Source organism: Mus caroli, unplaced genomic scaffold (genome assembly GCF_978045245.1).
Source record: "Mus caroli unplaced genomic scaffold, Mus_caroli_1 scaffold_2, whole genome shotgun sequence".
NCBI lineage: Eukaryota > Metazoa > Chordata > Mammalia > Rodentia > Muridae > Mus > Mus caroli.
Window position 1 is genome coordinate 9,362,491 of NW_028227257.1, and position 70,726 is coordinate 9,433,216.

The 70,726-nt window shown below is 47.2% G+C and overlaps 2 protein-coding genes across 9 annotated transcripts in view; one reads left to right on the forward strand and one right to left on the reverse strand.

Moving 5' to 3' along the window:
* The first annotated feature begins 9,078 nt into the window (after positions 1-9,078).
* Znf217 (zinc finger protein 217) lies at positions 9,079-33,234 on the forward strand. Of its 7 annotated transcripts, none has more exons than XM_029474087.2 (7): positions 9,079-9,363; positions 12,080-12,175; positions 23,039-24,772; positions 27,569-27,685; positions 28,224-29,732; positions 31,188-31,319; positions 32,919-33,234. In XM_029474087.2, exons 3-6 carry the CDS (start codon positions 23,386-23,388, stop codon positions 31,295-31,297), a joined length of 3,123 nt encoding a protein of 1,040 aa, XP_029329947.1. In that variant the 5' UTR covers positions 9,079-9,363; positions 12,080-12,175; positions 23,039-23,385; the 3' UTR covers positions 31,298-31,319; positions 32,919-33,234. The 7 variants fall into 7 exon arrangements, with proteins under 7 accessions (XP_029329947.1, XP_021010333.1, XP_021010327.1 ...); XM_021154674.3 differs by lacking the exon at positions 9,079-9,363 and adding an exon at positions 10,214-10,419; XM_021154668.3 differs by lacking the exons at positions 9,079-9,363; positions 12,080-12,175 and adding an exon at positions 12,620-12,793.
* Positions 33,235-69,733: 36,499 nt separating this feature from the next.
* Tshz2 (teashirt zinc finger homeobox 2) overlaps positions 69,734-70,726 on the reverse strand; it is a 449,321-nt gene continuing 448,328 nt past the window's right edge. The window contains exon 3 of one of the 2 annotated variants that reach the window (XM_085832118.1): positions 69,734-70,726. This exon is cut by the window's right edge and continues 2,573 nt beyond it. The gene's annotated coding sequence lies outside the window, so the exon portion shown is untranslated. The other variant, XM_085832108.1, reaches the window with a different exon arrangement.

Sequence of the window (70,726 nt, forward strand, 5' to 3'; positions counted from 1 at the left end):
GGTTTCTGGTGTAGCCCTGACTGGCCTGGCACTCACTCTGTAGACCAGGCTGACCTCGAACTCAGAAATCCACCAGCCTCTGCCTCCCAAGTGCTGAGATTAAAGGTAAGCGCCACCACTGCCGGGCCAGAACCTGAATTTTATTGCCCTTTCTTAGGCACGCAGTAGGGGTGCACATCTTTAACCCCAGGAGAGGCAGAAGCAGGTGAGTCTGAGTTTGAGGCCTGCCTGGTCTAATAGTTCAGGAAAGTTGGTCCCGGTATCAGGTGTTGTGACCCTTTCACGATGGCAAAGAAACTCCTTCCAGGAAGTACAGCCAAACCCAGTCTTTTAAAATGTTTCTCAAGAGGACGCTCTGGCTTAGTCTTTGTAAAAGTGTGTCAACAATTTTTTTCTTTTTAAAGTTATCAGAGGGGCAGAGGGATTAAACCAGGAGATTCTTTGCGTACTGGGAAAGAGGGAGAGATTCTTGGCAGCTATTATTTTGCTGGTCGCCATTGCAGGCCTTAAATCCAGCCGGGAGTGTGGCTCAGTGGTAAGAGCACTTTCCTAGTATTCTTAAAGTCCTGGATTCAACCCCTGACTCCCTCCCGCCCAGTATTAGAGAAGCTGAGGTATTGGCACAAGTCTGCCACCTTGGCACCTCAAGAAATGTGCCAGGATGCCGGGCATGGTGGCGCACACCTTTAATCCCAGCACTCGGGAGGCAGAGGCAGGTGGATTTCTGAGTTCTAGGCCAGCCTGCTCTACAGAGTGAGTTCTAGGACAGCCAGGGCTACACAGAGAAACCCTGTCTCGAAAAACCAAAAAAAAAAAAAAAAAAAAAAAAAAAGAAGAAGTGAGCCAGGACTATCAGGAGTTCAAAGTCTCTGTTGTACAGTGCCTTGGAGGCCAGTTTGGGCTACGCAAGATGCTGTCTCAACCAACCAACGACCTAGGTGTTCAGTGACAGGTTCTTCTCATGCTCAGGTCGTCACCTTCACTCTATTCCTCTAACTAGATCAAATGCCAAGGCTGTGCAGCAAAGGCAAGATTGAGTTCCGGAAGCCCACAGAACTGTTCTGTCCATTTCCGGTTGCCTGGCCCTAGCAGGTGCGTGAGTGTGTGTGGGCCCCGCCCTAAACTCTCTTCCTTGCAAGCCCATTGGTAGGATCTCTGCTGGCCCGCCCACCTGTTGATATTTAAGGCTGGGCTGGCTTCATTCTGAACCAGTATCCCTAGGAGGTGTTTCGCTGAAGAGAGCCTTCTTTCCTGAGGATTACCCACGTTAAGGTACAGATTTCGGATAATTCCACCTGCGTTGTTCATACCAGGATGGCTAGCTGGGGGTTCAATGTCTAGATTAGGCAAATCAAGACTTAAATTTGACACCGAGTTGTAGTCTGCACCACCACCACCCCCACACCCCCGCCCGTAACCCAACGCGTCTATGGGATTTTTCTAGATTTGATGACATGGTGGGAGTCTGTGACTGTGGTCACTGATATTTTGTGTCTTTTTGAGTACTGGGGCATTGCACCCAAGGCCTACCCATCCCTGTGTTCTTTTTTCTATTTTAAGACAGGCTTGAACTCGTTCTATAGTTCAGGTAGATTGAATTTGTAATCCCCCTATCTCTGTTCCCTGCGTGAGTAGGAATCCATTATCTATACCATCAGGCTAGAACCAGTGGTCTTAATGGTGATGCCTTGTTGTGTGCCAAACCCCCCAATATTGTGTTTTGAGTGTTTCCAAGTGCCCTTTCGTCTGTGAAATGGGAGAAAACAGGAAGGGAGACTTATATCTAATGGTGTAGGTTGGCAGGTAGGCAGTGAGACCTTGGTTTAGAACCCAGAAATTTAAGTCAGTGCCAAGGGCAAACAGAGGTGTTCTAATAGGGGGTGACCCTATACTTAGTTTGCTTCAAAGAGTATTTGATTTGACCTGGAAGACCTATTTGGGAAGTGATTGCTGATTGTTGTTCTCTATGGTCTTGAGGCCCAAACCCTTTGTAATAAATGCTATTGGTGAAGTGAAATGGGACATGGCTTTATTCCTGCCAGAGAGGCCCAAACAAGAGAAGTCCGTCATCCAGAAAATGGTGGTTTTTATCGCCTACTTTAGTTTTCTGCACAAGGTTATTTATTTATTTATTTATATTTGAGACCAGGTCTCATCTTGCTCAGATTTGCATTGAACTATTTATCCTCCTGGCTCAGCATTCCTAGTCCTGTTAGAACTATAGGCATTAATGGGATACTTGGCTTACCTTTTTTTTTTAAAGCAGAGGGAACATAGACTTTATTAAGGAAATCAGAGAAAGGACTCCCAGTGTGGTAGAGGTTCCAAGGTGAATACTTATTTTATTTAAGACAAACTTTAATGACATTCACTTGCTATGTAGCCGAGGGTGGCCATGAACTCCTAAACTTCCTGCCTCTACTTCCCAAGTGCTGGAATTACAGGTGTGTGCCGCCTTCCTTGGCTGTAAGAGGATTTACATACATGAGTTAATCCGAGAACTAATTGTGTAGCCCAGGCAAGCGAGAAACTGTCTATCCCCCAGTCACAGTCTCTTGGCCATCTGGGATTTCAAGTGTCCCCAAGTCACCATGTGGAGTTCACACTGGCATAGACCATGGCCCCAGTTCATGTTTTCTTGTTTTTTTCCTTTTTAGTTTTTCCTTTTTGGCCTGGGACTCAGAGAGATGCCCGCCTCTGCTGCTGGGATTAAAGGTGTGAACCAGTTATCCTTGTAGATGTTGTAAATGGGACCTGAAAATTGGACATACTTCCATATCTGAGTATCTGCAGCAGAGAGAGATGGTCTATGTTACTGTCTGAGGAAATGGTTCACTTAATAACTGAGCCAGTTGTTATTCTACTGTAACCATGGGCCAGAAGGTTACAGAAGGCTCCAGGCAGATGATACACATTGCCTTAGGCCAATTTTCAACTGGTTTCCATGTCAGGCTGGTCTTCTTGTTCCTTGATTATTTGGTCCCTCAGTCTGGAATGGCATCTTGTCCCTGAATAGGAGGTCCTTGAAGGGGGCATCTGTTTTCTTCATATTGTGGGTGGAAGGATCTCAATATTTAGATCTTTGATTTAATTATGTAAGTTTATCCCTGGATTTTCCTCCACGTATGCAGGCTCTCTTTACTTAATATAAATATTTAAGGACAGGTGTGGTGGTACACTTCTTTATTCCTAGCACTAGAGAGGCAGAGGCAGGTGGATCTCTTTTGAGTTTCAAGCTAGTCATGACTGCATAAGGAGAGCCTTTCTATAGCCTAGGATGACCTTGGATTTCTGATCCTCTGGCCTCCGCCTCAAATTCAGGCATGATGGGTGTGCCCCAGCTCACGTGATTTTTATTTGTATTCTGTTCTGAGTTTAATTTTTCAGATACTACATTTCCAGGAAAGAGTATTGGCTTTTTTTGTGTGTGTTTTGCTTAATTATATATTTACAGGCTACTAATTTTTAATTACACAGAGAAATCTATTTTACTTATCTAAATTATATAAGAGAGTTGAAAACTTTTACCACTAAAAATGTTCTGATTTTTTTTTTTTCTCTCTTTCTTGTTCAAGACTTAGTAACTTTTGTTGTGGGGGTGGTCTTTCCTGATTTTCAGCATTCTTAAGGGTACGTCTGTGGTCTTGTGTGGTTTTTCTTTTATTTTAGAAGGGGGTTACCTGTTTTACATCTTTACGTACGTAAGCTTTCTGTAAGCGAACTTGGCAGACTTAGATTATTGTGTTAATAATCTCCGTGATCCAACTGCATGGGATCGCTAGACTCTTATGTTGTTAATGTAAACCGCTATTTATATTCTGCAATTTGGCTGTTCAAAGTTTTAAGATTTCCCCTGTTTCAGTGAAGCTTTGGACAGACCTTGTGTTTGCCTCTCTTACACATCTGCATGCAGCTGTGCTTCCTTGTGTTTAAATGTGACGAACATCTGCTTCTGTTAAAATGGAAGCTTCGGGAGGGCAGCGTTCTCGGCCGGTCTCAGGTCTCAGCCTCGCTCTGTAATTACTACCCGGCTTAGTTGCTTCAGAGTTAGAAATGGACTGTAAATATTTACAGTGAATCAGGCTGCAGGGTTGGCTGAGGCCACAGTATAGCTTTGCATCCTGGTGTCCAGAGAATGAACTGAGTCATGTTCTGGTGAAAAGGGGGCTTTTCATATAGGACAGAAGCCCTATGGTTATTGTGTGGCTGGAAGGAGGAAGGGGTCTGGAGGTGACACAGATGGAGGAATCAAGAATGATGGGATAAGGGGAGGGGCTTGGGTAGAGGTGTGGCCTGGGAGGACAGGAGGTTACTCAGCACCTTTGAGGGGAAGCTGAAGGAAGTATAGAGGGAAGTTGGTACTTGGCTTGGGATTTTTATGTTTTCTTTGAGACAGGATTGAATATAGCTCAGGTTGCTCTTGAAGTTCCTGTGTAGCCGAGGCTAGACTTAAACACTAGACTCCTGCTTCCAGCTCACTCTCTGCGCTGGCATTATAGGATTGGGTTACCAGCTTTTGTTGTTTCTGTCTTTCTGTGTAGCCAGGGCTGGCCTTCAACCCCACCCCTCATCCCCCCCCCCCCCCCCCCCCCCCCCGGGTAGCTCAGCTAAGGCAGGTTTCAAATTTGCAATCCTGTCTCAGGCGCCTGGGCTCCCGCTGCAATTACAGTCCTGCTTGCAACACAGGCTCTGGGAGACTGATTTATTTATTGAGGTAGGGTATCAGGGAGTCGGGGCTGTTTTGAACTCTTGATCTTTCTCCCTCTATCCTCCAAGTGCTGGGATAGCAGACGAGCGACAACATGCCAGTCAGGGGTACCTATTTATTGTTTTTTTTAAAAAAACAAAAACATTTCTTGAGAGAGAGAGAGAGAGTACTAGCCCACATTTGTGCCATGGCGTGCACATGGAGGTCTCAGTACAACCTTTCCGAGTCCTGGGGATTTAACTCCGTCTGTCCAGTCTAGTTTGGCAGCCAGCGCTTTTCTCTGCTGTTGTGCTTGTTTTGTTTTGTGTTGTGTTTTTGAGAACACCCTCTGTAGACCAGGACGGTCTTCACCTTGTGCTGTTCCTCCTGGCTCCGCCTCCCCACATCGACAGGCCCAATGACTGGCACGGGCCTCCTCCTTGGCTGAGTTATGTACATGTTAGAAACATTTATTGCCTTCTGCTCTGTGGAGAGAGTCCTGGTCAGGACCCTGATTTTTATGATCTTTCCTGCCACTTTTATACCTTTTATACGTTGTTCTCTCTCTTGGAACAGAGGCATCAGCAGCTGCACTCAAGGGCATGGTGGGAGTCATGACTTCTTGGTGACCAAGTGTAGTATTGATGAGACAGAGTGGAAGGAGGGAAGGTGGTGTTCCAGAGCTCTTGGCGGCCGGACATCCAGGAAATAGGGTGTCAAATGTGTTTTCGACAGGACATGGTACATGCCTTTAATCCAGCACATGGGAGGCAGTCAGGAGGACCTGAGCAGAGTCCAGCCCTAGGAGAAGTGATAGGCCAGCCTCGTCTGTCTAACTAAGCAAAGATTCTTTTACTACAAGAAAATTACATTATTACCCTAATAAATAAATTCCACAGCTGAGAAAAGATTAATAAATAATAAATCCATATTAAAGCATTAAAGCTTTTTTTTTTTTTTTTGGTCTAGTTCTATTAGGTCTTTCTCTTTCTCTTGGGGACTCACCATGGATTACATGCTGCGACTTGATGTGGGTGCTTGGAACCTGACCTGGATCCTGTTGATTAGCAGCAGGTTTTTGTTTGTTTGTTTGTTTTTGTTTTTTTGAGGCAGGGTTTCTCTCTGTAGCCCTGGCTGGCCTCCCAACTCAAAGATCTGCCTGGCTCACTGGCTCAGCAGGGTTTGAACTGCTACCACTAGAGCCATCTCTGTGGTCTTCTGAGGATCCAGGTGGTCCACCTGACCCTGCCAGTGTCTGTTGTAGGTTTTTATTCTAAGAGACACTGGGAACATGAGGCAGGACTGTGGTAGTAACAGGCTTGAATATTGATCCAGTTGGTGCTGGTGGGTGCAGTCAGCGGGTGTGTGTGTGTGTGTGTGGGGTGCAGGAAACTTGGGGACCTTGGACTGAAGTCCCCAGCTGATTAGCATTCACCAATCTTTTCCCGGTGATGTTTTTATGAGCTGCTGGGATGAGGGAGATGGCCTGACAGGAAAGGCTTACCAGAGGCCATGTGAACACTGGTATGGAAGGTTGAGGGAATCAGAAGGGTGTGGGGACGGAACCACAGATGAAGAGGGTTTCAGCTCTACTGAATGCTCTGGGTGCGATGAATGAGAAAAGAGATTGACCTTTGATAGTCTAGATAGTCTACTGCAACCAGGCCCAACCCTTTCCCCCCAGGCCTCACCATGGTCTCCTTAAGTCATTATTATATTATTTATATTTTGGTCCTTTGTTGCCTCCCCCCCACCTCCCCAGTTATTTGGGGGTAGTAGAGCTTGCCTTTAAGTCCCTGGTCTCTCTGATCCCACCTCTCAAGAGCTAGGATTGTAGGCATGAGCCACCACACATGTACATTCCAGACCAGACCTTGGGCCTGTGCATGCTAGGCAGACACCTTCCCAAATAGTAACAGCCTCAGGAGCTGTTTTTATTTTTAATTTTTACTTACTGTTTTTTTTTTTAATGTCTATATCTTGCTGGGTAGCATAAGCTGGTGGGGAATTCCATATTCTGGCTTAGGGAACTGTTCCGTGATTACAGAGGTATTCTACCACACCTGCCTGTAATACCTAAGGCCTGATTTCCCGGAAGGGAATCTCTACTGCTCTCCAGCTCCCTTCTGTCTGTCTCTGAGAGATAAGCCCAGGAGGGACAGGGACTCATTGTTCTGCCTCCTGTGCTTACAGCCACTGGCTCAGGGTGCCTGGGCCAGGAGGTGGGGTTAGCTCAGACCTGAAGCCTAGCTATAGTTATGGAAATATGTATCATTTCTGCAGATAATCTGTATAATTAATTGCATTACCATTATTTCTTATGCCCATGTCTCTTAACATCTTAATTTGTCTTTTGGCAATATTGGGGATGGAAACTCGAGCCCCTTGCATGCTAGGAAGTGCTGTACCACTGAGCTATACCCCCAGGCTTGTTTTGCTTTGAAACAGCAAACTGCTTCGGCCTCCTAAGTGTTGAGGATTTTGCACATCCAGCATCATAATTGGTTCATTTTTGTCACTATTTTTCAGACAGCATCTCATGGAGTACAGGCTAGCTTAGAACTTGGTATGTAACCCAGGTTATCCTCGAACTCCTGATCTCCCTGCTTCTGCCTCCTCAATGCACTGTCACACTTTTAATTATTGATTTATAGAATTATTTTAATTATTAATTAACTGATTGATTGAGACAGAGTCTCTCTAAAGACCAGAGTGGCCTCACACTTAACAGAGATTCACCTTCCTCTGCCTCTTAAAGGCTTGTTCCTTCACAGCCTTTATTATTTGGAGACAGTGTCTCAGGTTGGTCAGTCTGGTCTTGAGCTTGTCCTCCTGCCTCAGCCTTCTGAGCAGCTGGGGTTACTGCCCTGAGCCGCCAGGTGAGGTTTAACCTTTCCTTTTCTAGGGAGGGAAGTTGAGGCTGAACAGAGATGAAATAATAGTTCAGGATTATTTAGGATGATAATTAGGATTAGCTCTTAGTGGTGGAGCCTGAGGATTCAGGCCACCATGTCACATGCCCTGGGAGAGAAGGGAAGGCGGGCAGGGTTTTTGTGTGAGTGTGAGAAGCAATGGAGGCAGAGAGGCAGGACTGGGGGAAGCCTTAGTCTGAGAACACGGTCGGCTGATATGTGCAGGATTTCAAGTGAGGATTCTGCCAAGACAGGAGATGACAAGAGCTAGGTGGTGGCCAGACCCAGAGGGTAGCCAGGCCAGCTCTGGAAGCTGCTCCCTCTTGCTCAAGGCAGTGGGAAGCCACTGAGCAGGGTGGCAGGCTCTGCTTCTCTCCACTGGGAAGCAAGCATGAAGGCCAAGCTACACAGAAGCCGAGAAACATGGACAGGGTCCCAGTGTGTGACGGGAGCAGGGGCCAGGACACAGGTCCCCGGCTGGGTTTAGAGACACAGAAGTAGAGTTGAGGTTTGGGATCTTTTTGAGGTGCCTGGGATGCATTCTGGGGTCCTAGCTCCGTCCCCAGCTCCAAAGTGGAAAATACAGAATTTGCTGATAAATACATTGTATATATAATTTAATAGAGCTATTTGTGGGGAAGAAAAGTTTATTGGTTATAATACAAGGTGGCACCATACATACTTGGCAGTACCAGAGTATTCCTGTAGCTTTAAATAATAATAATAACAATAATAAAAAATAATAAATGTATTATATTAATAACATAATTGTTTATATAATAAATAAAGTAAATACTCATCATTATTAGTTGGTTCTTTGAGACAGGGTCTCTATAGTTTTGGAAGTCTTAGAACTCACTATGCAGACTAGCCTGGCCTCAAAGTCACACAGATCTGCTTGCTTCTGTGTCTGCCTTCAGAGTGCTGGGAACAAAGATATGCATGGCCTGCTGCTGTTGTTGTTGATGTTATTATTATTATTATTATTATTCTGAGACTGGATTTTGAATTAGCCCAGGCTGGGCTCAGATTCGATGTTTGGCTAAGAATATCTTTGAACTTTGACCTTTCTGCCTCCACTTCCCCAGTTCTGGCACTCCAGCCAAGGCTACCATGCCTAGCTGGAGATGGAACCCAGGGCTCCTGCAATACAGGCAAGCAGCACCTGAACTGTGTTCCCTCTTGTTCCTGTCTCTTCTGAGGCAGGATCTCAAGCAGTCAGGCCAGCCTTGGATGCCTTCCTGCCTCCAAAGTGTTTTGGCTTGAGAGTGTGAAGAGAAAATGGATCTCTTCATTGAGATGGTGGCCGGGATTGAATTCAGTGCCTTGTGTCTTTTCTCTGTCCTCCCTTGTCCCGTTGGGAAAACCTATTGAGCCGAGGAGGTTTTGAGAGGGGCTTCCCTGGGAATGTTGTATGTATAAATATTTAAGGCAGTTCCCATGAACATTCAGAGAGAGGGCAACCTTGTGAGCCAGCAGTAATAGAGAAAGGGGCAGTTGTGTCTGTGAGGGGCAAACAAACTTGTGCAAGGGGCAGATGTGCTTAGAATCAACTGGTGTTCTCAGCCCAATCAAGGTTGATTTAGTCAATCAAGTCGGATTATATCTCAACCTCTATTTAAATTGAGCTTTGCGCTTAGCCCCTCCCTTCTTGGTTTGCTTGTAAAAACCAGCAATCACATCTCCTCCTGTATTGTTCCGGGCCAGGTGGACTGGCTGGCTCCTAGGATTTCCAGGTCCCAGCACCGCCTTCCCTCCTGAAAGGTAATTTCTGCCATCTACTTTTCTCTTCACATTACTGGGTATTTTCAAAACGGATGACTTCCATGGGGTTGAAATTTAGGAAGGGAAAGTGGAGTGCCCTCCCTCGGCTTTGTTATCTCTTCTTAACTTAGTGTTTTCAGTCTAAGGGAGAGTGCTGCTACTGCCTCCCTCTCAGATGTCCTTTGTAGTTTGTAAATGCAGGTTCGGACTAACTTTTTCTGTTTCCTGCTGCCTGCAGTTTTTCTGGTTTTCCTGTCCTTACACTGAGTTCTTTTGAGCGTCTGCGCCGTTTCTGCTGCAGCTCCGGGGATTTCGTTTCCAAGCTGTTTCTCTATATCTGTTCCACAGTGAAATAAATACTTGGGAAAGACTGTATATTTCATCTGCACTTCCAATTAGGACTTAGTCTCCAGAAAGATAATTTCTGTAGATGTATATACAGAAAACCAGGCTTGCTCTTGTTTTTGTTAGATTTTCGGATACAGGAAAGGATCTGGATAGAAAATCAGATGTTAGTTTAAGGAAGCGGCCTGCTAGCACTAAGATGAAATCAGAGATAATGGCGAGTGAGTTTATAAGCGCACTTTGGGAAATGGGTCTTGTGTGTGTGTGTGTAGGGGGGTGGTGGTGGTGTTTTGGAACTGTGAAAAAGACGAGAGGTGGCTGAGGTTTGTCGGGTACAGGATGTGGATTGGGACTTGAGTTTGGCTACACGTGCAGATCCCAGCAGCAGGGACGGAAAAACCGGGTCCCACTCTGCGTGGCTGCGTCCTCCGGCACCTGATTCCTTTAGAGGTAGCGCAGCCTGGGAAGTGAGTGATGGCGAAGCTGGGCTCCGCGTGGGCGGGGCCAAGGCCGTGGAGACCAACGTTCGATTTTTCAGTTTCCACTTCGCCCAGGAGTGGGGAGTTCTTAGCTGCTTATTACGAAACCAAACGTCCCTCGGGTTCTCCTATGACTTTCCGACTTTTAATTGTGTCCCAAATCAACGCGAGGCACGAGCCTCCGCATTCTAAGGCAGGAATTCCGATCTCTCCATGTCCCTTGGAAAACACGGTATGTGTTTGCAAGCTCAGCCGTCACTGGCAGAATTTTGCAACGATTTCCCAGTTCTGTTGGCACGTCTCCAGGAGGGAAGGTTCTTTGTAATTCTTTGCTCAGACATCAGGATCTCATACAAACCTCTTAGCAGATAGATCAGGGAAGGCAAATCCCTTTCAATTTTAAACGCTACAACATAGTAAGTCCCCCTCCCCCTTATTTGTGGTGGTGGAGGGAGAGGGATGAGAAACAGTAACAGACCATCCGATGCCAAAATGGCTTAACAGAGTATGGCTTTGTGAGGGCATGGAGAACCGCCCCCCCCCCCCCTTTCTTCCTTTACTCTGAAAATAACTCAGTAGCTACAAGGTCTGAGAGCCCGAGTCTCATTGTTCTTAGCCAAATGATTGTTTGTCAAAATATTTGATTGTTTCCCTATTGCTGCGGAGAAGTTTGGACTTTCCTTTCTGTTCCATCTCCACACTAGGGTTTTAACTATCAGCTATTGTGTTTACAGTATTCAAGGCTTCAGAGTGCAAAGGTTACCCATTAACATGGAGACTGAAGCTCAACCTCTATCCACTTTACTTGGTCATAGTTTTCTTTGTTTTATAGCAAAGCTCCCCTCCCTCGTTTTTTTTTTTTTTTTAATTTGGGGGGGTCAAAGTTAAATGAAGTCTTCTGCTTATGAATGTTTGCTGAGCTGTTGCGTTTTGATCGTGAATATTTATAAGGCTTTAACCTTATAAATATTATAGTTTATCATATTTATAGTGTAAATATAATACTTTAGAGAAAGATATTAATCTGTGGTGAGAAAAGGAACCCTAGTACTAAAAATGATCAATATCTTCTGAGCTTGGATGAGAATCAGGGCTGGCTTAAGGATCTACTTCCAGCGATGCTAATTAATTGTGAGTAAGTAATTGATTCACTTCCTTTGAAAAAAAAAAAGACTAACGAGACCATATGTGGGTTGGTAGTTCTATGTAAAATGACAGCAAAAACATTCTACAAGGCAGATTCTTGCCCCTTGCTAAGCTGTCTTCTTGAATTCTTCTTCCTATTTATTAAGGACTGCGTTGCTTACCAGTTCCGGTCGGTTCTTTTTTGTCCCGTTCCCCCCAACCCCCACGCTTCTTTTGATTTAGGAAATGGGTATGAATGCTTTTCTTGATGTTTTCCCACTTTTTGATACACCGAGGGCCAGCTTGAAAAAGAAACAAACAAGTTGACTCTTAGGTGTTAAGCAATAAATCTATTTTACATTTGAGTTCATTTGCATTTTGGAGCAGAAAAAATTATTGGATGTGATTGTGGCCGCCATAGTTCCTCCCTGGGGCTTGCTTAAAACGGGACATCAGTCCCAGGCCTTTGGAGTCAAACCTTTTCCTGTCTTGTCTTCTTTCATCTTTAATACGAGTCAGGAACAAAACAGAAGGGAAACGCTTTAAGTGAGTTGGGCATAAAGAAGTGTGTGGTTTTTGTTTTTGTTTTTGACCACACTTTTAAGCCTAGTTTCACTCAAGTGAATTTCTGGGCAAACTAAGATTTATTAGGTACCAAGTCCAAATTCAGATATGAAACTATAATAGAAACACAAGCCTAGGGTTTTAAGGAAGAAATAAAAAAAGCTTTTTGAAGATAATAATTTAGAGAAATTTATTCTTTTTAGGTCTCGGACCTTCCTCACATTGACTCTCTGAAAGTGCTAACCTTCAGAACACCTCAGAACACCGCTATCCTGTGAGCTCCCGAAGCCAGTGGCAAGGTTGGTTTATTTTTAAATTTTTATTATTATTATTTTTGTTGTTGTTGTTCGTGATTCTGGGCGACCCGGGAGTTGGGCAACCGGCCCCTCCCCTCCCCTCCCCTCCCCTCCCCGGGCGCACCTTGCAAGGGAGGGGGAGGCGGCGAGGGAGGACTGGCTGTGCGCCTGCGTGCTGCGTTTGCAGCCCCCCCACCCCCAGAATACCTGTCACTGGAACCGCCCGGGCGCGAGCGCGCCACGTTAGGCCGGATGGCGGGACACGGCGCGGGGCGCGCGTGCGCGGGAGCCCACGGGGTGGGAGTGGGGTGCGCGCGCCGCTCCGCGGGGCTCGCGCCTCGGGGGTCCGTGGGGGCGTGGCCGGCAGCGGTGGGCGGGTCAGGGACGCGCTTGCGCACACGCGCGGTCACCGAGGGGGCGTGGCCGGCGCGGCCGGGGGCGGGGCGTCAGGCGGCGCGGCCGGGGGGGAGGGCGCAACAGCTGCTGCGAGCACTTTCTGCCCCAACAGTCCCCCCGCCGGACGCCGGCCGCCCGCCCGCCCGCGCAGGGACCCCGCGCCTGCACTGTCCCCGCGCGGACGAGTAGGGGGCGCCCGCGCCGCTCCCTCGCCCCGCGCCGGAGGTGAGCCCGGCCCCCCGGAGCCTCTGTGGGGGTGGGGGTCCCGGCGCCCGCGGCCGTGGGAGGCGGGCATGGCGCGGCCCCGTCCCGGTCCCCGCGCCGTCGGGGCTAGCGGCAGACGCACAAAGGCCGCGCCGCCTCTGCCGCTCCTTCAGCCCCGCGGCTGGGCGGTGCAGCCGGACGGCCGCAGGTAAAGGGGCGCCGGGGCCGCGTCCCCACGGCTGCGGCCGCGCGTGGGGCTGGGAGGGACGGCCGAGACAATGGCCTGCCCGGCGCGGCGTGGCCGTCGGGGGTCCGGGCCCCTGCGTCCTGCCAACCGAGGAAGGTGTTCGGTTTCACTCCCAAACTTAGAACGTCCCGCAAACTCCCGTGGGAAGTTGGTGCGGGGTGGCGGGACGCGGCACCGCACGTCCGAGGGCGCCGCCCCGTGCGCCTCAGTTTAGCCTGGACGCGAGCGGGCGCGCAGTGAAGGGCGCCCCCGCCTCAGACCCTCGGCGCACGGGAAGCGCATTCTTGGGCGGGGAGGGTGGGGGTGGGGACAGCGGGCGGGGATTTTTCCCGAAAGGTTTGCTTCCTGAAGTGATTCGAAGCCCCGGGGGGGGGGCACTTCTGGGACCCCCAGTGGGGGCCGGTCCGCACTCACACAGTAGTAGAAAGTTTTAAACTTTTTATTGTTTGGGTCGGGGGCTCGGGGTGGTCGTTCCCAACCTTAAGGGCTGTGTCCTGTGAGCCTTAGTGTCTCTCTCTGAGAAACAGGCATTCCTGAGCATGCGTTGATTAAGGGGCGCCAGCCTGGGGTCCAGGGCTGTAGGGCACCATGAGTACCTCAGGATCCCGTGGCCAGCTTCCTGGTTTGGGATGGGTTGGAGCCATTAAGTTGTATGTTTTAAGAGGCCTAGGTCTGATTTAGTTCAGGTTGATTCAATTATGTCTTCATCCCTTTTGAGGTGGTTGAATAACTTGACATGAGATTAAGGCCAACAAAAGAAGAGGCAGGGTAGCCACAGCTGCTGGCCATGCCTGGCAACTAGGTAGGGGCCTCAGGGGGCCTTTCACCTCTCTTTGTAAGAGAACAACGTCCACAGCCTTCTTGACTACTTTTCCCAGAGTAAATCGACCACCTTGGTACCAAATCAGATATCAGATGTTAAGTTTTTGTTTCGAGAAGGATTAGTAGTAACAGGTCTAGTTTCAAAAAAAAAAATTTTTTTTTTTTTTTTTTGTAGTGACAAGTGCAGAGAAGTAACCTTACTGCTTTCTGTCTGGGGAGTTTATCTATCAGACCACTAGTTGTGCTTAGTTACTGTGCTGAGAACTTTTAAGGTGTGTCCTTACTGGTTGATGACTTTTCCTCCTCCGCTGGAGAAGTCGTATTTATTTTAGATACTGTTTTTTCAAACCTGTGGAGCCTGGTGGTATATTTAGGCTATTTGGTTATTTTGGTTTTAATTTTGAATCCTGATTTGATTGAGTCCCTCCACCATGCTGCCAGCTTTCCAGTTATGTAAGTATAAAATCCAAGAGGCAGTGACCTCTGAAGACTGAGTTGTGGATAGTTAGCATTAGTCATCCCTGGGAACTTCCATATTTTGGCTCTTTAGACTCCACCTTGGTCTGTGTGCAGGAGGAGGAAGCAGGGGGAAGACCTGACTGGAGGAAGGCCACGTTTCTTTAGTCTCCGACTCCTTTCATCCTCACTCCATCTCCACACTTTGCAGTCTGATCTCCTGTTAGTGGGATAACTGGCGAGATTGAGGAGATTGACACTCCCTGATTGTCTGGCTTCCTATTATCCCCTTTCACTTCTTACTTTAAAAAAGGAACTAAGATACCGCTTAGAAAAATTTTCCCCTTTATGCTGAAGAATCTATTTTAATAATTGCTCTCTCTGTTTTTCTCCCCTCCCAGGTGGTAGGGGGGGAGAGGGGGAGAGAGAGTTCTGAGTCTGGCTTCTTCACGGGGGAGGGATTTGCATTTTCTTTGTTAGCCTCCATTTTTGGCCGAGAAACTTGGGGTGGATAGGAGCCCCTAATCCTTTCCAGTGGGCTTGTTTTGGAGGAAATCTGAAAATAAGACATAATCATCAAGTCTCTTATAAACTGATGAAATAATTGAGGCCTACAGTGGCCCTCGTGACTCAGGCTCTGTCTCCTGGCAGATAAGTGCTAATCACTTTTCTCCCTCAACATCACTTGAGTACGAAATGCTGTTTTGCCACAGCAGGGCTGCCATCCCCAGCCCAGGAGCCCTCTTCATTCTGAGCTGCCTGATTAGAGCCTGGGGTTCCAGAAGATGAGCTCCTTTTTCACTTTATCAAATAACAGGCTTTCTCTCACTAGTTCCAAACATGATATTGGTTGACAAGAACTTTGGAGTAGTTTTAATGACCCTTGACTGCCTAAAACACAGGACGTCATAAAATATCTGCTGTCTGACTGCTGTGAACACAGATGACTAGGGCCTTCAGGTACTGCATAGGAAGCTGGGTTTCCAGGCGGCTAGAAAAGCATTATTCTTCGATTATTCAGTCTCATGTATGCTGTGTGGCCTGCATTTTGGAATTTTGAGGTCACTAGCTATAATTTGTTTTAAATGGCTGGTTCCTGATTCCTCATTGCAGTTTTAATTCCATGGCCATGTGTGTAATTGATAATCTGGGAAGTGGAAGCTGAGACATCAAAAGTGGCTTTTCCATCTTTGGAATCAGAAGGAAACAACTTCAGGCAGTTTGGATAAACTGTTGACTATTAGTATCAAAATGTAGTTAGGTGATCACAGCTGAGCTTATGGAATAATTTTTAATTTAGGGTTATCAAAAAATAAAAACCTGGAAGACCTGTGTAGAACAGCTACTAAAATTGAATTAAAGGATTTCTATCCTAATAAATATTGTGAACCAGGATAGGTTTAGCTACAGGCAGGAAAGCAAGCTGTGAATGTGGAGGAGCCTCAGCTCACACACTTCACCTCCTGATTTTTCAGGGGGATGGCTGTTAACTAGTTTAAATGCTCATGGAGGAAGGTGTATTATTACACCAGGGAAATGTCTTTGGCCTTACTGTGTAGGGCAAGTCTGGTGGAATATCACTTAATGGCCTCCTTGTGGGGGCACTGTAGAAGGAGCTGAAAAGCTGGCCTTTCAGTTAGGTGATCTGGATTAAGGTTCTTGGCCCGCCAGTAATATAGCCAGGCAAATTTGCAATGGTATGTGGGCCAAAGGGTTTTGAATTCAGACCACGAGGGCAGATAGAAATCTTGCCTTGAAGGAAGTTAGTGGGGGATGGGAGGGGGGTACACTACCATTTTCTCCTAAAACCTCCTTCTGATGAGCAAGCTCAGCTCTTGGATATGTCTAGCTTCCACAGAAATGGGGGGCTGTGGGGGGGGGGGTGGGGAGAAGTCCCTGTTAGCCAGCTGCTACCACAAATTACCCCTTCATGCTGCGCTGCCTGAAGAGCTTCCATTTGAAGGCTTGTTGACTGCAGCTTTCTAAACAGGCTGCTGCTTCCTGAACAGGCTAGCAACATTAGGAGCTACTAGAAATTTGGGGCCAGTGTGGTAATTTTATGATAAAGGTGAGAAATAAATTCAGTGAACCTGGCGAGGCAGCTGAGCGAAGGTGTATGTGCAGGGGTGGGTCCTCTTCCTGGCTTTGTTCCTTAGCGTTTCCAGTTGACTTTGGCCTGCCCACCCCCGGGCCAGGCTGGTTTTCTCATAGGTGACTGTGGTGATGGTTCAGATCTAGGAGTGCTGAATGGCCAGGTGGCTGTAAAACAGTTACCATGTGAAGAAGTGATTTGTTTGACACTGGATGGTCCAGTACTCAACAGGACACAAAGCAGTTTTGGTGGCAGTTTTTATTTCCTAGTAGCAGATGATTTAACTCTTAACATGTAATGAGCAATGAGAGGTCTTATTTATTGAAAAGAGGTTTTATTTTTATTTAATTTGAGATGCAAACAGGTAACTAGCATTTATTTAACTTTATTGTAAATGGAGGAAGGGGCAGTCTGAGGTTGAGGACAGTGCCTGGGCGTGAGGGTATTCCTGAGCTCGCCTTTTACTTGAAGTTAGTTAAATTGGCTCTGATTTAGACTTGCCTATTTAACCTTCGGCAGAAACTTGGGAAAAAGTGGCATAGTGTGTAGTTCTTGGTGCCACATAATGGGCTTACAGTTTGATGATGGTGTGCCTGTGTGTGTGTGCATGTGTATGTGTGTATTTATGTGTACAGATGTGCCAGGAACATGGACACTGAGTCACTGTTGTCTCTAGCGTTGATAGCCTAGGTAAGTGTGGGGTTTGCTCCTTTAGGCTCCTGAAACCCTTTCCCTCTGTGCAGTTGGTCCTGGCCAATCTCAAGGCACATGACATGTAAGGTTGCCCTGAACAAGCAGAAGTTAACTGTGAGAAACTTAGGACACTAATGCTCCATCTTGTCTACTTGAAAATTATCAAGAATGTCATTTATCCCATAAGATGTTTTAAAGCAGATCAACATGGAGCATTTGAAAGCTAGTTTACAGATATAAGTATCTTTAGGTTGATAATATTGAAAGTAAAACTGGATACTTGAGCACACCTGAACTGATTCGTGGTGAGTCAGGCAGTTTCCAGTTTATTAAGAAAGGGTTGGAGTTTGTGTCTGGCCGTCCTCTGAGCTCATTCTGTTGGAGTTGGGTGTTTCTGTAGGACTTGGAAGAAACTGGGCTGCTTTGCCCAGGATCTTCTCACCTTGCCTTCAAGTAGTGTTTGGCCTGTGATTGGTGGCGTTATGGTGCTGAATTTAAACTGAGAATTGTAACTTACCCCCCCCTCCCCCCACCTGCTAGGAAAGTTGGCCTGGCCATTTTTCCCTTGGAATATTGTGGAAAGATAAAAAAGTTCAAGGTTTAGGGGCCATGGAGATGGCCCAAAAGGTCAGGGCACTTGCCACCACACCAAGCCTGATGGATCTGCATTTTGGTTCTTGGGACATACATGTTGAAGGAGAGAACTGACTTCCTCAAATTGTCTGCCCTTTGATCTCCACATGCATTCTTCCCCCCCCCCCCACACAATATATATAGGTTTTTTAAAAATGGCAGGCTTGATTGTTCCTGTAGAGCTGTGTAGAAGTAAGTTAGTCCTTTTACAGGGTCAGAAAAGAAGAGTACGTTAACATCCTTTGCTGCTTTGCAGAGGACTTGAATTTGGTTCCTAGCACCCACATTTGTGGCTCACAACCATTCATAACTCCCAAGTTGTGGGGAATCCTGCACTGCATACAGGTGGTGCAAACACACGTACACTCAGAGCACTCAAGTAGATGAATCTTGTATTTTTGGTTGTGAGTCCAGCCTTTAACAGCTGAGCCAAATCTCCAGCCCAAGTAGATAAATCTTAAGTCCCCCTCCCATCACAGCATTCTTTATGTAGGTGTTTGGTCTGTGTGCACTTCTGAGCACTCTGTGTGTGCCTTTAGAGGCTAGAAGAGGGTGGCCTGTCCCCTGTGTCTGGAGTTACAGATGGCTGTGAGCTGCTGTGTGAATGCTGGAAACTGAACCTAGGTTCAGGAATCAGTGCCTTTAACTATCAAGCCATTCTCTCCAGCCCTAATTTTGTACTTCAACTGGGAATTGGGGGTGGTTGTGGCACATGCTTTTAATCTCTAATGGGCGGGGGAGGGGTTGTAGCGGAGTGGGTGGCAGAGGTGGAGCTCCATGATTTTCAGGCCACCCTGGTCTACAGAGCGTGTTCCAGGACAGCCCAGGCTACCCGGAGAAACCCTGTGTGAAGAACCAAAACAACAACAACAGGAAGAAAGAAGGAAGGAAATTAATTGTCCAGAGCCTAGTTGTGTGATTTGAGTGCCTCAAGGCGTTTATTAGAGCATCTCTTACCTGAGTGAAGGGTTGGAGCCCATGGTGGATCTCTGCTTGTGAGAGCCCTAAATGCTGTGTCAGCAGACAGTTACTGCTCCCTCCTGACTTGGATAACCTTTAGTAAGCGTGAGCCAGCATAGTCATGGGAGGAAGAGCACAGATGTGTTGTCTGAAGGCTGCGGGCATATTTATGTACTCCCAGTCCAAGTACAGGAGTGGTCACAACACAAGTGGCAGTTCCCTCGATTAACTCTTTTGAGCAGTTTATCGGCCTTTGCAGTATCTTGTATAATTGATAACTTTTCAGTCAGGTACTGGTAGAATTCAATGTCACTTTAGTCACACATCAGTGTCTAGTTAGTGATTTTAAGAATATCAGACATACTTGAGCAGTGAAAGCCATATGCTTCTTACTGAGCTTCAAAGATTGTTGTATATAAAAGAGTGACTGAGTAATTTTCATGGGCGTTAAGCCTCAGCATGCTCTCAGAATGTAAGGCATTCTGAGTGAGGCCCATGCCTGCTCCAGAGCTGTGGGACTGGAGGCTGGATCAGTGCATCCTTTACAGGAATGGAAGATTGAAAAATGTTTTAAAAACATTTTTTTCAAAGTACTTTTTTAAAAAAAGATTTATGTATTTATTTATTTATATGAGTACACTGTCAGAAGAGGGCATAAGACCCCATTTAGATGGTTGTGAGTCATATGGTTGCTGGGAATTCAACTCAGGACCTCTGGAAGAGCAGTCAGTGTTCTTAACCCCTGAGCCACCTCTCCAGCCCTGTAAAGTACTTTTTAACAAGGTTTTGTGGTGAGAGTCCCTTGCCTTCCTGGCATTCAAAGTTGGATTGTAGTGATGTTCTTCAATCCTGTCAAAAAGCAGTCCTTGAAGCACCCCCCGGAGAGTCCTGGTGCCTCTTGCACTTCAGGAGAAGGTTAGAACATTTTGGGAAAGCTACATGTGCTTGCACACTTGAGGAAGAGGGACGCTTGTTAGGTAGTAACTACCGTAGCACAGCTGTGGGTAGGTTTGGAAACTCCATCGTGCAATTCCTTCAGAGCTTAGCAAGTTGGTTTGAATTGGTGCACACCGAACTTTTAGTTATTTTGTTGCCTTACGGTTGAGCAGGCGTTTAGCAACTTCTCACTGAGGAGGGTGAGGGTGAGTACCTGCTACCAGATTTTGGTGGCCCTCAAGAGGGGACAAGCTCAGGGGGTCAGGGCCACAGTGCAACCTCAGACCTACACATGGTATGGTGGTGTAGCCCGGTGCTCTGCAGCTGACCGCACTCTGGCCTCAACTCAGCTCAGGGATAACTTTCACCTTTATATTATGGGGAAGAAATCTGGGAGAAGCCAGGTTTGATGGCGCACTCTTTTAATTCCAGTGCTAGGGAGGCAGAGGCAGTCTCTTGAGTTCAAGCAAGGCCAAGCATGGTCTACCATGGAACTGAGAGTTCTAGGACAGGCAGACTGTGAAGAGAAACCCTGTCTCAAAAACAAAAACTAAACAAAAAACTTGGAGGGCTGGTAAGATGATGGATTAGTTCACAGCACTGTCTGTTCTTCAGAGGACCTGTGTTCCATTCCTAGCATCCATGTCAGCTGGTTTACAACTACCTGAAACTCCTAAGGGATCTGACATCCCTCTCCTACCCCACCCTCAGTGCATGTGCACACCACACACACACACACACACATAAACAAAAATGTATTTTAAATACTGTTACAGCTTGGTTGCAGAGAGTGGTCAGTCATGGGGTGTAACCTCTGACTTATGGTTCATTTTAGCGTCAGAACAGAGGTGGCAGGGACTATAACCTGAGAGATGTGTCCTGCTTCAGTCCTGATTTCTGTCAAAGTTCTGGGTATTTTTTAGTCCAGTGCCAGGTACTAGAGAAAGCAGTGGGCCGCCTGCAACTCTGACTTTGGATCTCCAAGGTGTTATCTTTTCTTATATTTGAAAACCTTTTTTAAAGTCTTTTAAAACCATGGTAGAGAAAGATAATTTACAGCAAATGGGAAATTAAATTTTGTCTTAGCTTTATTTTAATTTTTTTTTGTCTTCTCTCTTTTTTTCTTTCTTTCTTTTTTTTTTCTTCTTCTTCTTTTTTTTTTTTTTTTCCCCATACAGGGTTTCTCTGTGTAGCCCTGGCTGTCTTGAAACTCACTCTATAAACCAGGCTGGCTTCAAATTCAGAAATCCACCTGCCTCTGCCTCCCAAGTGCTTGTGCCACCACTGCCCAGCTTTTAAATTTGTATTTCCTCATAGGCTGGTTTTAGATGTGGACTGTAGTCTTGAACGTGGTGGGCTTGTGTGGGACAGGCCTGCATTTGAGCCTTCACATGCTGTAACGAAAGCTGTCTAGGACTTCATTCAGTTGAGCACAGACTGTGAACTGTTGTGGGAACCTCAGGAGGAGGAAGCGCTTCCAGCTTTGCTTTTCTCCACCTGACTGCCTGGGACAGACAGATGCTTCCCGTGGCTGTGTGTGCCCTCCCCTCCCCCCCTCCCCTCCTGTCTCCTGTGCCCTAACTCAAGCAGGGTTACTTTGAACTCTTTTGAGATAGGGTTTCATATTGGTTCCTGGCTGGCCTGGAACTCACTAGTGGATATTGCTACTTCTTTTCTGCCATTTTAAAATGGTTATTATAGAGCTTCAAAGAAGAAAGGACACCTTGTAACTGACTGTATTCCAGGTGCAGTAAACCCTTTGGCACGGAGCAGGACCGGGTCAGCAGGGTGTGGTCTTGTCTTTCCCGACTATGTACTTAATTCTTCAGTGAACATCTGCCTGGGTTGTGGGCGTCTGCTTAGTGATTGTGTAGAAATCTGAGAATGCTGCCAGAGCTTTGGTTGTGTGGCGCTGTCCTCGGCCATACACAGGGTATAGTGCTTGTCCACCTTGCTGTAGTGTTAACCACAGAAAGTGCACCCTGGGTTGAGTTCACTTTGTGACACCTTGAAAGTCCTGACTTAGACTGGACCTTAGTTCTCAGGTCTCTGTTATGTCATAGGATGGTAACCACTCCAGGTACTTGTCCTCCATTGTGATAGCAACAAAGGCAGAAACTAAGATAAAGCACTGCCAGCAGCTTGCTCCTCGCCAGTCTGTGTCCTGGAGTCTCACAGCTGCTCCCTGGCTAGAAGGGGAAGAGCCAGCTTCATTCATGACTGCTGAGGGCTGGGAGCAGAGAGGGGGAAGAAAGGACCATGGCAGGTGCTCTGGTGCCTTTTTGTTTCCTTGGGCTGAATTCACAAACCTCATAGGAGAAGAGGCAGGGCTGACCCTCTGTGCTGTGAAGGACATTGACTTTTAGGGATTAAATCTTCAAGAGTGGAAACTGGAGTCCATAGAGTCTAAAGCTACTCCCTTCTCCCTGGCCAGTGGCTCAATGGAAGGCGAAGTGAGATGGGTAGGAGGTGTATTTTCTGAAGGAAGAATGAGCCACACAGAGCCAGGCCTGTTACAAATGTGGACCAGGCAGTAGTGGCGCACACCTTTTGATTCCAGCATTTGAGAGGCAGGCGGATTTCTGAGTTTGAGGCCAGCCTGGTCTATAGAGAGATTTCTAGGACAGCCAGGGCTACATAGAGAAACCCTGTCTCGAAAAACCAAAAAAAAAAAAAAGAAATGTGGACGCTGAAAGTAAGTGGCCTCTGCATCTAGTAGGTCATTTCCCCTAGCAGCATCTAGTACCTGGAACAACAGGGTCCTGGGCTATGCGTAATGAAGGAAAGGTTCCTGTGTTATCTGCTGAGGGTTTGGACCCGTCTGATTTTGTCAGCTCATTTTCATAACTTCTTTTTTGAGATGGACTCCTCCTTATGTAGCTCTGTCTATGTAGACCAGGCTGGCTTTGAACTCTCAGATCCACCTGCTCCTTCCTTGTGAGTGCTGGGATTGTAGGCATGCTCTACCATGTTGTGCTTTTGTAACTCCTGTAGTCACTGGGTAGGAGACAGGTGTATATCTTGGTGGCATCCCAGACAGCCAAATTGGGGACAATTCTATCGTAAAGTTTGGCCTATTTGTTTTTGAGACTGTGTTTTATGTTGATCAGACTTGCTTTGAACTTACTGTGTAGCCCAGGCTGGCCAGCCTATCATCGCCCCTTCCTGTTTAAACTTGGCATTTATATTTCAGTGAGCAGAGCTCTGGCTTAAGTCTCCTGACTGGTTGAAATTCTACTCACTAAGTGTATCCACTGGGAAATATGCTAATGATTTGATTAACAAACATGTTTAACAGGATGCATTATGGATTAGTTAAAGGTGAGGCAGTTGATTCTAGTCCCTTTTTGTGGAGAAGATCATGTGACTCATAGGCCAAGCCCTGTTCCTGAGCCTTCCTCACTGAGACTTGTTTTTTTCTTTTCAGATTTTGGAAATCCCTCGTCTTCACATTGCCGGGATCAAAGTCTTGCTCAACTGAGCCACTCACCAGTGGAGATGGACAGAGCTGTTGCCCTCATGCTGACGCACATCTGACTCACAGCCCGGGACAGCCTGGATGCCTTGTTTGTGCAAAGAGCCATCTCCATCACTGAGCTCTCCCAAGCTCTGGAATATACTTGTCCCTCTGACCTTAGAGGTGCTCTGATTTTGACGCCCAGGGCTCCGAGAGGTTCTGAGTGGTGATACCTCACAGGCGGCCTTATTCTAACTGCAGGATCCCCACCTGATAGTGGATTACCCATCCTGTCAGACCCTGAAGTGGTTGGCAGCATGCCGACCCAGTCCCTCCTCGTGTACATGGACGGGCCGGAAGTCCTCAGCAGCTCTCTCGGCTCCCAGGTGGAGGTGGATGATGCTGTGCCCATAAAAGGGCCGGCGGCAGTGCCCTTCCTAGCTGCTCAGGAGAAGAGCATGGCCGCGGCAGAGGGCCACATGCCCCTGGATTGCATGTTCTGCAGCCAGGTCTTCTCTCAGGCAGAGGACCTCAGTCAGCATGTGCTGCTGCAGCACCGGCCCACCCTCTGCGAGCCAGCTGTTCTGCGTGTGGAGGCCGAGTACCTCAGTCCCCTTGATAAAGCTCAGGAGCCAACAGAGCCACCGTTGGAGAAGAGTAGCGAAGACCCCGAGGAGTTGAGCTGTGATGTGTGTGGGCAGACATTCCCAGTGGCTTTTGATGTTGAGAGCCACATGAAGAAGCATAAGGACTCCTTCACGTATGGGTGCAGCATGTGCGGGAGGAGATTCAAGGAGCCGTGGTTCCTGAAGAACCACATGCGGACACACAATGGCAAGTCTGGCACCAGGAGCAAGCTTCAGCAAGGCATGGAGAGCCCAGTCACCATCAATGAAGTGGTCCAGCCACATGCCCCTGGGAACATCTCCACTCCCTACAAGATCTGCATGGTCTGTGGCTTCCTCTTCCCAAATAAGCAGAGCCTCATTGAGCACAGCAAGGTTCATGCCAAAGAAACTGTCCCCAGTGCCAGCAACGTTGCCCCTGATGACCACCAAGAGGAACCCACATCCCCCAGGGAAGAGTTGCTGCGGTTTTTGAACTTGAGACCCAGATCAACTGCAGATAGTATAGTGAAGCCCATGACCTGCATACCTCAGCTTGACCCGTTCACCACCTACCAGGCATGGCAGTTGGCTACCAAAGGAAAAGTGGCCATTGCCCAAGAAGAGGTGAAAGAGTCAGGCCAAGAAGGAAGCACAGACAATGACGATTCATGTTCCGAGAAAGAGGAACTAGGGGAAATATGGGTTGGGGGTAAGGCTGAAGGGTCTGGAAAGTCCAAAACAAGTAGAAGCAGTTGTCCAGGTCTCTCCCAAGACAAAGAGAAACCTAGACATGCTAACAGTGAAGTGCCTTCTGGGGATAGTGATCCCAAGTTGCCCAGTAGCAAGGAGAAGCCCACACACTGTTCTGAGTGCAGTAAAGCCTTCAGGACATACCACCAGCTCGTCCTGCACTCGAGGGTGCACAGGAAGGACAGGAGGACTGATGCCCTGTCACCCACCATGGCTGTGGATGCAAGGCAGCCTGGGACCTGCTCCCCAGACCTCAGCACCACTCTGGAAGACAGCGGGGCCGGGGACCGAGAAGGGGGCTCTGAAGACGGGTCTGAGGATGGGCTTCCTGATGGACTCCATTTGGGTGAGTATTTTGCTGCCTGTATTTTGCAGGGTTTGCTACAGGGGGCTCTGGGAGTCAGGCTGTCATCTCAGTGCTTTGTGGTAGCACTGTGTAGTCTCATAGAAGCATCACAGGCCCTTTTCATTTCTTTAATAAGGAGGTGAGTTTAAAAGGCTGGTCCATAATCCCATTATGTAAGGGCTCTGTATCTTTTGCTCCCAGAGGACTTAGTTTTTATAGCTAGTGCACCAGTGGGGATGCTGCTGGCTTCTTCAGGCAGTGGACTGAGGAGGCTATGACCTGGTGCAGAGTGCTAGGAACTATGGGACTGAGACCCAGGACTTTACCAGCTGCCTGGCATTCATTCCCGATGTTGTTATACAGGATTGCCTATCACAGCCTTGTTAATGCTTTCACCTACATGGGTTTCTGGTGCTCCCAAAAGGGTCAGGGAGGCTTCCTCAGCGTCCACTACTCATGCAGGGGGACTACTTGCCCAGTGTACTCTGATCACTTTGGTGTTTGTGAGGCCAGTGTTGATGAGGGAGCTTTTGATGTGGTCTTTTGCTGCAATCCAGAGGTGAGGGCCCACTTCCGAACCCGCTCCATGAATTTGGTATGTTCTAATGGTGTTAATAGAAAAAAGCTTTTGTCCAGTCTCCTGACTGGTGTGAGCCTAGAGCCTTTGGAGTATATTTAAATATACCTGTTTCCCATCTTGCTGCCCACCCCACTTGAACCATTGTATGATGTCACTGAACGTGAGGCTTAAAGTAACTAATGGCCCATGGGTTCCGTCTAACACTTCCAGATGTGTGTGGCCACTGGGTAGTATGTTGCAAGTCCTCTCTGAGACCAGAGCGAGTCTGAATAGTAAAATCTGTCGGCCACTGTGCATGTGAACCAGTACCCAGTTCTTTTTCTGGTCACTGCTACACTTTAGGAACTTTGCTTTCATGACACTTGGAGCTTAGCATATCTCACTCCTTAGTCCCCAGAAAGGTAAGGATACATGGTGTCCATGATGTCATGAGAAGGTCACAGATGGCCTCTGCACCTGTGCAGTTCTGCAGCATCAGCACTGTGGATCCCTAAAGGAGTCTACCAGCCATTGTACTTGATGGACAACTTGGGGGGGGGGTCCTGGGGTAGGCTTTTTGGCCTGGCTTGCCACAGGTGGGAGTGCTGGAGTCTGGCTGCAGTTCCTGGTGACCCATTATACATTGCCCGACCTTTCCTTGAGATTTCCCTGTTTGCAAAATAGAATCATCCACTTTGGCATCCTCCTAGGCTGAGCTCAGCCTTAGTTACAACCCTGCACAGAACAGCATAGTCCAAGTTCCAGGCCATAAGGCAGGTGCCAGATGTTGGGAAGGCCACAGCCTGTGTGTTACTGAGGTATCCCTAGCCATTTGCATGTGATGTAGAGAAGCTCACACTGTGACAGCTCGAGGCAGGGTGAGGTGTGGGCAGAGTTGAGTGCAGTGGGCCTCCCCCACTGTGCTGCCCTCCATTCTGTTTTACTCTTACTTTCAAGAAGTTGAAAAAGAGAGGCTGTGATGACTTTTCAAAGCCTCTTAGACCACCTTAGGGAGTCGTGTGCTTATGGATCCCCTTCCCTAACAGGATCTGCTGTAATGGAGGTGGTCTAGTCCATCTAGTATGCCTGTTTTTGCCCAGCTGTGTGGATCACCTGCCTTTGGGAGTTAGTAACAGTGCAGCATTTGACAGAGAAGGGAAGAGGCCTGTAATTGAAAATACAGTTTTGTAAGGCAAAATTTAGTTTCATTTTGGACTCCAGGTGGGGACATTTGTGTAGTTGTGATTGACTGCTCTGCTCCACCATGTCCCTGATCTAGACTTCAAGAGATACACCTCCCAGATAGGACTGACAGAGACTAGTGGAGCCATCTTATCTTCACGGATGCACATTATTTACAAGTTGGTGGGCTGGTGAGAGTGGAAAGTCCCAGCCAGTTTAGTTAGTCTGTCCTCAGTGGGTCCTCATCGGGCACTTCAGCCTTGCCTTTGAAGTCTAGTAAGCCAGGCCTCTTTTGAATAGGAGATTGCTTGGAAACCACAGATTTCCATCTTCCCAAACTTGGCTAAATTTTGATCAGCTTTCCTAGGTGCTTGCCCAAAGCCAAGTCTGGGCTGTTTCCGAGGTTATTTTGTGCTTGCTGCCCTCTAGTGGTAGTTTCTATATTCCCAGCCTGTTTTCTGCTGGCAGTTGGGAGGTTTTATATCACCTCCAAATACTGATTGGTTCTGAGTTCTGGCAGTTTTTCTGTCCAGTGGGCACACATCTACCTTAAGCATGAACCAGTTGTAACGTCTGCCAAGTGTCAAGAACAGAAAGTGTCTGTCAAGCTTCATCTCTTAAATGGTCATTCTTTTTTTTTTTTTTTTTTTGGTTTTTCGAATAAATGGTCATTCTTATGATGGAAGTACAAACCTCTTTACTAAGGCACCAGACTGCATTCAGAAGACACAGGGTAGTGCCGGGCCTGGTGGCACACAACTTTAGTCCCAACACTATGGAGGCAGGGTAGGGTGTGTGTGTGTGTGTATCTGAGTTCTAAGCCAGCCAGGTCTATCTATATACCTTGTCTCCAAAACAAGAGCGCACAGTCTAAGACATGAAAGGCTGCCTGGTGGCATTTTGTATGTTATTTTAGCCTTTGAAACTTCTACCCAGAGCTAAAATAATTCTTTAATGGTTTCCCCCAAATGTTTTGTGTTGAGAATCCTGGAGTCTGAATTCCTGAGTCCCGCACTTGGCCTGACTGACACCATTATTTTTGTTTCTGCTTTAAGATAAAAATGATGATGGAGGAAAAGCGAAGCCCCTCCCGTCCTCGAGAGAGTGTAGTTACTGTGGCAAGTTTTTCCGTTCAAACTATTACCTCAATATTCATCTCAGAACGCATACAGGTAAAGGACTGGGGTTTTAAAACATGTGTTGGCTAAAACAATTGTGTGCTGCTGTGGTTCAGATGGCGTTAGTGTGTGGTGTTTGCAGCTGCTGTGTGTCTACAACATCACTGCAGCTTGAATACTACTGGCTCCTGTTTTGAGGTTGGTTTATGGTTATCATATCTTAAGGCAAACTTGTAATATTTTGAAATGCCACATTTGAAAACTCTTATGACTCTGGAGTGAAGCAAGGGTGTATTTGGTACTGTTTGGATGTAGGTGCAGTGATGGTGCTGGGCACAATGGTTAGGCCGCTGTGCTGAAAAAGTGCGCAGATGCTGCCGTCGGGCAGCCATGAAGGTTGGGCCAGTTAAAGCGTGCTCTTACTGGGAATCAGGTTTACGTTTTCAAGTGCATTGCACTGGAGCATTGGCGCCCTAGCTGTGAGGATTGGCAGAGGGAACAGCCCATGTTTGGTGTCATAGCTTGCTTAGCTTGCAGAGTTCTATTGGCACCTTTCCTAAACATCGTGATACAGTGGCATATCTCGTTTTAGGTGAAAAACCATACAAATGTGAATTCTGTGAGTATGCCGCAGCCCAGAAGACATCTCTGAGGTACCACTTGGAGAGACACCACAAAGACAAGCAGCCGGTGGATGCTGCCGCTGAGTCCAAAAGTGAAGGCCGGAGCCAGGAGCCGCAGGATGCACTACTAACGGCTGACAGTGCGCAGACCAAAAATTTAAAGAGATTTCTTGATGGTGCCAAAGATGTTAAGGGAAGCCCACCTGCCAAGCAGCTTAAGGAGATGCCTTCTGTGTTTCAGAGTGTTCTCTCACCAGCACACAACAACGATACTCAGGATTTCCATAAACATGCAGCTGATAGTGCTGAGAAAGTGAGGAAGAGCCCTGCCCCTGCTTATCTGGACATGCAGAGAAAGAAAGCTGGGGAGCCTCAGGCCAGCAGCCCTGCCTGCAGACTAGAGGGTGTTGGGCCCTTAGCACGGGAAGCTGGCCATAGGGAGAAGATGGATCAGGATGCTGACTACAGACATAAGCCTGGTGCTGACTGCCAGGACAGGCCTTTGAATCTATCCCTTGGGCCACTCTACGCCTGTCCTGCAATCTCTTTGAGCAAGTGTCTGATCCCCAGCATTGCCTGCCCCTTTTGTACTTTCAAGACCTTTTATCCGGAAGTCCTAATGATGCACCAGAGACTTGAGCATAGGTATAACCCTGACCCGCACAAGAACGGCAGCAGCAAGTCTGTGCTGAGGAACAGGCGGACCGGGTGCCCTCCTGCTTTGCTGGGAAAAGATGTCCCTCCCTTGTCTGGCCTGCACAAGCCCAAGGCCAAGACTGCCTTCTCACCACACTCGAAGTCTCTGCACTCAGAGAAGGCTCGGCAGGGGGCCGCGGGGCCAAACAAAGCACCCCAGACTTCAGGACCAGACAACAGCACTTTAGCCCCAAGCAACCTGAAGTCACACAGGTCACAACCCAATGCCGGGGGCACCAGTACCACCAGGCAGCAGCAGTCAGAGCTGTTTCCCAAAGGTGGCGTCCCTGCTGCTATGGATAAGGTGAAGAGACCTGAGCCAAAACTGAAGTCCCTGCCAGCTCCCGCGTCTCAGTCCCCGCTCAGCAGTAATAATAGCAACGGTTCTGTTGAGTGCCCCGTGAAGGTTGATGGCCCATGGGCACAGCAAGGGAGAGACTACTACTGCCATCGGAATTCTGGCAGTGCCGCAGCAGAGTACAGTGAGCCACATCCCAAAAGACTCAAGTCCAGCGCCGTGTCCCTGGACACAGAGCATGCAGGGCCCAATGGCAGAAGGGGCTTTGAGCTCCCCAAGTACCATGTGGTCAGGAGCATCACCTCCTTGCTACCACCAGAGTGTGTGCGCCCACCGCCTGTGCTGCCCCACAAAGCCCGTTTCCTGAGCCCTGGGGAGGTGGAGTCGCCCAGTGTGTTGGCTGTGCAGAAGCCCTACAGTGCCTCTGGACCCCTGTATACCTGTGGACCTGTGGGACATACAGGAGCCAGCCCAGCCCTTGAAGGTATTACTGTAGGCACTAGGTTGGGGTTTAAACACATCCCACAGGAACATTGAGTTCTCAGATGCAGGCAACCAATCTACCATATCTAGTACAAAGCAATGGATTATGGGCCATCAGAGCTTAACTTTACAGGATTAAGTCTTGAGGAAATGTAGAATAAAACAAAAATAAAAAGATAAATGTAGTTGCTTTCCTTGCTGTTGAAGTCCAGGTGCTGCTAGCTGGTCATGGTGGAGCACACCTTTCGTCCCAGCACTGGGAAGCTGAGATGGTTGGACTGGTGGGAGGGGGTTCAAGCCTAACCTGGGCTACCTAGATCTTTCTAGGACAAAAGAAAGCCTGAGAGCCGCTGAAACTTTGCTTAGGGTTGTGACCCACCCTCCCCCCTTTCCACACTCACACGCCCGTTTCCACACATCGGTGCCCTTGGCCTGTAGAAGCAGAGAGAGTAGGAACTCCTTCCTGACTGAAGAGACTGCATCAGCTGTGAGCGGCACTGGTGCACTGGGTGTGTTCCTGACAGGTTGTCTTGTGTGCAGTGGTCACCTTGTTGCTGACGTGGAGTTCTCATAGGGAAACATTTCTTTTCCCGTGTTCCATGGAGGTTTCTGGTGCTTTCTTTCCTGTGCTCGGAGGAGGTAGACCAGGGTGCTCTCTTGCAGATTTGTAGTGAGGGTTCGAGTGCTCTAAAGATCACTAACTGTACACCACTTGTAAAGCCCAGAGAGCTATCAGTTTAGTGCATTCTGGGTACATCCTGCTAGGAACAAAACCAAGTGTTTTCATCCACTGCAGTGAAATGTCTCAGAGTTGTCATGAAGTGGAAACCTGTGCTGTGTGGGTACTGGAGCCCAAGCACTCTGCCAACTAAGCTACCCCCTCAGTCCAGGTTTAGTGTTTGCTGCCTGTGGGCTTAGGTGTCCGGTACCCCACAGTTTAAGTGGATGGGTTGTTTCAGTGTCTTTTACCCCCTTTCCTCTTCTACGGAGTTGCTTTATGCATGTGTAGGCTTCCCTGCTGTGATTGATGGCTGAATGAACGCATAGCACAGCTCCCTTCTCCAGACCCAGGGCTCGGGTCTTACTGACTAGTGCCATTGTTGGTGTTCACTTTATGTGTGTGCCAAGTTTGTTTATTTTTTTCAAGATAGGAATTGACTGTGTAAACCAGGATAGCCTCAAATTTCTAGATATTCCCCTTGCTCTGCCTCTTAAGTGCTGGGATTAAGGGCAAGTCTCACCAGGCCTGGCATATGTGGTTTTTGTTTCCTTTAAAAAAAGACAAGGTCTGACATTGTGTAGCATTGGTTGTCTTCAGCTCAATAGATATCTGCCTGCCTCCACCTCAGCTCTGGGGTTAGAGGTGTGCTCAGTGCTCTTTCTTAGTCTAAGGGGCTACGCTGGGGAGTGTTGTCCTCAAGGCCTGGAAGTCACCTTTCCCTCTCTCTCCAACTAGGAAAGAGGCCCGTGTCACATCAGCACCTATCTAACAGCATGCTGCAGAAGAGAAGCTATGAGAATTTTATTGGAAATACACATTACCGACCAAATGACAAAAAGCCTTGACTTCTGATTCTTGGGGAAAAAGGTGAGCATTGTTGTCCTTAAACACATTGTGTTGGTTTTACTTGAATAATACCAAATTCATTTTCTTTTTCAACTTGTAAAAGTGATGATTACTGTTTTAGATAAGTGACATTTGTTTGTGGATTAATGGCTTTGTGCTCAGTGTGGGCGGGTGCACGGACAGTGCTGTTTGGGAGACGATCCTATCCTTCCCCAGCGGGATGTTACTCCCATCCTCGGGCTCAGCAGCAAGGGCCATCTAACTGGCCCCCTTTTTTTTTTTAAATTCATTAATGATTTATTTTTTATTTTGTGTGCATTGGTATTTTACTTACATGTATGTCTATGTGAGGGTGTCTGCTTCTCCAGAACTGAAATAACAGCTATGAGCTGCCATGTGGGTGCTGGGAATATGACCCTGACCTGGAAGAGCAGCCAGTGCTCTTAACCACTGGGCCATCTCTCCAGGCCCTCCTCCCCCATTTTTGTTTTTTAAAAAGATGTTTGAAAATTTATAATTGCTGGATGATGGGGGCACATGCCTTTGATCACAGCATTTGAGGCAGAGGCAGGCAGGTCTCTGAGTTAGAGGCCAGCCTGGTCTACAGAGCCAGTTCCACGATAGCTAGGACTACACAGAGAAACCCTGTCTTTAAAAACAAAACAAGGGCTGGAGAGATGTCTGAGTGGTTAAGAGCACTGACTGTTGCTCTGGAGATTTGTTTACATGCAGTCCATAGCGGCTTCCCTGCCACAACAGTGACATTGGATTACTCTAGGACTGCTGACCTTAGGCTGGAGTCACACACACTCTAAGCCAGTGTGAGGAGATAGGCCTGGCTCTACACAGAGGTGAAGCTAGGCCTGCTGTCTTAGTTCAGAGGTGGTTGAAAGCATTGTGAAGCCCTGGCCTGTCCAGGCCCAGGTGTTTTCCCTCAGGGCTCACAGGTTTGATGGACATGAGCTTCCTGAGCTCAGGGAGAGGCTGCCAGCACTGTCAGCCTGTCCTTTAACATGTCACAGCCTGGGCACAAGGATTTTGGCATTCCTGAGCCCTTTCCTTCCCCTTTTCCTGTGTGAGCATCTGACCAAGTACCTCACCCTCACTAGTCAAAGATCTTTTAACACTGAGCTACGTCTCCAGCTATTTTGATTTTCCTCTTTTTGGAATGGTCTTGCTGTGAAACCTAGGTTGGCTTTGAACCTGGTAATCCCACCTCAGTTCTCTCAGTGCTGGTGTTACAGGACTGAGCCAGCACACCTGTGTCCCCTTCTGAGTTGGGGGCAGGTGGAGGTGCCAGATGGGATGTACCAAGTGCTGGGTTCTGGTTCCTGGTATAATTATCTCGTTCTGAGTAGTCCATCAGCTATGTAGGTTGGAATAAGTGGAACCCTTTGCACGTCTTCATCTCCCTCGATGTATTCGTGCATGCTGTAAGATTCTGTTCATCTATCTGCCTCTGTCAGTGAGTGCCTTTGGAGACCAAAAGAAAGGCTGTTGGCTCCCTGGGTTCTCTGGCAGAGCTGGTGTGGTAGCTGCGGAGCCGTCTCTCCAGCTTATCTCTTGCAATCCTTTAGTGATTGTGTGCTTTTCTAATCACTTTCAATGCTCTCCCATCAGGTCCCTGGATGCAAGTACACACTTCCACGGAATCATACATTGGCTCATCTTCTGAGAGCGCACAACAGTAGCTACTGAACAAGCTGTGACTGAACTGTACATAGACCCGAGAGGAGCAGAGAAGGAACACTACATTCTCTAACGTTCTGTTAACCTTTGTACCAAATAGCAATAAAAACGAGTGGGAGCCGTTGGGCGGTGCGCCAGAGGGACTGAAATCTATTTTGTCCCTAAATATTTTTTTAAAGAATTGACCAAATAAGTTTTTTTTTGCATACTTGAGCGCTGCTGAAAAGAAATCATTTGGGGTGGGGTGGGGTGGGGTGGGGATGTTGTAAAGCTTGCACCTCAGGTAACTGTAAATACCGACGTGGTAAACTTGCTTGAGTACTGTGTGTCTCCCTCACGGAGTGCGAGGATTTGAGCATTTTCTGCTCCTTTATGCTTTTTCATTTAAAACATGTTTTAAAGCATATGCTCCCTGAGTCTATTGTTTGTCTTCACATTGCTGATGGAAAGAAATGTTGACACTCTGATGTGCTGTGCATCTTGAGGTCAGCAGGCACTAACCTGGCACCTTTTATTCCAGCTGGTAGAGCTAGAGCTAGTGTGTACAGGTGTCCTGGAGCCCCAGCTTGCTGCCTGGGGTTGGGGGGCGGGAGGGGGGCTTTTGAGTGGGTGTTACCTACAGAGAAGCTGCCTCTGTAGAGTGGCCCATGTCACAGAGAGCCAGGCTCCATGGGGAGCCATCTAAGTTCTTTTCTTTTGGAAGATTGGGTGTCTCGGAGAGTTGCCATATCTCCTTGTGTGAATTGCGTGCTTGGAAGCAATTTTAAAGGGAGTGGAAAGTTTAGGGAAATATTTTAGTTTGTATTTGGAGTCTTGATGTGTCTGGTATTGGAGGTGTGGACACCTTGAAGTCTGGGTGGGGAGCTGCTGGCTGAGCCCTCCTGGCAGGCAGGGAGAGAAGACGCCTGGGCCTCTCCATTGTTTGTTTCCCAGGATGATTTCCTCAGTGCACAGGCAGCTCTCGAGATGGAGGGAGGACAGCCACCAACTAGCTCACTCAGCATTTTAAACTTGAGTTCCTTTGATATCTGAGTTTATTCAACAGTTCTTGGGTTTAGCAAACCCAAAATATTTTATTAAGAAACTGTTTCAAAGATAAATTTGCACTGCTCCTTTTTCTTGCCCCACCCCTCTTGATGGGACAAAAGGGTGAAGAGCTCAAAGAACCCCGACTCCCCCCTCCCCTCCCACCTCACTGTGTACCACGAGGGGTCCTTGGGAAACGTCTTACCTCCTGTCTTGAATGGAGACCTGGGTTGAGATGTGTCTGCTCTTGTAGAAAGATCTTTTATATCAGGAACATGTACACTAGGCCCTGTTCCCGTCCACAAGCTGAGCCATATGTACATAAGCTAGACTGTTTTCTTAGGTCTGCACTTTTATAGTCTGTTTTTGAAGATTAACACATTTGCAAGGTGATTGACGCCATCTTTGCCTAAATGCAGTGAGTGTATAGTTCTCGAGACAGTACAAATAAATCTGAGGGGGTCACATGGACTAGGGGCCAAAAGTAAACCCGTATCTAAAAAAGAAAAAAGTCACCAAGTCTGTTAGAAAACAGGTCAGCGTGTGGAATGCTGACATTTTGGGGCCTTTCAGATTTCTCTAGCTATATTTTCTGAATGCATGAAAATTCCAGGTTTTTTTTTTTTTTTCTTTTTCTTTTTTAAGCAGCCCTTTGTGCTTCAGTGTGTTCTTGTCATCAGTATTAACTCTGGGATACTACTGGCTCTGTGTCTTTCCCTGTGAGGCGACAGTACATGTGAGAAGAGGTACATTCGTTGGATTTTTGTTAATGTATTTATTTCATTCCAGTTTGATTTATTTTAATTGTTGATACTTAAGTTGTCAGTAGACATGCTTTATTTATGATATATTTCAGCTTAAAGTTATGTTATTATATGTGGATGTAAATATAGATTTGGTGTTTTACAGTTCTGGTGTTGTGGTTTTCATTGTGTTCCTGCTGTGTGTTTGTGAGTGTGTGAGAGGTGGGGGTTTGGAGGGCCAGAGGGAACGAGAACATTCAGGGGTTGGTTTTCTTTTTCCCTTGTGGGTCCTGGTAATCAAACTTAAGGTTGTTAGCTTTGCAGAAATCCTTAACCCACTGAGCTGTCTTGCCTGGGTCCTGTTTCCAGTTTTAAATTCAATTTTTGCTTTATTATTTAAAACCAATTTTTTTTTGTATGTGCCCTTGGAGGTTAGAGGGTGTTACATCCCTGAGAACTGGAGTTACAGATAGTTGTGAACCACCGATAAGTACAGACCCTAACTGCTCTTAGCCCCCAGAGCCAGCCCCCCCCCCCCCGCCCCCTCGGGGATGGCAGTTGGAAGCACTCAGTACTTTCAGCACCCTTTGTCGCACCCTTCCTGGATTTCTTTGGAGACCTGCTTCTGTAGCACACTGTGCAGCCCAGGCTCTCATCAGATTGATTCAGCATGTGGCTTCAAACTTGCCATCTTGCATCTGTTTCCCGGGTCCTGGGCTTACACGCCTGGTTTCTCCTGGGTTTTTGGAAAGCGAACCTCAGAATTTAACTGGGAACTCTGTGAGTGTGAATCTTCTTTATCTTCTAGATAAAGACTGCTTCTGTGAATGTGTTGCCTGCACGGATGTGTGTGTACCCATGTGTGCCAGAAGAGGGCACGGGATACCCAGAACTAGGGTCATGGATCATTGTAAGCTAGCCTGTGGGAACCAAACCTGCAGGGCCATCTACGTCGCTAGCCCCTGCTGGGGCCAGCCATTTCCTACATACTAACTTCTGCCAGACTGTATTTTGTGGCTTCCTCAAAAATAACTTCTTACATATTATGCCCATTGCTTTTGAGCCAACAGAACTGGGATGTTAGTAAGTCAATTGATGGGTTTCTTGAGCCATTTTTTCCCTAGCCCTCCTCTACACTGAGACACTATTGTAGACACCGAGCCCTTGGCCTGGGTGAGTCCTGGTTTTGTCAGTTTGGGGTTTCATTGCCCTCATCTCTAACCCATGTCATTGAACAGACAAGTTAAACCTCAAGGTGGAAGTGGGTTTAGCTTTCCTCTTTTTGTTTTTTCGAGACAGGGTTCCTCTGTGTAGCCCTGGCTGTCCTGAAACTCACTCTGTAGACCAGGCTGGCCTTGAACTCAGAAATCCTCCTGCCTCTGCCTCGGGGTTTAGCTGGAGCAAGGGTGAATGGATTCCTCCTCTGCCTGTGTTAGCCTGTGAGGCTGTCAAGCTTAACAGTGGGCTAAGGCAAGTCAGAAAGGTACCTAATCATACAAGGTTACCCCACCTTTCTGCTTAAGCTTTCAGTGGCCCAAAATGAAAGCCCAAGGTGTGGGAAAGATGTTTTTAAAGTTCCGTGGGGCTGGAGAGATGTGTCAGTAGGTAAAGGCGGGTGGGCAGTTTCTGCCAAGCTGATGACTTCAGTTGCATCCACGGTACTCGTGGTGGAAAAAGAACCAACTCCTGCTGCAAGTAAGTTGTCCTCTGGTTTATACACACACACTCACACACACACACCACATCACACACACACACACCACACATACAGCACACATACACTCACACACACACCACATCACACAAACACACACACCACACATACAGCACACACATCACACACACACAACACACATCACACATACACCACACACACATACCACATCACACACACACACACACATACACTCACACACACACATACCACATCACACACACACACACATCACACAAACACACACACACACCACACATACAGCACACACATCACACAACACACATCACACATACACCACACACACATACCACATCTCACACACACACACACACACACACACACACACATACCACATCACACAAACACACTCACACACACACATACCACATCACACACACACACCACATCACACAAACACACACACACACCACACATACAGCACACATCACACACACACATACACACACCACACACACATACCACATCACACACACACACACTCTCATATATACACTCACACACACACATACACACACATACCATATCACACAAACACACACACCACACATACAGCACACACATAACACACACCACACACACATACCACATCACACAAACACACACACACCACACACACACAAATAAAAAGCTTTGTTAAGACCAGTGATATGATTCATTGTTAAGAAACATTTGCCCTCCAAACATGATGACCTGAGTTAATTGCTGGTTCTCCTACAGACTCACATAAAATAAATACAATTAATAAAATGTAGCCGTATTTAAAAGGTTCCATTGTTCATCTATTGAAACTATAAAGACCATGTGAGTGGGGCTCAGTAGCTCAGGCTGAAGGAGGAAGATTGTGAATCCCAGGCCAATCTGAAAGTAACAAAAGCAGGACCCCTAAACTTGCTTTGTGACACGGAAATACTGTTAGAACTAAGACTGAGTTTCTGACTGCCTCCTGACTTTGGCCCCTCGACCTTCAGGAATGACCCCGGAGTGAATGTACCATTGTGAGTGACTAAGCAGCTGGCCACTCTGAAGCCCAGAGTCTATCTGGCCAGGGGCAGTGTCTCCTGGTGGCCCAGAGTTTACTCCGAGTGCTGTGGCCTCACCTTTTGTTGTGAATAGACCAGTGTCTTGAGTTCTTTTGTATTACAAAGTTAAAAATATTTTTAGTATGTGTATCTGTGTGTGAGCACCCACAGGGGCCAGAGCTGGAGGAACTTACGGCGACCCCAGATGGGTGCTCCTGACTACGGCTCTCCAGACCACCCTTTTTGTTTACTTTAAAAGACTTATTTATAATTACGTCACGTGCATGTGAATACCCATGCAGGCCGTGGGCATTGGATCATTTGAGGCAGCTGGGATCTGCCCTATGTGGTTGCTGGCAATTGAACCCCAGGTCCTCTGGAAAAGCAGTAAGTGCTTTTAACCACTGAGCCAAAGTTTCTCAAGTCCTTAATTATGTGCATGTGACTGCAGGTGCCACAGAGGCCAGAGCAGCAAGCACTCTGAAGGGTTGAGCTCTCTCCACCATGAGAAATGGAGAGGGTTAGAACTCACTTTGAGCAGGGAGAGGGGTAGGGTTTTTATTTTTTCCTTGTTATTTTCATCTTTTAGGGTGTGGAGCACGTGCACACACACACACACACACACCTTACTGAGTTACCCTGCTCTCCAGCTCTTGCCTGTCCACAGTCTAGTCTGACTTTCCCATTGGTCTGAACAGGGGGGTTCTGTAGGATAATTAACACCATGACTTCAGCCCACTCTACATAATGCAGTGCTTCATCTGCATCTCCAACGGAGGCCTATACTTTTATTTTTGAAGTTGGTGTCTAAAGCAGAGCTTTGTTGTTGTTGCTCCAGAATAGCAAAATGGTTAGAAATGTGGTTTGTCAGGTTTCACTAGACCTGCTGGGTCAGGCACCACGTGGGTGAGGCAGCACCTAGGTCCTTTGCAGGCAGGGACTGGGTTGTCCTAGGATCGGATCCTTCCTGAGGACAGCCATGGACTGGACTCGGAACGGAGCAGAGAGCAGCTGTCTAGATCATAAACGTGAACTATGTCATCCTGCAGTTAGCTCAAACACACATCTTTGAAAACTTGCCCTGGTTGTCGATTGAACAGCAAAGCTGCGGGGTGGGTGGGGGGACAAGGGAATGGTCTTTGTTCCTACTGGAGCCATTGGTGGTGACACTTCACAGTTTTAAGGGAAAAGAGCCTGCAGACCTTGTTTTGCTATTTCTCCCAGCGGCATCAGAAACCCAGTTGGGATAGCATTGGAAATGTAATTGAGGAAAATACGTAATAAAAAAAATAAAAGAAAGAAAGAAAGAAAGAAAGGAAGGAAGGAAGGAAGAAAGAAAGAAAGAAAGAAAGAAAGAAGAAAGAAAGAAAAAGAAAGAAAGGAAGGAAGGAAGGAAGGAAGGAAGAAAGAAAGAAAGAAAGAAAGAAAGAAAGAAAGAAAGAAAGAAAGAAAGAAAGAAAGAAAGAAAGGAAGAAAAAGAACAAAGCAGGCTGAGAAGGTTGCTAGAGCGCTTGCTTAGAGCGTGAAGCCCTGGCAGGGGAGAGCTATGGTGGGCATGTCCAACATACATTGTCACTAGACCGAGGGAGGCTTTGTCTCCTGATGGCGTCCTTGACACCCGGTGCCTATGTCAACAGCAGGCATTCCAACAGGACGTCACTCAGGTCTGCTCACCACCTGTTAGGATGCCTCCACGCTCTGCCTTGCAGGTGGAAGCGGGCAAGTTGTCCTGAGGTGGCTCATCCCAGAATCCCAGCGTGTGGGAGGTGGAGGCAAAAGGACTGGGAGTTTAAGCCTGGTCTGTCTCAAAAAGACAACACACCAGCCAGCCACCAATAAAAACCCTAGTAGATCGTCCTGGAGGGGGCAGGAGCCTCTGGTCCTCCATGCAGCAGTGTGAGAGTTGAACCTGTCTCTTCTGCTCTACCACGCCTCCTGTCTGTCATTTAAAAAGATGATTCCAGGGCTGGAGAGATGGCTCAGAGATTAAGAGCACGGGCTGCTCTCCCAGAGGTCCTGAGTTCAATTCCCAGCAACCACATAGTGGCTCACAGCCATCTGTAATGAGATCTGGTGCCTGCTTCTGGTGTTGAGGCATCTTTGTAAGCAGAACGCTACGGACATAGTAAATAAAGGTTTTTTTTTTTTTTTTTTTTTTTTTTAAAGATGATTCCAGGGCTCTGTTTCGAGCACCCTGCAGCTCACAAGCCAAGGGATGATGCCCGCCTGCATGAGGGCTTTGTATGTATGTATGCATGTGCACCTGTGTGCGTGGTGCTTGAGGCCTGAAGAGAGCATGCGATCCCTTGGAACTGGAGTCACAGATGGTTGTGAGCCACCACGAGTGGGTGCTAGGAACTGAACTCTTCCTCCGGAAGAGCAGCAAGTGCTCTTGACCACAGAGCCATCTCTCCATACTGTAGGGTTTGGTGTGTGCACGTGTGTGTGTGTGTGTGTGTGTGTGTGTTTGCGAGGCATGCTGGCTTAAGCCTTTAATTCCAGCATTCAGAAGGCAGAGGCAGGTGGATCTCTGAGTTCAAGACTAGCCAGGTCTATAGCTCTAGTTCCAGTACAGCCAGGGCTGTACAGAGAAACCCTGTCTCAATTCACCCCCTCACACCCCAATTTAAAAAAGTTTTTTATCTCTTTTTTTTTTGAGGGGGGGGCAGGCAGGGTCTTAATGCAACTCAGGGTGGCCTTAGACTATCATGTAGCCGGGGACAATCTTTATTGGCCCCCACCTTGACTGACGGGTTGTGGCTCAGTTACTATCTTATTCTGTCCAAATTAACACACTCAAATCTTACAATTGTGATACAGGTTGTGTTTAAGTTTCCTTATGTGTCTGACATTTTTGCTAATACGTATCAATCTCGTAGCTTAGGAACTGGCCAAAAATCTTTCAGTCCAAGTGAACGGAAGCTTCATACCTTTGCCACACGGTGGCGCTGGCATCAGGCACATGGGACTCCTGTGGCTGCTCCTTTCTGGTGCTGAGAGTTCTGTGTGACCAGAGTGATGTTGGGGCTTTGGGTTTTCGAGAGGATGCCCAGTGGCTCTGGCAGCCGATCCTGTCTGCGAGTAGTAATTTTCACAGCCCTTGCCATCCTGATGATATTGCTCTCAATAAAAAAATCTACCAAGTCAAATAGTCTGCCAGTGGTTCAAATCCCCCAATAGTACTGAAGTCTGGATAGTGGAAAATAAGGATCTGTGTTCACCCTTCCTCCACTGCCTTTTCTCCTGATTGGATGACTGTATGAGCTTCGGATGTGTGTGTGGTGTGTGTTTGTGAGTGTATGGGAGAGTGTGTGAATGAATGAATGTGTGTGTGCATGTTTGTGCATGTGTGCCTGTGTGTGGTGGTGACCTTTGCAGAGCTTCAACTCCTGTCTAGTCACTCTTGCGTTTGAATCTTCTCCACTCCAAAGGCACTTGGTGAGGTGGTGGAAGGATGCAGGAGGATCAGGAGGTCAAGGTCAAGGTTGGCTACTGAGCATCTTTGAAGCCAGCCAGAGCTACACTGCTGTTTGACCCAAAACCAACTCCCATTCTCACACACAAAATGCCAACCAAACCGAACAACAACCAAAAACTTAGCTTAGTTGGCGAGTGCCTGGTAACAGGCAAACCCCAGGTCCCATCCTCAGAACCACATTCTCTGGGTTTGGAGGTGTGTGGTATACAGGGTTATCCTCTGAGCCAGACCACTGCCATGTTCAAGAGTTCAACTCAGAACAACAAACTTGAAGCTTTTGGGCCTCAAACTCCCCGCATAGGCATTACACAAGCCTCTACCTCCCGGGTGCTGGGATTACAGGCATGCACTGTGTTGCTAAAATTCCTTCCTTTTGGGAAAATTCCTTCACTACTCCTGAGGACCCAATGACAAACCAAGGTGTGATTCCACCAAAGTTCACTCCGAGGGTGAGGGATTAACAACAGGTGTGTGGGTGATCTTAAACAGCCACACTGGACGGTCTGCACCCAGCAGGGATGAAGGCTACCAAGGGGCCGCATAGACTGAGTCCTGTTGCAGAATCCTTTCCCATCACCTCCTAGCTCGTTAACCCCATGGACAGTTAGAGCAGAATAACATACAGCTAGTTGGTCAGGATGTATATGCCAGTGTGGGTGTCACAAGCCTCCCTGTTCTGTCCTTCTAAGAGGAAATGTCTAGAGTCAACAAGCCCAGCTGTGATGGTCTTCGGCTGCGAGTGGTGGCACATGACTGTAATTCTCAGCCTTCAGTGTCAGCCTGGGCTCCAAGACTTGAGCCTTTGTCTCAAAACCTAGACAGAGCGGGAGGAATGGCTCAGAGGTTAAGAGTGCTTGACACTCTTGTAGAGGGCTTGGGTTTGATTCCCAGCACCCACATGGCAGCTCCCAACCACTGGTGGCTTCCATTCCAGGGGACCCAATGTTCTCCTCTGGCCTTTGTGTACACTGGGCAAGCAAGCAGTGCACAGGCACATGCAGGCAAAACGCACATGCATAAAATAAAAACAAGTTTACAAAACCCCTTCAGTTATTTTCTGTTAAGGCAGTTCTTTAAAAGAGAAAAGGAAATTACATCTTCGTTGGGGGTGAGTGCCAGGGCCTGTGAGCGGGAGCCAGAGAACCCCCTGCAGGGGACAGTTCTCTCCTTAAGAACAGCCAGTGCTCTTAACCACGGAGCTGTCATCTCTGCAGCCCTTCGAGGTGGTTCGAGCTACAAAAACTCAATTATCTTCCTGCTCAACAGAAGCCCGGAGTTTGGGGTTCAGCTCCAGGGCACCTGGTCCCTGTGGCTGCCTTGGGTACATGCACACATGCACACATATGCACATACCCACATGCAGGTACCTATATATAAAAATATTAAAAGCAATCCTGAAAACCGCCCCCCTCCCGCCCCAAATATAGCAAATGTTTCCTGAACCTTTATTTGTGCCCAGCAACCTCGGATGCTTCTGTGCATGCAACGCTTGTTTCTTTGATTATTATTATTGTATGTGTGCATAGGGTGCCTTGCATAGGTGTGCATGTGGCACGGTACCCTGGAGGCCAGAGGGCAAGCTTTTGAAGCTGGCTCTCTATTTTCACTTTTATGTGGGCTCTGAACCTCACAGAGTATGGCGTCCTCTGCTCCTTGGTACGTATCGGGAAACTGAAGGTCCAGGGTCAAAGTATGACCTCGGCAATGAAGTCAGGATACACTGAAGGGAAGTCCTCATCAGGTTGGGTTACTTTTCTCTGGGTTACTTTTCTTCTGGAAGGTCAGGGTTTGGTTGTAAAGGAAGCAGATGAGGGCAACTTCCTGACTTGGTGTAGCAGAGAAGCTCTGTCCCCCGTTCCTCGTGCAGGTTATGCAGCTTTTGGCCACACGAGGGCAGCGTTTGCTAAGGAGAGCAACCGGTTGCAAGTTGGAGACAAAGGCCCGGAAGAGCAACCTAGAAGAGCTGTCCCTGGGATTCTGACCAGGTTCAGGAAACTAACCAGCATCCCCCGGCTATGGGTAAGCCGATACAGGCCAGGTCTGGCCCGAGGCTATCAAATCGAAGGCTCTGATCTGTGAAGCTATGGAGACAGAGTTCACAGCAGACTCATTTTGGGGAGACTGCACAGGATGCCCTGAGAACTTTGTCACAGGTAGAGTATGCTTTTTGCTCTGGTGTAATTATTTCAAAGAGAATGAAAGACTTAATTTTGTGTTGGGGCACTCCTTCACAGATTTCCATAATTCGTTGATCAACGGCACTGAACAGTTAGTGTCGACGCAGAATGCCATATTTTGATTTTGCCAGAGGAGGGAGGTTATTAAAAAAAAATATAGCAACAGAATTATATTAGTGTTAACTATTACCATTCACAAAAGGGGAACAAGGCAGCCTGGAAATGTTACAAAACGTCATTAAATAGTGAAAGGCATAAAAGCAAAATACCGGAGAGGTGGTTTAGTGGAAGAAGTCACGTGGCTATTGCAGAGGACCCGAGTTCAGTTCCACTCACCCTGGGAAGCTCACAGCTGCCGGTAACTCCAGCTCCGGCAGATCTGACACCCACTTTTGGCTTCCAAAAGCACCTGAACTCATGTGCACATACACACATGCATGCATATAATTCAAAATAATAAAAATAAATAAAAAATATAACTCCATTTACAAGAACTCACATCTGACCCCAAATCTCTGAGGTTTTTTGTTTGTTTGTTTGTTTGTTTGTTTGTTTTGGTTTTCAAGACAGGGTTTCTCTGTGTAGCCCTGGCTGTCCTGGAACTCACTCTCTAGACCCAGCTGGCCTCGAACTCAGAAATCTGCCTGCCTCTGCTTCCCAAGTGCTAGGATTAAAGGCATGCACCACCACTGCCCAGCAAGCTCTGAGATTCTTTTCTATGACCCACTAAAACTGGACCTGGACTTAGCCCTGGCTCCACTTACACTACCCCCTGAGCAGCTGACTGCCAGTCTAGCAAGTGTCCTGGTTCTCAGCCTTCCTAATGCACTGACCCTTTAAAATTCTTCATGTGGTGACCCCCAGCCATAAAACTATTTTCATTGTTACTTCATAATTGCAATTTTGCTAGTGTTATGAATTGTAATGTGAATATCTGATAAGCAGAATTATCTATTATGCAACCCCTGATAAAAGATTGTTCAACACCCTGAAAAGGGTCTCGACCCACAGGTTGAAAACGGCTGCTGTAGGGGAAGACTGCAGAAGAGAGGAGGCCACTTAATTTCCTTCTTTCTGGTTTTTATTTTATTATAAGTCCCAGGGAAATGCTCATTGGCTGGTCTTGGTTACACAGCTGATGGATGGATGGATACAGTCATGGTATCCCGGAAGATGGCACACCCTGATTGGTTGGGCCAGATTGCTTATCTTTGTCCATCCTCAGGAAATGAGCCACCCCCAACATTTATCTATTGGGACTACGAGGAGTGGATCCCAAAGGAAATCCCAAAGGGCTGTTACTAGAAGATTAGAGAAAGCAGGAGAGGTGTCTCATTGGCTAAGAACACTGCCTGCTTATGGGTAAGACCAAGTTCCTAGCACCTGTCAGGCAGCTCAGAACTGCTGGGATGTAATTACGGCTCCGGCTCTGGGACATCCGATGCTTGCTTCTGGCCTCTGCAGACACCTGCATGCTCTTGCACATACACTGACAGATCCATGGACACACATAAGTAAATTAAAAGTACAAAAAGAAAGAGAGGGTTGGCTAGATGGCTCTGCAGGTAAAAGATGCTTGTCTCAAAGCCTGGGGACCTGAGTTTGGGCCATAGAACCCACACGGAGGGAAGGGAATGGTCTACCGCACTGTCCTCTGGCTTCCACACATGCGCAGTGCCCTCCTCCGCAATAAGGGTATCAGTAAGTAAATGAGGGTCCCTGGAAAGCAGCGCTCGGTGTCCGTTCTTTTTCTCGCAAAGGAACCAGCCATCTCCCAAGCTGGACGCCTCTCTCCAGAGAAAGCGAAACCAGACGCCCTCCCTCACTGAGGAATACTGATAGAGTCCCGCACTGTCCACAGTTTTCTTCCCAGGGGGTCTCTGCTTTAAAGAGGATGCGAAAAGCAAAGAACACAGGAAGTGGGGAAGGAGGCTTGGGGAGGACAGGAGGAGTTGGAAGGAGTAGAAGGTAGATTTGATCAGGATGAATTATACACACATATGGGATTCTCAGTAAAAAAAAGCAATGCGGCGCCTTAGCTTTTCAAAAGGAAATGCTGTTAGCGGCAGAACAGCGGTCCACAGAAGGTTGGAGAACCGAAAGCTGGGCGTGCTGGCTCATGTCTATAAACAATGTTCAAATGGTCGGTCCAGCCAGGGCTATTCACCAAAACTCTGTTTTAAAAGTGAATGGAGCCGGGCAGTGGTGGTGCAGGCCTTTAATCCCAGCACTTGGGAGGCAGAGGCAGGAGGATTTCTGAGTTTGAGGCCAGCCTGGTTTACAGAGTGAGTTCCAGGACAGCCAGGGCTATGCAGAGAAACCCTGTCTCGAAAAACAAAAACAAAAAAAAAAGGAATGGAGGGGGGTGCTGGAGAGATGGCTCAGCAGTTAAGAGCACTGACTGCTCTTCTGAAGGTCCTGAGTTCAAACCCAGCAACCACATGGTGGCTTACAACTATCTGTAATGAGATCTGACTCCTTCTGGTGTGTCTGCATATAGCTACAGTGTACTTACATATCATAATAAGTAAATCTTTGTGCCGGAGCGAGTAGGGCAGGAGTGAACAGAGGTCCTGAGTTCAATTCCCAGCAACCACTTGATGGCTCACAACCATCTCTATAGCTATAGTGTACTCATATACATAAAATAAATAAATCATTAAAAAAAGTGAATGGAGGGATGTAGCTCCGTGGTAGAGTACTTGCCCAGCATGCAGGAGATCCTGAGTTTGATCCATCATTGCCTAAACTATGGTAGTGCCCCAGTACGTAAGACCATGTCTCAAACAACAAGCAAGCTGGAGTTGGGGGAACATAGCAGGATTCTTGGAACCCTCTGGCTGGCACCCTCAAACCAAACAGCAGATACACAGAAATCTGTGCTATCTTTAGTGATAGTCATTAAATTCTTGCTTGGTTACATGGCCAGGAGATATGATGACTGTCTTTCATAATTACTAATAGGAGACTTATTTTTATTTTAATTTTTAAAGACATGCAGTTCTAGATGGCCTTCAGTTCACTATGTAGAACTGGCTGGTCTGGAACTCAGAAAGATTCGTCTTCTCTGCCACCACACCCAGCGTGAAGCAGTGCCGGGATGGAAACCAGGTCTTTACGCATCCAAGGCAAGCATTTTACAGATGAAGCCACACCTCCCAGCCTTCACCTTTAGGTTTTTAGGGCAGGAAAGGTTAAATACACTACATTTAAGTTGCACAGCTAAGAACTGCCTGCGTGCAGTCTCAAACCTTCATTGTTTGCTCTTAGCTGTAGCCCTGACAGATCCCTGCTGCTGGCTCTGCAGCTGTGCCCTTTACAGCTCTCTGGGACAAGGTGGTCCTGATGCTGTACGGTGCTGTGGCAGCAGAACATCCCTTTGTTGTTCTCTGCTATGGAAGGGCCCAGCATCCAGTGACAGCTTTGGACAGCCTTTAGTTTGGCTGGCTGAAGACAGATTCTTCCCTGTTTGTCCTGTGTACTTTGGAACTTCAAACTTCCAAAAACTATGAGATTAGATGCCTTTAAAAAAGATTTATTCTAATTTATAGGTATGAGTGTTTCACCTAAATGAATGCATGCATACCACATACGTGCAGTGCCGTGGAGGCCAGAAGAGGGCGTTAGATCCCCGAGATTGGAGGTTCAGAGGGTTGTAAGCCACCCAGTGGGTGCTGGCAACCAAATGTAGGTGCCCTGGAAGAGCAGTCGGGGTTTTTAACCACTGCCCTGAGAGAATCCCACTGAGGCAACCTGTGAGCCATGGGAAGCACACAGAGATACTCACTCCAAGGCATTAAGGAAGCCAGGCATGGTGGCGCACACCTTTAGTTCCAAAAATGACCAAAAAGTCAGGCATAGAGACAGGTAGATCATTGTGACTTTGAGGCCAGCCCAGTGGACATAGTCCAGGTTAGCCACTGCCGTATGGTGAGACCTTGCCTCAAAGGGAAAAAGAAGGACAAAGACTTTTGGGGTTTTTCCCCTTCCGTTCTTTCAAGTGGCCTGAGACTCGGCTGGGGCTCTGTGTGAGCTGTGGGCCAAGGCCTCAGTTTATCTACACCCTAAGCTTCTTTAACACAGACTTGCGTGCACACACACACACACACACACACACACACACCCATGATAGGCCTGTCTCTGCATGGTGACATAGGCCTTGCTGTCTGCTGTCAGCTGCCTCAACTGACTGGGAACCCTGGCCTCCCCGCTGACAAGGGCTGACATAAATGGCTCCTGTTTCCAGGGGTGCAGGGCCAGGGTCATGATTTTCTGTTGAAGAAAGAATTTCAGGGTTTGATAAATGATTGTTTAATGCTGACGCTCGCTCTGGCTAATCACCAGCATAACAATCACTGTAATTAGAGAGGATTTGGGGACCGAGGCCCTGCAATCCTCTCAGGGTTCTGCCCTGCTAACCCTTCCCAGGGCTTTCATGTGGGAGGAAGCAAGGTGGCGCCACGCAAAGGAGGTATCTTGGATACCGGGGGGCCTTGTGGGGTGCAGCAGACAGAGCAGCATGTAGATGGCTTTGTGGCACCAAATGGGGAGTGGCTGAGGAGGCCTATAAGTCATATGACACGGGGCATCCAGGCCTCAGGCACGCAAAAGGGCAGCCATTGTACAGTGGGTAGCCCCGCAGTCCCACGGGCGCTACGGATTTGGGTGTATGTTAAATGTGTAAAGAACATAACATTCACCATCATAACTGTCCGAAGTGTACAGTTTTGTAAGTGACATTACTCATATGTATGTCTATGTATATTTGCTTCCCTCTGTGATGCTGGTATTTGAATCCAGGCTCTTCCTTGATCATGTCAGGCAAGTGTGCCCGACCACTGAGCTATATCTCCAGCCCCGAGTTTGCTTTTTATTTTGAGAGAGCATCTCATCAAGTTGCCCAGGTGGGCCTTGAACTTGAAATCCCCTTGCCTCAGCTGCACAAGTAACTGGGGTTCAGGCCTCCTCCACTTACCCATCCTGAAGCCTAATGACCTCACATCTCAACCTATTATAAATGATCACAAACTGCTATACTATATACAATATGAATCTACTATCAGAGACTGCCCAGTCTCTTCATTTTGAAGTCAGAACTTACTTATGGATCTAAGTACTTGAGACAGGGTCTTATTGTATCACCCTGGCTGACCTGGAACTTGCTATGTAGACCAGGCTAGCCTTGAGCTTGTAGAGGGCTGCCTGCTTCTGCCTCTCAAGTGCTGGGATTAAAGACACCGGCCATCTCACTTGACTGTTATGGAGTGAGTGTTTCTCTGTGTAGTCCAGACTGGTCTTGCATGCTCTGTGTCGCCTGGCTGGCCTAGATCTCGCTTTTCATCTCTTAACGTCTAAGTACTGGATTTACAAGTCTTTGCCCTGTGCCTGGCTCTGGATCCGGGCTTTGGCAAACGTTTCTGCTGTCTCAGAGATCAGAGGCAGATGTACAAATGCTTTCTTTCTTTCTTTCTTTTTTTTTTTTTTAAAGATTTATTTATTTACTATATGTAAGTACACTGTAGCTGTCTTCTGACACACCAGAAGAGGGCATCAGATCTCATTTCAGGTGGTTGTGAGCCACCATGTGGTTGCTGGGATTTGAACTCTGGACCTTCGGAAGAGCAGTCAGGTGCTCTTACCCACTGAGCCATCTCACCAGCCCTACAAATGCTTTCTCATACCCCTCCCCTAAGTGTAAGCTTCAGGATGATCAATCCAGAGCAATGGGCTGAGTATGAAGCTTAGAAAGCCATGTATAAGACCCTGAGAAAAATGTATTCGTGTTCCAGGAAGAGGCGGCGCACACCTTTAGTCCCAGTGCTTGGGAGGCAGAGGCAGGTGGATCTCTGTGAATTCATGCTCAGCAGAGTCAGGAGGATTGCCACAAGTTAGAGTCCAGCCTGATCACATTGTGAGTTCCAGCTAATCATTAGTCAGGGCTTGCATAGTGAGACCCTTCATTAATGTGTGTGTGTGTGTGTGTGATGTATATGTATGTATGTGATGTGCATGTATATGTATATATTCCGTATCTGCTTTCTGCTTTAGTGTCTGTACTATTTATGTGATACAATGCCCTCACCAAAGCAACCGAAGGGAGAAAGAGTTTATCTTGGCTCACAATTCTGTGTTAAAGTCCAGGGCATCACATGCTGGAGCTGGCGGGAGCTGGTGGGAGCTGGCCACGCTGGATCAACGCCCATGAAGCACAGATGAATGCTGCCGCTCAGCCTGCCATTCCCACCCCATGTGTTTTTCTAGAGGCAGGGTCTCACTGTGTAGCCCCAGCTCGCCTCCCCACTGTGTAGACCCCAGCCTTGGCAGCTCGCTGTCTCCCCTAGCATGGCTGCTCTTTTGATTATTTTAACAAAATACCCGATTCAAACCACTTAAGGGAGGAAGGGTTTTATTTCGGCGCCCTGCGGGAACGGTGCATCACAGTGGGAAGAATGGCTTTGGCCGTGGTGGCAGAAGCGTGAAGCTGCTTGCTACTTCTCTGTGCCAGGAAGCAGAGCTGGAGCAGGGAGTGGGACGGGGCTACAGGCATGGCAGCAGGTCCTCAACAATCGCCTCTGTCCCTCGAGGCCCCATCTCCGCGATGTGCCACACCCCGAACACCGACCACATGTTCACAAGCAGGGACCTGGGGGGAGGGGGACTCCTCCCCCCAGCCACACGCCTTCCTAGCAGCCCGGACGGTGTTAAAGATGTTTCCAGATTCTGTGGAGCGCAATCTCCTGGATGGGACACGGTGACACAGTGCAGCGTGTGACACAATGCAGACCAGACTGGACCCGACTGGACCTGGCCAGACAGAGCCGGTTTTGGAGACTAGCCACTGAGATTCTGCAGTTCTTGCCTTGACCTATGGGTGACTCGGGAGCAGCGAGGAACTAAAGATCCCGCTAGTGGTTGTATGGGTGCCATTTTGGAAGGGGATTGGGCATCATTTTGGAAGTTGTTCTTTGCCCCATAGTGGCGCCTTCAGATGATGCTACGTCATATGACCTGGAGATTCTGCCTTCTGAGAGGCCCTCGGGAGAACTGCCTCTGATTTTCTGACTCACATTAGTAGGGAAGTAATAAAGAGTTATCATTTTATGTGCTGAGTTTTGGGGAAATCTATTATGTAGCATTAATTAATACAGCATTTTCAATGGGACATGTCAAAGCTGAATTTCTAATCTTCACTTTGCAAACAAAACCCTCCCTGTTCAGGAAACAACCGTACCGGTCTTTTAATATTTTTAATCTCAGGCTAAGACCTTGAAATCATTCCCAGAGCCTATCTTGCTTTCGCAACACAAAATATGTCATAAACTCAATTGCCATGGTTCTAATTTAAAAGCGTATTTAAAATTCAATCGCATCTTCCTATAGTTTTAGTTGCCACCACCATCCTGGTCCACCCAGTATCCTTTACTCAGGATGTTATATCAGGTCTCTACCCAACCTTCCTTCCTTAGTGGCTCTCCTGAGAGTCAGTTCCAAGTGCAGCATCCGGCAGCATCCTTTTCAAAACATTGACAGGGGTGAGGTTGGGGAGGTGGTGTCATTGGCAGTGTTTGCTAGGTAAGCATGAAGACCTGAGTTCAGATTCCTAGCACCCATGGACAAATGGACTGTGGTGACACGTGTTTGCATTCTAGCCTTGGGGAGGCAGAGAGAGAGAGAGAGAGAGAGAGAGAGAGAGAGAGAGAGAGAGAGAGAGAGAGAGAATGTCTGCCCTATTGTAGTCACTCTTCTTCCGATCTCCCTCCACTTCTTGTATCTTTGGTCAGATGCCACTTCTTGGTGAAGCCTTTTGTGCTCCGTGGACAGTCTTCAGTGTTTATTTAATTTACAAATGTATGTCCTTTCTTATTTTCGGAACATCAGTGTCTTAGGGTTATTATTGGTGTGATGAAACACAATGCCCAAATACATCTTGGGGAGGAAAGGGCTTATTTGGCTTACATTTCCATATAACAGTTCATCATAGAAGAAGTCAGGACAGGAACTCAAGCAGGGTGAGAATCTGGAGGCAGGAGCATGGAGGGGTCTTGTGCGCCCGACTCACCAGCAAGAACGATGCTGCAACAGGATCCTTCTGCACACGTTTATTGGGAGAGCTTGATTGCAGAGGTGAAGAGACCCCAAGCCCAGAACTGGTGCTGCTTATATAGGCCTAGGAGAGGCGTGTCTCACACCCGGATTGGTTGTGCTTGGGTTATGCTTACCACCTCATTTGCATGCCTACATCTGATTGGTTAACTTGTCTCTCATCTGATTGGTTAACTTGTCTCTCATCTGATTGGTTAACTTGTCTCTCATCTGATTGGTTAATTTTGGTTAATTCTCAAAACCTCATCTTGGCAAAAGAACTTTACTGCCTATGTATGTGTGGTGGCCAGAGGAAGCCAGTGCCACCCTGCAATGGCACATGTGGCTTCCCACAGAGGGGCGCTGCTGACTGGCTTGCTTCCTGTGGCTTGCTCAGACAGTTTTCTTATAGAACCCACACCACCAAACCAGGGGTAGCACCACTTCTAATGGCCTGGGCTTTTCCACATCAGTAACTAGCTAAGAAAATACCCTACAGGCTTACCTGCAACCCAATCTTATGGAGGTGGGTTTTTTTTGGGTGGGGGGTGCCTCTCCTCTCAGATGATTAGCTTGTGTCATAAACCTAGCAAGTACAAACAAATCTCTTTGTTTCTTCTTCCTTCCTTTCTTCCCTTCTCTTCCTCCCTCCTTCTTTCTTTAAGACAGGGCTTCTCCATGTAGCCCTGGCTGTCCTGAAACTCAATCTGTAGACCAGGCTAGCCTTGAATTCACAGAGATCCACCTACCCTTGCCTCCTGAGTGCTGGAATTCAAGGTGTGCACTACCACTGCCTGGCTACGAACAACTTTAACAAGGCAAGGTTGTTGTCTAGTCTATACGCTGTTGGGTCCTCAGTACCTTTCTTCCTGGCTCTCTGAGTCCAGTCAATTATTTTAGTGTGTGTGTGTGTGTGTGTGTGTGTGTGTGTGTGTGGTGTCAGAGGACAACTTTTGGGACTCGGGTCTCTCCTCCACTATGGCTTCTGCGGATGGAACTCAGGTTATTAGCTTTGCAGAGCAAACGCTTTTTCTCTTCCAGGCCATGCCACTGGCCCCATTTCTGTTTCGTTAAGAACTGTGGTGCTCAGCGTATATCAGAACCACCTGGGACCAGGCTGCAATCCAAATGTCCGGGACACCCAGTCCAATCCTGGGCTCCCAGCTGGTGTCTGAAGGAAACCAGGAGGTAGGAGGAGGCTCCCCTGTGAATCTCCATTGCCTGTGTCTCCTAATCGCTCTGCAAAATTTGCTATTTCTGCTTTAACAGAGGCAAGAAAAATAGCAAAGTATACTGAAATTGGTTCGTATTAAAAAACCCTCCTCTGTACTTAGGGTAATAAATTATAGACAGAGGATTCGATATAGGCTATAAATTGAATATTTCAGTGTGAGTAGAGCTGTAGTGAGGGCTCCTTTGGGGATTAGAGTTTATTTCCTAAGCTTTTGTTCACTATGTCATGAGTCTTTTCAATAAACCGGTTTCTCTGGCTGACAGCTAGATGAACCTTGTACTGAAGGAGGGTTATGGGGTGTGGCTAACGAAGAAGGCAACTCTGGGAAGATGGTTAATGCTCAGATGTTTACTAAGCTCTCCTAACAGGCCTGTGTAAATTCAGACTCCCCAGAGAGAGAGCCAAAAGGTCCAGGCGAACCCATTCCTTTGATGATGAACCTACGCTGGCGGTAACAGGTTCATTCCTGGGAGAAGTCTAATTGCCCTTTTAAAAAAAGACGTCTTTTGTGGAGGGCTGGAGATGGCTCCACAGTTTACAGTATTTATTGCTCTTGGAGAGGAGTTGTGCTTAGTTCACTGCACCTACATGGTGGCTTACAACCATCTGTGGGTCCGGTTCTCAGTAATCTAACACTCTCCTCTGGCCTCTTTGGGCAGGAGGCACACACATGATTGATACATATACATGCATGCAGACAAAGCAGTCATACCTGTGTGTATGCCTGGGGCCTATTGTGAGTCACAGTGTGGGAGCAGGGAATCAACTGCAGGTCCTCTAGCAGCCAGTGTTCTCAACCACTGAGCCATCACTCCAGCACCTCCCCGACCTCTATTGCTTCTTAAGGTACCATCCATCAATGGAGTTACTATGGCAACCATCACCAGCTTTGTTGTTGATTTTTGAGACCAGGTCTCAGCTGTGAGGGTAACTTTGAACTCCTGACCTTCACACCTCCACGCCACAAGTTGCTGGGATTCTAGGTATGTGCCATCATTCCTGGGTCTCCTCAAGGACAGACATTGCAAGCCTAGCAAGCCATCCCATGTGGTGACCAGCCAGGTGAGGCTGCCAAGTGCTTGAAACAAGACTGGTTCAGACTCAATTTGCTATGCGTGTGAGCATGCCTAGGAATGTGAAGCCTTAGAACAGAGAAACGAACAATACAACAACGTTACTGTTTTAAAAGAAAGGGTTTCATGTATTCCAGACTGGCCTCCAACTTGCTGTCTGGCTGCAGATGACCTTGAGCCCCTGAGCCTCCTATCTGTCTCTACCTTCTGGGTGCTGGGATTCCAGGCCTGTGCCACTAAGCTGGGTATGTATTCTCCTGGGGATGGGGTCAGGTCTCCTGAATGTTAGACCTCATCAAAATGTTTTTCATATTGATTCAATGTTGAATTAATATTTTGTGCTGATGAAATAGACGTTTACATTTCACTCTATCTGTTGTGAATTTCATTCTATAAAACTGAATGTAGCGCACACACGACTTTCACTGTTTCGTTCACCTGGAGCCATGCTAGAGGAGGGTCAACTTGTGTAGTCATCTTCGGAGAGATGCTTTCCTCCCCTGTATTGGTTACTTTGCTGTTGCTACAATAAAATGCCATGACTGGGTGACTTAGAGAAGAGAGAGCTTATTTTGGCTTAAGGTTCCAAAGGGGTGAGAATTCATCCTGGTGAGGGAGCGTGGTGGCAGCAGGCAGAAGACTTTGGAGGAGTAGGAAGCTTAGGGATTACATCTTCAAGCACAAACAACACAGAGAGCAAACTTGAAGTGTGTGTGTGTGTGGGGGGGAGGGTTCTGAAGTCTCACAGCCTACCCCCAGTGGCATACTTCCTCCAACAAGGCTGTTGTCCCTGTAGACTTCCCAACAGTGTCACCAACTGAAGACTGGTGTTCAAACATGTGAATCTATATTGGTATTTCTCATTCTCCTTTTCTTCTCTTTAAAAAAAGAAAAAGAAAATAAAGATGACTTTTATTGGTCTGCATGTGTGTGAGTCTGCCCGAGTTGCCTGCCTGAGAGTCTATCCACACCACGTGAATACAGAAGCCTATGGAGGTCAGAGCAGGGCATTGGAGCCTCTGGAACCGGGCTTCCAGTGGCTGTGAGCTGCTGTGTGGCTCCTGGGAACCAATCCATGTCCTCTGCAAAAGAAAAAGTCTTCTTTATCTCTGAGCCATTGCCAGCATCGCCTCCCTTTTTTAAATTTTATTTTATTATTGTTTTTTGGAAACAGGGTCTCAGTATGTAGTCTTAGCTGGCCTAGAACTTGCTATGTAGGTCAGAATGGCCTTGAATGTAGAGATCTGTCTACCAAGGACTGTGGTTAAGGGCATGCTCTATATTGCCCTGCCTGGCCTATTTCTACTTACATATTTAGTAGTCTTCCCAGGCGAATCTTCACCCCTCCGCATACACCCAGGCTGAGAGTTGAGTCCTAGGCTTTTCCATTCACCAGGCGAATTCTCCCCCACAGACCCCCCACCCCCATCTCCAGCTCTTAATCTCCCAAGATGAGGTCTTGCTCTTGATGCCCAGACTGATCTCAACTTTACAGATTTCCTGCCTCAGCCTCCTGAGTGCTGGGACAAACACATGATTTCTTTGCTCCTGCCCTTCAAATAACCAGGTTATTTAACCAAGGTGGACCTAGAGATCTGCTTGCCCCAGCTATCCCAGGTGACTCTGATGTCCTGTCAGGTGCAGACAGAGGCCTTGAGTTCAGTGTGTGGAGCCATCTCCTGAAGTTACAGTCTGCTCAGCAGCAGGGGCAGACTCCTTTGACCTGCTGCATTTTACCCAAGTTCCCAGGGAACTCCGAAGCTCCTGCTCGGAGGTCCACACTCAGAGTAGCAAAGGCTCAGAGCTGGCTTCCCTGTTCCCTTCAACCATTCTTTCTCCTTCCTTTCATTCTCTCTCCTTCTCTCCCTGCCTGCCTCTCTTTCTCTCCCTCCCTCCTTCCATCCTTTTCTTTTCTTCTTCTATTTCATTTTTCTTTTCCTTTCTTTCTGCTCTTCCTTCTTCTGTGTGTGTGTGTGTGTGTGTGTGTGTTGTTGTTGTTGTTGTTGAGGTGGGCTCTTTCTCTGTAGCCTTCCTTGACCTAGCACTTAGTACAAAGACCACACAGACCTCAAACTTTCAATTATCCTCTACCTCTGCTTCCTGCGTCCTGGGATTACAGACTTGTGCCATGTACCACCATGGCAGGCAGATTCACAAAGTCTTGTCTTCGGAAGAGAAGGAGGAAGAAGAAGACAAGGAAGGGGCGCAGCAGGGAGGGGCAGCAACCGGAAGCCTGAGGCACATGGACATCTCAGGCCTCATTCCCAGTCTCTGGTGTCTGGGGTCAGGCCAGCTCTATGCATTGAGTCAGCACTGATGGAGATGCTGGGGACCTTTGGGTGTGAGAACCTTTGGGTTGGAGCTTCTCATCCGCCCACGAAGGCCCTGCCCCTCCTATAGCATCTTAACCGGGCAGGCAACCCCAAGCCATTCGTGTGCAGAGACAGAGCTCTTCCAGGAGCCTTGCCCTGGGTGGCCTGCCCTGGGAGCCTGCTCCTTGCATCCCTAACATGGCAGCACACATGGTTTAGCCAGGATGACAGGAGGCTTCTTTCTGTTGAGAGGGTTGACAGGCCTCCCATCACAGCTTGACTGACAGCCCCCTAATCAGCCGGGAGAGAATGGGGCGCCTCTAGAATGATGTTTGCTCTGTAAATATTTGACATTATCTACCCTGAAAACCTGAAGAGAACTTCATTTTTCTTTCTTTTTCTGGGAATACAGCAAGTCACAGAACACCCATAAGTATAATTAGGCTGACAAGGGAGTTTCTGATTGGGGCCGGGGACTTAACATGCGGGAACAATCACAGACGACATCTCTGCTGGCTCCTGTGGTACAGGAGGGTGGTTCATCTGTGGCCACCAGACTCTCAGTGACCTCTGGGCACACTGCAGATGCTTGGGCAGGGGTGGGGCCCAAGAGTCTGCTCTGCAAACCAGCTCCCGGGGCTTCTGAGGGACCAGTGTAAGGGGCAGGAGCTGTGTGACCTTCTTGCTGCTGCTGCCTGCCTCACATCCAGGGGTGTCTGAGAAGCCACTGAGGGTCATTCGATGAGTTTAGGTTTCAAGCCTTGTTTGACAGATTGCCAGAGGCACATCAGGGTATCTGACCTCTCTGTTTATGGGCACTGTTAGCATTTTTTTTTATAATTTCTTTTATGTTGTAAATGTATGTGGGTGTCCGGGCCACACGGAGTGAAAGTCGGAGGACAAGTTCAGGAGTTGGTCTCTTTTCTATCATGTGGGTCCCAGGGATTGACCTCAGGTCAGCAGGCTTGGCAGCTAGCACCTCTACCTGCTGAGCCCTCCTGTTGAACATTAGTTTTAACTTGAGGGGTTTTTCCTTCCAATCCTCTTTCTCCATATGATTTGAGTATGGGGGATACAACCCGGGGCTTTGCTCATGCTAAGGAAGCCCTGGCTCACTGAGCCACACCTCCAGCTCTGCTTTTGATTATGAGTTGGGGTCTCATGCAGCTGCTCAAGCTAGCCTCGAACTCCTCACCCTGTAGCCCACATAGGACTTGGACTTAGGAATTTGTTGCCTTAGTTGGGATCACAGGTCTAAGTCACCAAGCTCAGCTTCCCAATGATATGTATATTTTTAAACTTTTCTCTCTCTTTCTTTCTTTCTCTCTCTCTCTCTCTCTCTCCTCACACACACACACACACACACACACACACACACACACGTAGTGTTTTGATTGCAGGTATGTCTATGTCCCTCATGCCCACGGTTGGATCCCCTGGAATTGCAGTTACCAATGATCGTGAGCCAATATATGGGTGCCACAAATGGAACCCAGGTCTTCTGGGAGAGCAGCCAGCACTCTGAAGTGCTGAGCCATCTCTCCAGCAACCCCTAGTCCCACCCCATCTCCCTTGACTTCTTGATTTTGCTTTTTTTGTTGTTTTGTTTTTTTCCCAGACAGGATCTCACTCTGTCGTTCTGACTGTCCTGGAACTCACCGTGTCAACCATGCTAATCTGGAACCCACAGAGATCCACCCGTCTCTGCCTCCCAAGGGCCTCCTCTAATCTTTTTTTTTTATATATATATATTTTTTATTACATATTTTCCTCAATTACATTTCCAATGCTATCCCAAAAGTCCCCCATACCCTCCCCCCCCACTTCCCTACCCACCCATTCCCATTTTTTTGGCCCTGGTATTCCCCTATATTGGGGCATATAAAGTTTGCGTGTCCAATGGGCCTCTTTCCAGTGATGGCCGACTAGGCCATCTTTTGATACATATGCAGCTAGAGTCAAGAGCTCCAGGGTACTGGTTAGTTCATAATGTTGTTCCACCCATAGGGTTGCGGATCCCTTTAGCTCCTTGGGTACTTTCTCTAGCTCCTCCATTGGGGGCCCTGTGATCCATCCACTAGCTGACTGTGAGCATCCACTTCTAATAACACCAGCACACGCGATACTTTTTCATGGGCGTGGCTTCTTTGGTAGGGCACAGAGCTTGCTATTGACTAAAGTTTCAAGCTCCAACGTCCCTGCTGATAGTATACGTTTATGGCCACTATAAAGGATCAATTTAGATAATTTCCCCCAAGAGCCTGATGCACACCTGATTCTTGGTGATATTTTCACACACATTGTGTAAAATGTTTAAAGGTAATATTTAAAAAAAAAAAACAAAACTCGTTTACCAGGCAACAGCTGGCTCATTCTCTTCCTGCCCAGACTGCTGCCTGTTTGTAGTTGTGGACGGGGCATGAGGCAGCGACCACGTGTAGAATGGAGTAAGACTAAGCTAGCTGTCTGCTCTCTGCCATAGGGAAGGGCTGGAAGGCAGGCTTGGGGCTGGCTTGATCCATTTCTTCACGTGGCATGCAACCTGCCATGCATCCTTTAGCCATCTTTGGCTGTGGTGTTGTCATCTCTGTTGTGGGCACCTCACATTTTCTCCAGGACTCTGAGAGGAATACATCCAAGGACACACAGAGGAAGGGTGTCTAGGTCCTTTATTTTTTAATGAGACAGAATCTCATGTAGCCTGGGCTGGCCTTGAACTTGCTATATATTAGGTTCTCTCCTCTCCTGCTTCCACCTCCTAAGTGCTGAGATGGAATGTATGTACCACCGTGCCAGGCAAAGTCCCTTCTAATGGTGAGGCTCAAACACATGAGTCCCTTGCTTCTAATAATATGGGGCCTCGGGTGGTCTTGGTGCTGGAATGTTGTAGGGGAGAGGGCATACAGATGTCATGAAGATGACAGTACAGAGGGTCGGGGGGGACAGGCATCCTGTCTTCTGGGACTGTCAGAGGCAGGCAGCATAAGTGACCTCAATTGCAATGGTCTTTGCCGAAGAGAAGTCCTGTTGGTGGTAGATACTTCCACCTTGTCAGAGTTGTCCCTGAGTGGGTGAACGACAGCAAAGATGGAAGATGCCACCATTCGCAAAGGTCTTGCTGAGGCAGAATGCCTGGTGGCTACCAGAACGTAAAGGGATCCAGGTCTGCTGAAGCAGACTGTGCTGGAGTGGCAGCAGTCAGACGAGGCCATTCTCTCAGCTCTGCTGAAGCCTTTGTCACCCCATCTTGGTGCTCCAAAGAACCATTACATGGGTGCAGGCAGACGTGGCTAGCAAGAGTGTAGAGAACACATTCTTCCCTCTCAGAACTGTAGGCATAGATTGTTTTTTTGTTTTTTTTGTTTTTTTTTTTGGTTTGTAACCTACTTTTAGTAATGGTTCAACCTCTATTTTATTGGTTATTTTATTTACTTACATTGCAAATGTTATCCTCCTTCCCAGTTAAACCCCTTATCCCTTCCACCATCCCCCCTGCTTTTAAGAGGGTGCTTCCCCACCCACTCACCCCTCTTCCCACCTTAGCGCCCTAGCATCCCCCTACACTGGGGAATTGAGCCTTCACAGGACCAAGGGGCTCCCCTCCCATTGATGACAGACAAGGCTATCCTCTGCTACATATGCCGCTGGAGCCATGGGTCCCTCCATGTGTACTCTTTGGTTGGTGGTTTAGTCCCTCAGAGCTCTGAGGTGTCTGGTTGGTCGATATTGTTTTTCCTATGGGGTTGCAAACCCTTTCATCTCCTTCAGTCCTTCCCCTGACTCCTCCATTGGGGGTGCCTGCACTTAGTCAGATGGTTGGCTTCGTGCATCCACATCTGTATTGGTCAGGTTCTGGCACAGCCTCTCAGGGGACAGCTCTACCAGGCTCCTGTCAGCACTTGCCATTGTTTTTTAAAGGCCCCACCATTTGCCAAACCTGCACTGAGTGTATGTGAGTATGGGGTTTCTCATTCTACAGACTGGTTGACTGGTTGCTGGGGGTGGGGAGGTTCTCAGCTGTGAAGTGGATGAGGTAGGCTGAGGACCTCATTGGTTCTGGTGAAGACTTGGCCATTTCTTTCCAGGTAAGCCCCTATTCCACACTCAGTAGGACCGCTGAATGAGTGAAGGTTTTTTTCATAAGCTTGTTGCTTATTTTCATACATTTTTTGTTTTTCCCCCTCCTTGCTCTCTTCCCCCTCTTCCTTCTCCCCCTCTCCTCCTCCTCTCCCTTTTCCTCCCCCTCCCCCCTCTTCTTCATCCTCTGTTAATGAGACAGGTCTCATTACACAACTCTGGCTAGCCTAGAACTCACTATGTAAACCAGGTTGGCCTCAAACTCACTGAGCTCCACCTGCCTTTGCTTCCTGAGTACTGGTGTTAAAGGTGTTAACATTTTTTTTTTAGGGAGATTGATAAATGTTATTAATATGTTTCTGGAAGGTTCCTGTCCAGTTCTGCTGACAGCAGCAATGTGTGTGGAGTCTGGCAATCCCCTGGGAACCTTCTCGAATAATGGCAACATCTGATTTTACTTTTGTCTGTTTGAAAAGTAAAGTTGATTTCTTCTTATTTTCCTCCATGTCTGGTCACTACTGTCCCTTGATATTTCTTTTGTTTTGTTGATTGACCATTTGAATTTATTTGTGCACCATTGGCTCATGAGGCTTTACCCAAAATTGTCTATTTCCATAGGCAGACAGACACTCATGGGCTGGGGAGGCGGCTCTGTGGTTACATTTCTTGCCTAGCATTCAGGAGCCCCGCAATTCCATTCCTAGCACCTCAGAAATTGAAGTGGTGGCACACAGGTGTGTAAGTCCAGGACTCTAGATCAGGTTAGCCTCAGCTAGCTCCTGGCCAGCCTGGACTACAGGAGACTCTGTCTCAAAACAGCAAGGGTGTATACGAATTTATTTTCCTTGAGATAATGTAACGCTATACCATTAGGTCGATCAGGAAATCTTAGGCTAATACGGTTTCACACCATTTCGACTTTTCATTGTGTTTCGTGCTTTTGATGACTTTTTGAGGCACTTTCCCCCTTTGTTTTCATTATGTGTTTTGTGTGTAATGGAGAAAGAATTTAAGGAAGGGAATCAAAGCTTTTAAGGCTCGAGTAACTTCCCAACCAAACTCTGCTTCTTGCTTATATTATTCTCTAGTGATTTTGTAATTCTGCTTTTAGATTAAATTAATGAATCTTAAAGTATATATCTAGGAAGATATAGACACTGAGCTTCAGGTCCTGATAGGTTTACCAACCACACGTGCAGTGTTTTAATGAACATCACTGCATCTTTTCTTCATAAATTAATTTTTTTATACTATACTACATTTATTTTTAAATATCTTCAGTAAATGGTATATATACTTCTTCATGGAGTTGTCTGGTTGCTTTTACACCAGTATTGAATTTTTTTAAAAAAAGATTTATTTACTTATTATATGTAAGTACACTGTAGCTGTCTTCATACACTCCAGAAGAGGGCGTCAGATCTCATTGCAGATGGTTGTGAGCCATCATGTGGTTGCTGGGATTTGAACTTGGGACCTTCAGAAGAGCAATCAGTGCTCTTAACCGCTGATCCATCACTCCAGCCCCAGTTCTTGAATTTAAAGGCTTATTTTACGTTTACTTTTGTGTGTGCATGCGCTGTATTAGGGTGTGTGTGCAAGGCCTTTGGAAGCCAGAAGAAGGTGTTGGATCAGCTGGAACTGGGTTAATAGACACACAACTGGAGTTGTGAGGTGCTCTGTAGATGTCAGGAACCAAGCCAGGGTCCTCTTCAAGAGCAGCAAGCTTTCTTAATGTCCTAGTCACCTTGCTAACCCTCCAGTCCCTGCATTTTAAAATTATAATAGGTTTAGAGTATATTTCCACACTGGTTGGGACATTTCCTCGTTCTATTATTGGCTAGTTTATCTACATGTACACAACACAGATCTGTCTATTCTTGGATGCTTTTCTCGGCAATGGGTGTTGAATCCACAGCCTTGTGCACATGCTGGCTGGGCAAAAGTTCTGCCCCTGGTTCTCACCCCCAGCCCTCTTCTTCCCACCTCAGCTTCTTGGGTAGCTGGGATTGCAGGCTTGAGCCAGCAGATCTGTCTCCATAGCTCCCAATTGTCCTCCTTTTCCACCTTCTCCTCCCCCTCCTCTTTGGCTGCTCCTTCCTCCCCCCTTTCTATGGCACTGGAGACCAAACCCAGGGAGGGCTTCGTGTGTGAGAGGCGTTACCACTGAGCTGTGTCACAGCATCTAGGAGTTTGGGGCTTATTCTAAGGGAGCTGGGATGCTGGGTGGTCTACCCACAGTCCTTGGTCACTTCCCTGCGTGCTACTCAGCTCTGCTTCTGACTTCATACGTGTCACTCTGCACACTCTGTCTTCTCTGGCTGCACCAGCCTTCTATTCTCAGAGTTCCTCTCCCCAGGGTTTTTAGATGACAGGATCTTATTCTGTAGCCCACGGTGGCTGGGATTCCCTGTGTTTAGACTAGACCTGCCTTGAACTTGAGAGTCATAACTAACCTCCTGAGTGCTAGGCTCAGTTACAGGCATGGCCCCACATACCAGGTCTTAATGGTTCTTAAAACCCCTCTGACCTTTCCTATTCCTCTTGTGTGAGAGTTAGCTGTCTATAACTATGCTGACATTCCCGACACAAGAAATTTATAAAGAGAGAGGGTCCATCTTGAGTCACAGTTTTGGGGAAAGTGTCCACGGTGCATTGGCTACGTTTTTTGGGGCTGTGGTAAGGCAGTGGCTGCAATATATGGTGGAGTCAAACAGCTCACATCAATCCTAGGAAACAAGAGCGAGAGGTGAGGACTGGGGTCCCACCATCTGCTTTAAGGGCAGGGACTCAAAGGTTGAGGCCCCAGCCTTCCACACCTGGCCAATAGGAGATCATTCACCATCAAGACGATCAATCCCAAAGGTACTACACATCTGTTACCCATCACTTGGGAGGGGAGGCTGGAAGATCAGGGGTTCAAGGTCATCCTTGTCAATGATGCCAGTGTGATTGTTACAATGTTGCCAGTGTGATTGTTACAATGTTGCCAGTGTGACTGTTATAACGTTGCCAGTGTGATTGTTACAATGTTGCCAGTGTGACTGTTAGCTTTAAGTACCAACCCAGCCTAGAATAGTCTTCAAAGAGAGCACCAGTGAGGGATTTGTGTGTGCCCTTCCCTCAGTACTGAGCAGGCTAAATAGACCTTAAGTGTTGTCACAATTGGACCCTAACCACTCAGGTGGAGTCTTCTGCCTTGCCATTTCCTACAGAAGCAGACTGCCCGCAGAGTTTGCTTTGCAACATAATCCAGCTGAAACAAAGGGTGGGGGAGGGTGAATCTGTGAGCTCTCCCTATATAAATACAGTGCTGAATATTAAACTCTGAGCCTTGATCAGAAACTGTTGTCTTGGCTTCATCCTTCTTTCGTACCCTGTTCCTTTTTCATTTCCAGCCCCCCCCCCCCATTCAAGCAACCCAGTTCATCAGCTCTGCCCCTGGATGGCAGATGACGTGTGGAGGTCAGAGGGCAGCTTGCCTGAGTTGTTCCTTTTCTTCTGCCATTGGCTCCTGGAGATCAAACTTAGATCTTTAGGCTTGATGACAAGTGCTTTTACCCACTAAGGCACCTTGCTGGCTCTCTTTTATTTGTTTTGGTGCCCTTTAAAAAATGTATTATTGGGGGCTGGTGAGATGGCTCAGTGGGTAAGAGCACCCGATTGCTCTTCCGAAGGTCCAGAGTTCAAATCCCAGCAACCACATGGTGGCTCACAACCATCTGTAACGAGATCTGGCGCCCTCTTCTGGAGTGTCTGAAGACAGCTACAGTGTGCTTATGTGTAATAAATAAATAAATCTTTAAAAAAAAATGTATTATTGGGACTAGAGAGATGGCTCATTGGCTGCTCTTCCAAAGGACCCAGGTTCAACACCCAGGACCCCCATACGGCAGCTCACAACTATCTGAAACTCCAGTTCCAGGGTATCTGATACCCTCATACAGCTATACATGCAGGCAAGACACCAATGCACAGAAAACAAAACAATTTTTTTAAAAATGTATTATTATTTATTTCACGTGCATGGGTGTCACATGCTATTGGTATGGGGCCTTCAGAGACAAGGTGAAGGTACCAAATCCCCCAAATTGTTGTTACAAGCAGTTGTGAGCCACCATGTGGGGAGTGGGAACTGAACCTGGATCTTCTGGAAGAACAGCAGCTCCTCTTAGCCCGGGGCCTTAAGTGCTCTTTTGAGACAACCTAACACATGGCCTGGATTTTACCTTCAGCATCATTTCCCGTTGGAATCCTTCAGCCTGGTGGGCCACCTCTGTGTGCCTCTCATATTCCCTCCGGCAGAATGTCTCCTTCCTTCTGCAGCCTTCCCTGGAGTCGCACGCAGATGGCGGGTCTAGATTTTAGTGCAGTTTATTTCAAAGGCCAAGTCTTCCCCCAAACCATTGCCATTCTCATTTGTCAAAGTCGTCCTCAGACCCAGCACAAAGTAGGTCCCTATGAAACCCAAAACCTCTTTCTTTGGCTTGTGCCGGATTGTTCTTCTCTACCCTGTGCCTCTGTTGCTCCCCTTGCGTGCTGTATCTAGCCCGGACTCTCCTACGCCCAGCGATAGAATTAGAGCTAACAGGTGGCTCCACAGCCATCGTCATTTAACAAGCTCAGGTCAGCTGCAGTCAAGCTACTGAAAGCCGTGAGCCAGCTGAGCATAGGCCACAACTCACTGTCGCTTGGGCAGCCTGTGTGACACGGGGGGTGGGGGGTGGGGGTGGGGGTCCCGTGCTCCCAGGACATTAAAGGAAACGCAGGGAATCAATCACCGAGGGAAACCGAGTGCCCTGCAGCGCCACCTCTCGGTAGGGAGAGCTGGGTGGTCTGCAGCAAACTCCTTATCAATCCCTCAGGTGTAAGCTGTGAGATGCGAGAGCCTGCAGGGCTAGCCCAGAGAACAAGCGAGGGGCATGGGTGTCTGAAAAAGGAAATAGCCCTAACAGATGGGAATGAGAGCAGATGCTGGAAGTGGGTCATCAGGTCTACAAGGAGAGGCCTACCAATACCCCGCCTCCCCGACCTCCTTGCGGGAGGGTGCTTTACCCCACCCCCCCTCTTACCCTCTCCCTTCCCTGTCTCCTCTCGTTGCCATCTTTAAAAACCACACGCAGGCAGAAATCAATCCATCAAATGTCATTACAGATTTATTAAAGCCTGACGTAGAAAGACATTTAACAGAGCCATCTCCAGGAAGCATAAAAAGAGCACTTCGATTCAGTCTTGTGCTTTGAAAAAATCTAAATATATTTTTATCATATAAATAATTCTTTTCATGTTTTAAGTGCATCTGTGTGTTTTTCTCCTTTCTGTCTCTTTGCTCCTCTAATCCCCCGCCCCTTTTCAATTGGCCAAAGGAGGAGTCTGAAATGAGGAGCATCTGCCAAGCTAATGGTTGAGAGGCGTCTCTGCGAGCCATCATGTCTACCAAGACCACTAGGTTCCTGAACCCTGGTTCCGTCTCTGTAGCATTATGATGGAGGACAGCCTCAGGCAAACCTGACGGTGAACACACCCAGGTCCTTATATCAGAAGCTAAGACTTCCTATGCGATTATCATGAGGTTTCAGATAGGAATAGTCTATTTTCGATAACAGCTGAATTGGGGGGTGGGTGGGTGGGGGGAGAAAGACCTTTTCTTTTTCTTTTTGCTACAAAAGAAAGATCATGTTTAAAAATGTAAATAATATACTTATAGATAACTTGTTGATGGAAATAAGGGGCTCGCTCCATATAACCTTGATGAGTACGCGGTAATGTTTTCATAGCAGCCAAAAGTACTATTGGTTATCCAGGGCTTTAATTACATCCCCAAAGTAGAATGATATACCTTTAGAAAAAAAAGCCCACTCTTCAGATGTAAAAAATAATGGCTTTTTAAAATATAATTCAAGGGCTTTCTTTGTATCCACCCTCAGAATTTATTTTAGTGGTAATATTAAAAACCGTCTCTTTTTGCGGGATAACCGCTAGGCAAAGGCGGCATAGGCAGGCACAGGCTTGAAGTGGGTCCACACATAAGTCAGTTTTGGTCATCAAGGAGCTAAGCAGGTCAGGCTGTAGACCTGACTCTTAAGGAACATCAACACCAGATTGTTGGTAGTGAGGAGGGGTTGTGACAGGCTGGTGACGCCCAGCGACCAAAGGAAGAGGTCCATCTCTTCTGAGATATTCTTCATCCTTCCCATCTGGAAGATGACTTTCCAGTTGGACCATTTGCCCTTGAGTGGAAATGAGGTGGCAAAGGCCTTTAGACATTTGCAAACAGTGTTGGCCTTGAGAATGAATTTCAAAATGATGAGACACCAAGAGAAGAAGTTTCTGGATTCCCAGGGCGGTGGGCGATGCGTGCCTGTCTGCGATGAATCTGTTTGGCCACAGGGTGGTATAGTCTCCCTAGTGGAAAACTTTTGGTTTTGTAATGTTTGTTCTTTCTTATTCTTTTCTTTCTTTTTTCTTTTTTTTTTCTTCTTCTGTCTTCTTCATTGCAAGGACAATTTATAAGCCTCCTAAACAAGTGAAACATGGTTTTGATTAAAACAGCCTGTTGGCTCAATAATCTGTGTAATTTTAAAAACATCCTTAACGCCGAGGAGGAACACGCTGATGTCAGGAATGGCCTGGGGCCCCATTACAACAGTAACAGAATAAATAAGGGGTGGAAGCACAAGGTCATAAAAACAAAATTAAGCTAATGTTTCAAATTTTGACAATTATGAATTCTTCCTGTAAAGAAGACGTTAAGAAAATCTTTTTTTTTTCTTCCAGGCACTATCAGATAACATACAAAGAGGCTAATTCTACATGGATGAGCTTGTAGTTTTCCCATGGGGTAAAGCATGCCTTTGGAGGGAAATTGAGTCAGGGCATCAGCTCTTCCTTGGATCCAGTGACCGGATGGGGCTCATGCAGGCAGACGCACATGGTTCTTAGAATTTCTTAGGACACCAAGCCCCAGTCCTTCCATAAGCTATTGAAGAATGAACAGGGGAAAAGTGACAAGCATATATGTTTTTTTCCAATGCAAAACAATCCCGCATTGTGGGTTAGTCTGGTAGGAAACAGAACCAAGTAAATATAAGAAAATCTGTGTCCGTACGTGGCGGGCAATATAGTCGCTATATACAAATATGTACAGCATCGTGTTCCCAGCCTCGTAGGCTGCTGCAGACCAAGCAGAAACAGCCTGTCTTTTCCCTTCTTCCTAGAGCAACAGCAGACATCATACAGACAGCATGCAGGACAGAGTAGGTACCGTGCCCAGGACACTCTACAGGTATGGCTGCAGTCATCTTTACAAATGACTGGTCTGCTTTCCAAGTATAAAATGTTCTGTTTCTCTTTTGTTTGTCTTTCTTTTTGGAAACAACCCCCCCCACCCCAGAACAAGGATAAATGTGGTTCCTGAAGATCAGGCAGAACCCCTTCAACCCCCACTGCAAACTCAGTTTCTCCTCTTCCTCCTCTTCCTCCTCCTCCTCCTCCTCCTCCTCCTCCTCCTCCTCCTCCTCCTCCTCCTCCTCCTCCTCCTCTTCTTCTTCTTCTTCTTCTTCTTCTTCTTCTTCTTCTTCTTCTTCTTCTTCTTCTTCTTCTTCTTCTTCGTCTTCCTCTTCTTTTAATTAAAATAAACTTAAAATTTGGAAGGAATGTAGGAGACATTTCCTAGCTTGTCACACAAGAGTGCTGCAGAACCAGAAGCAGTTAGCCTCCGCAGGTCAACTTGGATATTCAGGGGGCTTGGAAGTTTATGGTTCATCCCATGGGATCCACCTCTCAGGAAGCCAGTCCTAAGGGATGAGGAGGTTTGCATCAGAGACCTGAAAGAATGTTGCAAACCAGGATTTTAGGACACGAAGAGCCCTGAGTGGAAGGAGTCTATTATGTTTCTAACTTGGGTTGCATCTGCTCTGTCAAGAGAAGAGTGCTTCTTGAGGCTCCGATATCTGCAGACTTTCTCCCCAGGCCGAATGGATGCTGCTTTTAATTGTTTGATCGCAGACTAGTAGAACTTTCTGTCTTTAATATCTGCACACACATTTATAACTCCGGAATGTTCCAGAAGTCATTTAGAAAGTGAAAATATGACCGGACACAACTCCACAGTCAGACATAATCGGATGATTGTTCGTTCTATAAATATTAGCCTTCGCCTGGGGACAGACAGTCAGATGTAGGTTTCAGGTGTAAAATAATTCAGAGAGCGTACTGAAATATATTTCCTGAAAGGGTTGAAGGGAGTGCTTGGATTTAAAACTCTTTTTAAAGCAATGTATTTTTTTTTTCTTCAGTTTTTTAAATGTCTCCCGGGGGCTCCAACCGAAGTTATTACTTTTATTTCCAAACGCTGTTTTAAGCAAATAAACACAGTTCATGGGGTTATATTTGATCTGTCTTCTTCAAACATACCTTTCTGTAGAAGCCCTAACAGCAGCCGTATGGCTATTGTCAGCCATTTGTATGCTGAAGGGTGTCAAGTCAGAGTGTCACTTCTTGGAAGAGCTATTTTACTATGAATGTATTTTTCCAAAGGAAACGGACAGTCTCACTTGCAGAAATATCATTCCACTTGGTACTAGCATTTTAAAACAGGCCATTTCTAATCCATAAAACATTTCCACCCCCCACCCTTCACATGCTTTGGGCTGCCTTGTGCATGAATAATTTCTGGAGACACTTCTAGGTCTGTTAGCCCATTGCTCATAACTATTGGGAGGAGACTTCAAATTAGTCTGGAATTTGTTTATCTGTGTACACGTCTGGGTCTGTCACAGGAAACCGAAGAACATAAGTGGCTTTCCCTCTGGCTGGAGAGGTAAAACTCTGCCCTGGACATCCTAAAGATGATTTGCAGGTTTTCCTCCGTCTAGGGGGAGTGCAGATTCACATTTCTTCCTCCTGCTCAATCTTTGTCTAAAAGTATTTTATAGCTATTTTGAGAAAGTGCCATGCAGAGGAAGGGAGAAAATGAAATTAGCATTTTCACGCCTCACAGAGGGAACAAAATAACCCAAAAGTTGAGTTTTGTAATTTTTTCTGTTACCTCTTGCATGTTCAGAGCAGACCACATTGAATTTTCTTTAGACGACTTAGGTGCATGCAACTTATAGCTGTCAATGTATTTCCTTATTATTGTTATTTTATATTGATTTGCACATTAGCATCCTTTATTCAGCGAAGAGAGAATGGGGACAGGACTCTTTATGTGTTTCACTTTATGTGTATGTGTGAGTACCTGCATGTCTATATATGTGCCATGTGTGCCTGGTGACCTCGGAGGCCAGAACTGAACTCAGAGATGGTCGTGGATGGCCATGAGGATGCTGGGAGCTGAACCCAGGTCCATTGCAAGAGCAGACAGTGCTCTTAACTACTGCGTCATCTCTTTACCCCTAAGAGATGCTGCCTCTGCTTCTGCTCTTCCTCTTTCTCCTGCTCCTCCTCCTCCCTCCCCCCTCCTCTTCTTCCTCTTCCTCCTCCCTATACCCCCCTCCTCCACCTCCTCCTCTTAACTCATTAACATTTAACTGACTTAAAAATTGAAACCCAATAAAAAAGAAAAAGTCTGAGCCTAGTCAGATAACCTGGCAGGTGGCAGATGGTGAAGGGACAGAGTCTGGGGACATTGTTTGAGCTGTGTCTCCAGGTTAACTGAAAGTTTTAGGAGAGTCTTCCTAACGTGTTGTTTAGACTTTAGAGACTATCTGTGAAACTCACGCATGTCTATGAAGGTGTGAACACACGCTGCCCACACGCCCCCACACGCGCTCACCTCCCCATTCCTTATCTAGTTTCACAAAGGCTCCTCCAACAGGCCAGTGCTTTCGTGTTTCCTGGATTTCCACTGAATTCAGAGACTTTTGCTCTGGATATTAGTTCTGTAAGAGTCAAGTAACCAAGCAGTCATTTTTTTGGGGGTGGAGTTTTTAGGGAAATCTATTTGTGGTCTGAACAAAATTCTTTACTGCCTGTCTAGGTTATCCACTTTAGTTGGTGCTTATATTGCTTTTTAGGCCTTGACCTATTTGGAAGTAATTTCTTCCCTGTATGTGTTTCACAGGGAAAAATCCCTTACTGTGAAAATACCAGGGGTTTCGAGCCTGGGTGGGCACCGTGTGGATTGGGCAATGACAACTTTGGAACAAGAGGGCCAATATGCCAATACAAACACACACACACACACACACACACACACAAGCAGTAAATGCTAACAAGATGGGTCAAGTGAAGTTGTTGAATAAATTGCTTTCCCTGTTGTGCCTTGTGTTGTCGGGGGGGTTTATGTTGTACATTCCGAGATTTGCTGAAATACCTAAAATGTAAATATTTGCATAATTTTTTTAAAATGGCCTCTTTACATTTTAGCTGGTTGATGGCCTTAGCTGGAAGGAGGCACAGAGAAGGAAAAGACACCTCTCCTTGTCCATGATCCTAAAGGGTGGCTGAAGAGTGGAGGTACTCAAAGGTTAATTTGCATGATATTTGCATATCGTCTGTGGTCCCAGCTTTACCTAACGAAAGCAGATAAAAATGCTCTCCTGGAGTTCAAGTCGTTTCATTTTTTCTCTCCAGGAAGAAGTTTCTAGAAGCTTCACGGGCTTGCCAAATGAAGACAGGCCCGGTGTCTAGAAATATACCAAGAGCCGTGTGCACGCCGCGGTGCCTGCTCGGATCTTGTTTTCTGCAGAGAACATTAACAGCTGTCTCTCAGCAGTGACATTCACAGTTGCCAAGTGACAATTCAGGAGTCTAACCAAATTTATCAATATTTTTG

Coding starts and splice junctions, on each gene's coding strand:
- Znf217 (XM_029474087.2), top strand. CDS start 23,386: ATGCCGACCCAGTCCCTCCTCGTGTACATGGACGGGCCGGAAGTCCTC. Junction 24,773..27,568: donor TCCTGATGGACTCCATTTGG/GTGAGTATTTTG, acceptor TTCTGCTTTAAG/ATAAAAATGATGATGGAGGA. Junction 29,733..31,187: donor AGCCAGCCCAGCCCTTGAAG/GTATTACTGTAG, acceptor CTCTCCAACTAG/GAAAGAGGCCCGTGTCACAT.